The following is a 72,089-nucleotide window of genomic DNA, read 5'->3' as shown; positions in this document are numbered from 1 at the left end:
TTGCAGTCACATTTGGGTTTTGGACTGTTCGACAGATAAAAGATATTTTAACTATCACCTCTAACTGTGATAGAAAACAATTTAGAAATGTATAGCTGCAAGTGGCAATTCGTTGGTTATAAACATTTTGCACTCAGAGAGAAGCAGCTGAATTTTAGCTAATAAATGCTTTGGTAGACCTACTCCCTATAACAACCTGAAGATATCTACCAAGTTTTATGGTGATTGGACAAATGGTTAATGAGTTATGGTGAACATTAGCTAAGCCCCGCCCTTAGTTATTTTGGTTGATGTCGGCCCTGTTTTGGCTGTTAATTATAGCGCCACCATGTGGCCGAATGGGATCATGATTTTTGTGAAGAATTTCCAGATCATTTGTAGTTATGATACAAATTTTTGTGTCTCTGGCTCATTCCAGCTCTCTACAAATTGAGCAAAGGCTTAAGATGGCACATATTGATGAATAGGCCCCACCAACTTCAATCAATCAATATGCCACTTCAGATTTTGGTAAATTTGGTCAAAATGTGTCTACCAGGTTCCTCCACATTTTCAGCATTTGTGGCGCCCCCTAGAGGTCAGTCTAAAAATGCATTGGTAGGCCTGTTTTGTATCATTGTCTGAAGATATCTACCAAGGTTTATGATGACTGGACAAAGGGTTACTGAGTTATGGGTATTATTCTATAAGCCCCGCCTTTTGTGAAGATATTTTTGTTAATGGCGGCCATGTTTTTCGACTGATAGAATAGATCATAGGTCACATAGATCACAGGCCATAAACCAAATTTTGTGTTGCTAATCTCACAATTTGTAAAGTTTTATTTATTTTACTGTTGTTTTAAATCATGCAAATTAGCAAAAGAATTATCCAGCTGGGCTGTTACGACCCACTTAAGGAAACTATCCGGGGGACATGGGGAGTAACTTAAAGTATCTGAAAATCTCTAAACTCCCTGACTGGCCACAAAACATGAGAAAACTGGAAAAAGAAAAAGGCAGAGGACCGCATACAAAGCTTACTCTGCATTAATAAAGTTGTTTGCACAACAGGAACACTTCAATTGGCAAGGGCAAGAAAGAATCTTACTCACAAGGCCTAAAAACAACCCCAGCAACAACACAAAAGATAAATAGGCAGCTTAGTGGCCAAAAAGGGCAGAAACACCAGTTGTGGGAGGGTTGTTTAGATGTCCGCTGACGGGGAAGTGAGGAACAGCTGACAGTCATCTGCTACAGGCTCCAGGTGAGATGATTCAGGCATCTGATTAGGGAAAAAAGGGGAGGGCATGACAGACCTGCAACACACTTGGAGAACAAAACAACACTCTTTGGGAACAAAACACACCAGAACATCAGTGGATGTTGCACAGACTTTCATTATTTATTTGGCTTTTTTGTAGTGCACATTGAGCTGGACGTGTCTGTCAAATTTCAAGTCAATCAGACCAATGGTGTGAGGGGCGTGGATGGGGCGAATAGGGAGTGAATGTGAGGCTGGGGATGTAGACAATGCATCTTGTTATATGGATGCAAATCATTGCCACAATAACTGGAAACATTGAGAACTGAATACAAAATCTGGACATTTATTCACCACTGAATACGGTTTTACCTCATCTCAATACTTTATTCATTGCTCTTATAACGTGGTTTGTAATGTAACCAAGTTCTACAAACTTTTTTACTTGCCCCACACAAACTCTGAAATAATGAACCTCAATATGACATGCAACACGCTGCCAACCACATTGTAATTTGATTGTTATTTGACCTTGAACCTGCAACTTATCATTCTGCTTTCTCTTTTTACCAGAATGTGTGTGAAACATATACAAACACACATGCAGAGTATCTTCTTCTTTTGTGACTTTACCACTACACTTTGTACAATGAATACTGCCTCCACCTGACCAACTGTACTTTATGAACTTGAACCTGTATCAAATGAATGACAATTCCTGGTGGGGGGGGGGCAAATTTACCGCTTTCATAAATTTGGGGGGACACTTTAAAAGATACAGTAAAAAAACTTGTAGACTGATTTGATACACTACTAGGACACTAGGGGCTAGAGAGACTCAGAGAGAGAAGAAAGTGTGTTAAGGAAAATTAGGAAACTTGAGTTGTGGGGGGTGGGGTTGGGGGTGGGGGGCATGAGGGTTAATTTTGTCAGCATGTACCTACAGAGTTTCAAGTAGCTAAAAGCCACAGTGAGAGTAAGGACCTCTCACCCCAACACACACTTTATCTCTCACACACACTCACCTACACTGTCCCTCTCTTATGTAATCATGTGTATGTGTACAGAGTGTGTGCGGAGTTTGTGTGTGTGTGTGTGTGTGTGTGTGTGTGTGTGTGTGTGTGTGGCTTGGCTTACATATATATGTGCATATTCCTGCACATGGGGGCCATATAAAAGGCAATACATTCAGCGCCCTCCCACCCTTGCCACCTTTTACCACATGTTATTTACAGCTGCATAGGAGCTCTGCGGCTACATTATACTTAGTTACAGTCGCTCTGACAGCGCTTTAAGAAAAGAAGCCATGAATTAGAGGCGCACAAACACACACACTTCTGAGAGTCACAAGAGAAAGCTGTAAAAAAAGAAAAAGAAGGAGGGCAGGGGAAACATAACACACTTGTGCCGAGCACTCTCATTCTGAGTTGCCCTCAGGTCTTGTGAATGTAAGGAATTCACAGCGAGGGGTGGAGGGGGGGAGGAAAAAAAAAAGCTGTTTGCTAGTGCTGCGTCTGCTGTTGTGCAGATGGTGAGATGTGTGACACACATTCAGTCACACACATACGCATGCACACGGCAGGAGGCTTTTGAACCGAATTCACACATGCAGACCCGTGCACACTTATGATTCTTAAGCTGCACACACATAGATAGATCTGCAGACACACATGCACTTACACACAAGCAGGAGATCTTTTAAGCAAACCTACAACAGCTTTCATCATCTGGCTTCTCCTAGCGTGTTCTAACACCAACTAATGACAACCATGTATCACATGCTGCTTAAGCCGACGGCTTAAACTCTTCATAAGATTTTATTCAAAAACATTGTTAATTTAAGCATCATCCTGTAGAACAACCATCATTTGTAATGTGTGAGTGATTACATTTCCCACCTCAAAGTTATTTTTTTCAGTGTCAATCCCATGAAAACATCTTGTGCTTTTAAAACCTGCTGATGAGTTCTGTCTACAGGTGTATCAGTTGTGGTTGCAACTAAATATCTACAAACTCCTCATGACAGCAATAATGACGCAAAGTTCTCACATATTTATGCTGCGTGGATCACAAGCTGTTTGCTTTGTCAGGCTCTGTAGCCAAACCTTTTTATCCAGTTTTGTTTACAATACACTTTTTAGATCTTGGTCTAACTTGGTCTAAATATATTTTAACCGGATGAAGGATTTTGGTTGTCAGATGTCTGGATCTTAAAGGTTGAGTTCAGGTTATTTGACGTGGGGTTGTGTGAGGTATTTATGTTTAGTCAGTGTATTACCTGCAGTTGATTCAGATCGGCGCGCTGCTAATTCTGACACAACACTGGCACAGAAACTGAGTGGTGCGTATGCTATATTTTGAATATTTTTATTACTTTATCTTCAAACAGCACTTTCCTTTGACAGTACATTTTCTCAACTGTTGAACGACGCACAAGCGCACCTACGGTGAGCACCGCATTAATCTGCGGATCAACTCCCTGAATGTCTGGATCTTAAGTTATCAGAGAAACAAGCTGAGCACACGTTAGCAGCAGCTCGGCTGTGAAACTGCTTTATTGTTTTTACTGGTTTTAATTAGCTGGTCTGATTGTTTCGGAGGAACATTTCCACTCATTCCAGTAACCTCCAAAAGCTCCAGTGCGACACTACAGCTGCTCACCGGGAGAAGCTGACTGTAGTGACGTCAGAGATGGTGAAAATAACAACTCCCATGATCACACACTTCTTCACAACGTCACCAAACAACCTCTTTTGTTCTTGTAGTGATTGAGAGACCACTAGCAGCAGAAAATTACATACTGTGAGTTTGACGCACATTAGTTCTTCCAAAAAGCTGTGCAATGCACCGTGCAATGAATTAAGTGGGATTTTTACTTTTTACTGATCATAGTTCAAACAAAACAAAAGAACTAAAATATGATCAGGGTCGCAGATGTCTTTGTTTATTCTTCTTCTTCACAACCCAAAGATATTTTATTTCACGGGTGAATATCGGCAAATTGTTACTTTTGAGAAGCAAGACTCACAAAAAGCTAAAAAAATAAGTTAAAAGATGAATTGTTGCTGATTCATTTTTCATTAATGATTTTTTTCATCATTGTTCCACACCTCACCTGAGTTATAAATTCGTGTATTTTGTTGTTTTAATTCACTTAAACCACATTAAAGGATAAATATATAAATAATAATGATCTGAATTTCCACAGATTTGTCATTTTACCACTAAACACTGACCTTACTGACACACAGCGTGGGGATGAGTTTTACAGCTTATTGCTTGTTTACACTGGAATGAAATGACGCTCAGCTTGAAACAAACCGACCCTGAGTAAATCTCCCAAACACTGGCAGTGGTGCTGCAGCAAAAGATGTCAGCAGTAAAGTTGTGACTCTTCAGAGTCTTAATGAAAGCAGATTAGCAGGTTGATGTGGTTGGAGAGTCCGTCCACAAGGCACTTTACCCCCACCAGCGCCTGTGCTTCTCTTCTGTGGCTGACCTCTGATGTCCTTTTGGGGGGGGGGGGGTAATTACTCCATTGGGATTAATAAAGTTGTGCAAAATCAGGTTTTGGAGTTGATTTTCCCTTCAAGTTCCTGGTGTACATGTTTCCATGAGAGCTGGCTTGTGTTCAGAGTCAAGACTGTGGTGGAAAATAAAGTCAAAACACAAGCCTCTTTCATGGAACACCTTGGGAAGTTTACTTTTCCTGTGTGTGTGTGTGTGTGTGTGTGTGTGTGTGTGTTTGTGGAACAAAGAGAGAGAGATGTGTCTTCATGCATGTGCATGTGGTGGTGGGTGAAATTCTCAGTGGGCACTATGCAGTCACACTCGTGGGGGGTAAAAGGAACCATAGCTAATAAATCTCATCTGGTAAACTTTTTACGCTCCTCACATTTACTTTAACCCATTTAGCATAGGTTTCCTGAACAGTTTGGTTATACAGGATGTCAGAAATGTCAGGAATCACAGACTTGCCCCCCCCCCCCATGTCTCTGTAAACCACTCAGCCACTGTAACAGCCAGTGTGTACGAGAGCAAAAAAGCTAATTATGCATCCATGCTAGATTATTTTACTCACAGCCTCTTATCTCAAGCTGCTGCTTAAAGTGAATCCTCGCTGTGTGCCAAATTCAGCAAAGCAGTGAGTGATAAAAGAAATGGAAAGTCTGCTAAATGGTTTACTGCTATGTAATGTAATGTTCTGGCTCCAAATAATGCCCGTGGGCAACAGCATGAGGCTAACTGAGCGGTTTAATGAGGACTGTCTTACATCACTGATCCTCTTTCTCTGTGAAAACATTGTAAAACCCAGTTTTAGTTATTTTCATGTCTGAACTTTAAAGGGGGGATTACACACTTCACTACGGATCAAGATGTTTTGTAGTTCCTGATTAAGTTGACATTTCAGATTTGCTTTTAACCCAAGAGCCAAAATATGCATAACCGGTATGACAGGAGGAGACATATAGAGTATGCTGCCAAAGCAGTAAAGAAATATCCACTTAAAATGGAATTAGACACACTCACAGATAATTGGTGATTATTAAAAACAACAACAACAAAAAAAAAACGTGTGAAACAACCCGGGGCAACAACAACGTGTGACGAGTGAGTCACGGTGATGAACAGTGACAAGCTGCCTCCCACCCAACAAACAGTAACATCTCATCCTCATCATCAAACCAACATCAAAGACACAGGATCTTTTAGTGTTTCTTTCATACTTTTAATTGCTCGAGCTGTTATCGTTTTTCAATCTTTCTCCGCTGTCCCCTCTGGATCAGCCTCCATGCCTTTTTTTTATGATCTCTGTAACTACATACTCATCGCTGCTGCTTTTTGGCACCGCACATCCTTCGGGATAACGTGTCAGTCTTGTCAATTACGTGTCATCTGTTGATTAAGTTCATTCCCCCGTTCCAAGGAAAGGCCTGCCAGAAGGTGTTTTTGAACAGGTTGGTGTAGGTTAAATCACAGCTCTTTAAATTAGTGATAAAAACAAATGTATTATGATGTACTGATTTCAGCCAGTTAAAAAAACATTACTATAGGCACTGGTTGCTTCCTGACTCAGCGATTTAACTTTTAAAATGAAATATCTGAATATTGAAAATTTGAATGACGTGATCTGTACGATTCTGATAATCAGATCATATGCCAAAGTAAGATCGCCCACCCCTACTGTAACGCATTGTAGAGAAATATCGATTATAGCCAGCTATATTGATTATTTCATCCTTCTCTTATGGAGATCACTCAGACACCTCACTCAAAAATGCAACACTTGTTTTTCTGTAGTAAGTTGCACACGGCCCTCCTCTCTTCATTTAAAGCAAAAAGTGCATTCAGCAACAGTCTCCTGGACAGTCCGTCTGACTAAGACCTCAACCACACCCATAGAACCAAAGACAGATTTGTCAGGAGACTCTTGCGGTCGGCTGCGCCCAGTTGGTGAACAGGTCATAATTGAGGTGTTTATTGGTAGTCATCTGGCCCAAAATGGAGGAAAATTATTTGAAATTACAATGGAGATCATTATTTGGATCTCAGTTCTCATAACCCCACCAGGAGACTGTGTGCTGGCTGCACATATATTAGTAATATAAATATACAGATGAGGTACAGTATATGTTCAAACCCATGCACACACATACACACTCACACAAAAGCATACTGTGGCCGTGGTAGGTAAATAAACGCTGCTATGATGGCTGGGCTGCAGTGAGATTTAAAGAGATTCAATGAGGAAGTCAGTGATCTAAGGGAGCTTGAGTTATTTCCCAACCCAACCCCCATCCTCGTGCTTGTCATCACCACAGGAATCATTCACATTTCTAAGAGACACATTTCTTTGAGCTGATGTAAGATCAGAACATTCTTGTTCAGGACTTTGAATCCAGCCACACATTAGTTTATTTTCACACACTTATCAGGGTGTGTGTTGCAGTGGCAGCAGGTTCAAGGAAGGTCATCTCCCCATCCACGTTTATAAGGAGCGTCCTGATGCGTTCATAGGTCACATGGAATATGCAAACCTTCAAGGATCCTCTTCTCCAAGTTAAATTCATCTTGAATACCTCCAGGGACGGATGCAGCGAGGAGCCATAATCAAATGTCCATTGTAACAGTACACTGTACATGCACAGCCAAACAATCAGCAACAGAGTTCAGACTGTTAGAAAGAATAAAAGTGAATGATGGCAGAGGTTCAAAAGGAGTGCTTGCATGCGTACAGCTGCACGCCATCCAACCCAGCAATAAATATTTTCATCATTGCTTTCATTTGTCAATTCAGAAATATGATTGGAGAAATATTTTTTATTTAAAAAAAGACAAATAAATTAAAGAAATGCACTCCTGTTGTTTGGGTTGGCTGTGTTTCCAATGGGTGAAGACTATCAGTACCAAAGAAGGGATTGTTCACAGGTACCCTAAGTGCTATGTACAACATAGAGGGTTAATGTTAGTTAATGTTCAGTCAAATAACAATTGAACGCATTTTTCACTTGTGTCTGCTTGTTTGTTTATTTGTCAGCAGGATCATGCTAAATGTACTGTACTGATTTGCTGCGATGAGGCATGGGCCAGGGAAGAACTCGATGAATTTTGGTGCTATCTGGTTAAAGGAGTGAATCCAGGAATATTTTTAAATAATTTTCGCAACATTGCCAGAGAGGGCACTTTTCAACTATGTAGTCAATATTTCTCTTTGGCGGACATATGTGCTCTACTTTAGGAAATAGGTGGAAAATAGATGCAAATATTAAAGGTCCCATATCGTATAAAGTGAGATTTCCATGTCTTGTTTGATTATAAAGCAGGTCTAGGTTCTGTATTAATACTGTGAAAGTATCAAAGCGCTCGGTGCACAGAGAAATGCACAGAGTCTGTATTCAGAAACTGAGCCTTAAAATGAGCCACCAAGACTTATGTAACTTTGTGATGTCACAACATGTCACCACTCTCAGCCATGCCCCAAGCCCCGCCCACCTGGACCCACCGTCCAACCTTGCAGAATTTGGTTTTTCTGCGTTTACCTGAAATCTGCTATAGTCTGCTCAGAAAAGCCAGTGAGCCACTGAAAAGTCACGGACCCGTCGTTGCTATAGAGCTCCAGAAGGAAGCCTGAGAGAGGTGCTGTAAAACTACACCAAGATGGTTTTTGTTTCTTAAAACCACAAATAGATCTACTTATGGATCGACACTTCAAATTTAACACAGGAAAAGTGTAAAATATGGAACTTTAACTAATAGAGCAAAAGACTGCCAAAAGCCTGGAAACTGACAAGCTGAAATATCCTTCCTCTCTCTCCAGTCGATGTGATCCTGTAAGCTGTGGTAGACTCTGTGACACCATATGGCTGTTGAAAGCATGTGGAAGACAAACCAGATAATTTAAAACTGCTTTTATGAATCTCACTATTGGAATTTAATGGCTTCAGTTCTGCATTATTTGGTCTCTCATGACAGAACCATAAATAAAAACTTGAGTGCCTTGAGTGTTTTTCTTTACAACAAAATAGGACTTTATTCCAGTGTTTAATGTAGTTCCAACAACTTTTCATGTGAAGAATACATGATGATTTATTAAAATCTTTCATCATTTTGGAGACATTTTTAAGTACAAGATCTGTATTTAGTGTGATACTTATAATTAAATTAAATTAAGTTATAATTCCATAAAGTAAGTAAAATTATCTCCTAAATATATACAATTATATATACATATACAGTTTTGATCATGAAATCGTCATGTAATCACTGATTCTCAATTACACTGACCAAAATTTGGAGCCTAAAGCAACAGCCCCTTTTTAATTTGATGTAATTTTGAGCTTGCATCATACTACAGAAGGGTCTATTCCCAGTGGTCAGCAGTGAAATGATCAAGCTGTGTGAGAGTGTGTGTGTGTGCGTGTGTGTCAGTGTCAGCCAGGTGATAATAACCTGACAGAGCTCGGACCATGAGACTGGCAGTCATTTGATTAAACATGATCTGTATCTGTGTGTCTGTGTGTATGTGTGTTAGAGAGTGTGCAAGTGGATTGTGCAAGCACTTGTGTCCTCGTGCTGCATGTCTCTATTGCTGTGTGTGTGTGGTAGTATGTATGTGTGTGTGAGTGTGTGTGCGAACACGCATGCACGTTTGGTCCGGCTGGCGGGCTCAGCAGTGTTTCCACCAGGTCAGTGACACTGTCATCCAGCCAGGAACAGAGTCGGACTTGGGCCAAACCTGGGGAGATAGAGCCAATTACTGATGAAACAAAGAAAACTAATTCACATTTCCACATAAAACGCCTGCCAATAAACACACTGAACATATTAATCACATTCATATATGGTACAAGAAATTTCATGTCATGCAAAACTGAATGTTCTTTCATCACATTTGAGACCACAGCCCACCTTGTCTCAGTTAATCTAATTTTGTCTGCCTGTATCTTTACATACATTCATTTATGTGTATGTCATGTTTTATCTTAACTTAATATCAACACATCCCACACGCACACCAAGTAAATCTCATCAAATTCCCCCTCATCCAATCATTCCACTAAATTCAGTCCTTACCTCATCTAATTCTCTCTATTTTATCTAATCTCACATTTTTTTGTTTGACCTTACTATAGTTCATCTTCTGTGATATCATGTCATTTAATCTCATTTTAAATCAACCATCAAAACCTATTAAAAAGTATTTCCAATAAAGATTCACATTCTGTTTCACCACTTTTTCTGTATTTCTTTTACTGCGCGATGTTTTACACTAAAAAAACAGATCATGGGTTAGTTTGATTGAAACTGTGCAACTCTAACCATGTGTAGTCTGCTGACTGAGCCTTGTCATGGCTGTATATTTATACTACTGTGAACAATAGAAGCATGCTGCTCAGTGACATAGTAGTTTAGATATCTAGGCTGAAAAAAAAAAACAGTCATGCCACAAGCAGAGAGGCATGACATTTGTGAGTGCCGAGCAGCAAAACTGATCTAAAACTAATATTTTTAGGCTCATTATCCTTGATTTCTGCCATGATACTGAAGAACTGTAGCAGGGTGAATAGCAGTGATGAATAAAGTGCTCTGTGTAAAGTCAATAGCTATACACACTTTTTCAATCAAATCTGCCTGTTGGCAACAAGACTACCCCAACGATCACATACTGTAATGGATTTGGAAACAGTTTTCCTGGGATATAATTGAATTATTATTATTGGCCTCTATGAACTTTGGACGTGTGTGTATTTATTCTTCTTTAGCGTGTGAAGATACACATCCCACCCATTTGTACTGTGTGCAGTCTTACTGCACTTGCAGTCAAGGTTCTAATTACGAGGGAGTGAGGAGGGTTCTGACCTTCATAATTAAGACTTGGACTCCCACAGGAGGTTAAGACAACAGTTTGGGTGGATTGGAACATGTTACCTGTCAATTGTAAATATTATAATATATTTTCCATATTTGAGGCCTGGATGAATCTTGTAATATGATTTCAGACACCCCTAAAGTGGACCATACCATTTCTTAACCTCAGCTTCTTCCTGCCTGACAGTAGCTTTTGAAAGAGGCACCTCCTCTGTGTTCACTCAGGAATTCAGGAGTTTTACCTGGTTGCGTAATTGAACAGTATCAATACATTTACTCAAAGTACTGTACTAAAGTGCGATTTTGAGGTCCCAGCGCAGCTATGCAGATAGCTAACTCTTCCATCGACAACACATGCAAGTGATTCTCTTTCATGGGCTTTGTTCCACATGCTGGTCAACAGATGTTAAAACTGAAAAAGAGGAATAAACAAACCAAACAAATATTATAATAACAAATGTTAAATAAAATAATCAAACAAGTTGAGGTTTATAACAAAGCAAATTATCTATTCCAGTGCAAATAGTCTTAGAATTTAAAATCACAGATACAGATGTCACCGGTCTATCCTAAACATTCACTTTACACAGTTATTAGAAAAAAAATCAGTCCATGTATGACCAGGGCAAAGAACTACAAAGCTTGCGCTAGCTAGTTAATATGCTAATGCTCGCGGCTAACGCGCTAATGATAGCGCCGTATACTGACAGCAAACCAAGAGATATTTTTGCGTTTTCTACACAGTAAAACAATAACAACAAAGGTGTACGCACAAAAGCACAACTTAAGGCACAACTTATTCTTATTACAATTTACAGGCTGAGCTCAGCATTAGCTAAGAGAGATGAAGAGTTCTGTGTGACTGACAGACAGGAAAACAGCAAAACAAACTCTTTACTTCCTGTTTCTTGTTACATCACAGGTAATCCCAGCAAAACAAACTTTTTTAAGCAACCTGCCTGAACTAAACATTACAAGGCGGCTCTGAAAACCTGCATGAGCCAGACCAACTTTACTTTAGTATTTCCATTTTATGCTACTTAATACTTCCACTCACACTTTTTACTCCACTGCATACATTTGACAGCTTTAGTTAAACAAGTAAGATACTGTAAAGACTGCAACACAGTTCACTGAAGCGCACTACTGCACTGGGTTCCCTTTCGCCCTGGAGAAAAAGTTTACCCCCCTCGATTGTCATTGAATAATTTGCATTCAAGTTGCAGTTTTAGTTTAACAAGATTTTCTAACTGAGACAATTGGGTATTCTAATGTGTGTGCAGAAAAGTTTAAAAATCCTAATAAAAGAATGCTCTTAATGATATGGCCTCAGCATGACGGCCCTGTGAGCACTAAATATATGAATGTCACACAGCAGGTTGAGATGAATGAGACAGTAAATAGGCAGCAGCTCTGAGGAACATTTTACACAAAGGCTTTGTGGCTTTTGGTCCATTATCATAGCTTTTATTGCAGCTGGAGGAGCCTCTAGGCTCTACTGTGAAACTCAGAGGTGAACTCATTTATGATTAGTGTCAAATTTTTATTTTGCAAGTGGTATTTTGTAAAGACAAGCATGTGGGGGCATTTGCCAAAAGTATTTTTTGTCAACTGTAGTTTTTAAAATTCTGCTGTAACAAAGAGTGTTTATTATTCTTACAGACAGCGCGTGCTTTGCAGGAGATTTGCATTATCTTGATCTACAGTTAAAGAATTGCTCAATGTCGCATTATGCATCAACATGCCTGGAGAAAGAAGATAGAAAACAGTGGAACCAGTCCAGCAATATCGGCGCCACAATCTACTCTACTGCGGTGTAGTTATTTGGCTGTATCTCTCTGCACACCCACAGCTACACACTGTACACAGTACACCTCCAACAATGTTATTGCACCCAAACCCTTGCAACACACAACCCATAGCAAAGCCATACTTTTTCGTGGATTTGTGGAAGCCCGTGACATTCTGTGTGTGGGGGTTACGGCCGTATTATTTACCTCCATGTAAAGGTCCAGCTCTCACAGAGTGTGCCGCCTATGTCCGGCCGTGTCCCATAAATCCTCAAACAGGATTTGGACTCTATTCTCTGCTTCAGGTTATAATAGTTGACTGTTTTGGTTTACAGCAGAATGCCTCCCAGGTTGACTTTAATATAGTGAATTTGGCATTTGGCCAAACAGCTCCGCCCTGCACTTTGAGGTGCTAAAACCGCCATAACACACATGACGGCCTGAGGACAGATTGTGTGATTGTTGCAGTTGGAGAAGAGGTCCCCTTTAAATCATGACTGTAGTTGTTAAATATACTTACTACGGTATTTCTTTCTGAAATGTTGTTTCAAATTATATAGTATCATGAACTGGAAATTCTCTATTAAAGTACAAGATTGTACCTAAGTACTACAGCTAGGGCAATAAAGATAAGAGAGATTGATCAATAGGCTGATATTAGCTTATTGAAGAAGTATCTCTATTGGTGTATATGTCAGCCAAAGAGTAACGTGAAATCGCAGCTCAGAGAAGTTTTATACTGTAAAATGTCAGACTCATGTAAATACAAATGCATCTTGATCAAAATAAAAATAAAAAAATAAAAGTATCTAGGGGATGCATATCCAGATTATTTCTACTATCTGTTAAGAAAAAAAAACTATTGGCTGATTCATCATAATCAGATTTTTAAAAATTTCAGCCTCTGTATCAGTCAGACTGCACTTAAGGAAAAATGCACTTAGTCGCATTCAACCACTGGTCAGTCGACCCATCTGTCCAACACGTGTGCAACATGTTCCAGAGCTTCCAGAGACGTGTCAGCAACTACTGGCCTGAGAGCCATTACATTTTGTATGAATATTCACGCTCTCTAGAGGATGACTGTTAATCACTTTGGTGACCTCTGAACTCTTCATCCAGTGCTGGCACGTCAAAATTTCCCTTTGACCATTGCTGTCTCTGTTTTAAAATAAAAAGGTTGCTTGATTTCAGTACAGGTTCCTGTTTGGTCCTTAAGTTTTGGGTCACCCTTGACATTTTCCCTAGTGCTGTCATGAGTCATAAATTCCCACTTGTACAAGACATTTCAAAATCCAGTGGGCAGATTGCCATGAAACTCACTGAGCGCATTCACAATCCTCTCACAACAACCTGTCTCAACTTTTGTCACCCTGTGAGCTCTCCTCTTGTGCCATCCACGAGGCAGATTGCCGAGACGTTTGCTGAGCACAGTAAACCCATCACGATTTTTAAACCTCTTTCTTTCTTCTAACCAATCAAACAAACTTTACCTGTTTAGCAATTGTCCACAATTTGTTTGTTCCACATTGTTGGATGTCAGGATAATTGCAGAGCATCGAATTGAACCGCTATATAAACATCCAGGCAACAGCTACGCATCCAACTCAAGTCAAAGTGCTTAGTCGGACTGATTAGAAAGTCATCACATCCTCGTTCTAAACACCATTTGGGCTCAACTGCAACGGCACACAAGCCAAGCTATTCCAGTCATTAAAAATAAAGCAACAGTTAATTGCATCCTGAATGGCTGCCATTACTGCTGCACACATTTTTTTTCTGTTTTTCATACAGAGATCCTGCCATTGTTCTACCATATACATTCAACATCTGGTTTCTATTTGTGTTGTGCGGAGAAGATGGTGATTGTGGTTCCTGTCAGCTGAGCTTTTTCCTCCTTTGTGTCTTTATTTCTTTGGTTTCTATTCAAACATCTACATAGAAGTGTGTGTGTGTGTGTGTGTGTGTGTGTGTGTGTGTGTGCGTGTGTGTGCGCGTGTGTTGATGTGTATGTGCGTGTGTGCGGGAGAGCAGAGGAAGAATGACAACAGTGTAATGCCTCTATCCTCTGCTGGCAACCGCCACAGAGAAGAAGAAAAAGCTGAGGATACTGTGGATACTTATTTCAGCATAGAACAAAAGATACTTTCATCATAATATTTCTCAGCTTTTCTGTCTCCATCTGCTGAAACATGCTGCGCTGCTGCTGCCATAAAAACACACACACACTCACTCAAACTTGCCAGCTTCGCTTTATTCCGAGGCCATAAGACAAATATACAGTAAAGAGGAAAGAAAAACAAAGAGACATGAGACCGATTTACTCACAAAGATTAATGATCTTGTGTCTTATGTAACTGCACCATTTTACATTCCCGACTAAAGTCATTTTACCCTAAACTGTGTTCCACAGGAAGCAGGGAAACAAGATCACAGTCCAACAGATGATCCCCCCTTCGGTTATGAGGGCAGTCTGGCCGATTTCAACACTCACCAGTATCTGTTACAGTTTAACAGACGTGCAGTGTGTGGTTACTACACGCACACACATCACACACTGAAAAATAAATTCATGAACACACATTTGAAGGTGTACTACTTCAGTGCCGTAGCTACTCTAGACAGACATTATTGAAAATGTTAGGAGATGTTGTATAATGATAATAATAACTTGAAAATTCCTGAAGAAATTTTGAATGTGCCTGCTTCTTGGTGCGTTTCCATCACACACGTGACTTTGAGTTTCATTCATGTTGTAGGGAATTATCTTAACCTCAGATAAATAAAAACACTTCACGGGAAAGTAAAACCAGGAAATATATTTTTTTAAGAAGGGACTCAAAGGAGGTATTACTGATTGTTGTCCAAATCAGATATTAGTTTCCACTAAAAACATTTTGGAATGAACATGCGATGCTCACATTTGAATTGAGAACTGCAGGCTTCAATATTTGTTGAGTGGAGTCATGTTTTTGTGGCCAAGTAATCAGTGGCAGTGATAAAGGAACCTGTGTATCAGCATCAGTCACCCTGTCTTCAAGAAATTATATTCATATAGCCTACTGCTTTTCGCTGCTTTATTAGTGATGTAATATCTTTTCAAAATTATTATTATTGATGTATTTTTCCACAGAATGAGGATAGTTTATTTTGTCCCTATCAACAGGAGGAATGATTATAGCAAGAAAAATCTCGGCCAGCGTTCACATGGGCGCCTGAACATTAACACAATGAAGACACATTGTTAGTGAACTTATCTGCTGTGTTTACTGCCTGTAAGTCATTAATTTTTGCAACAATGTCCACTAATTGTAACAGTCAGGGTTTAGTAATGTGGTTCTTCTGTAATGCCAATTAGCGCCACAAGGTGGTGCCTCCCTCCGTTTTGATGTGAGCCGAACGCAGAGCACACTGATCTGATCGACATCTGCCAGACTGACATGTCCCTCCTCTGTAACGAGCTGGTGCGGGTTATGGTCAATGTTCAGCACTGCAGTGTTGATTTTCCTCATTCAGCTGTTGTCAGGCGACTCTCTAAGCTAACTGGCTATCCTGCGAACTTTATGCTGCTTATTTATGGTTAACCTTAGGCAGTGGTGATCCTATGGGGGGGCCAAGTAAAAAAGCCCATCGAGACCTATTAACAAACCCCCCCCCTCCCAAATGCAAGACTATTGGCAGACTGTACAATTTTCAGATGTTCCCTAAACGCCTCACATGCAGGAAATGGTTGGATGCTATAGCACACATTATCAGGGCTCCCCACGGCAACAGCAGTGTACTGTATAGTGTCTTTGTGGGGGTTTATAGATAAATATACTATGTGAGGGGCCAACGCGGGCCCCCTTTGCCATTGGGGACCACAAGCATTTGCCTAGTTTGCCTCTCCTGACGGTGCACCTTTGTGCTTAGGTACTTGGTAGGTTGGGGAAAGGTTTTGGTCTTGGTCAGATGTTAAAAAGAATTGAACAGCGGCTTAAAACACGAGACAAGTTGACTTTTTAGACACTTAACCAAAGCCACAATCTCTCCGTGAGTTGTGTTTTTGGTGCTTTAACCTAACCTCCTGGAGGACTCAGGACAACTTGTGTGCAGCACAAAACAGCAGTATTTAATTCGTTTGAAAAAATATTGCCACTAGACATAATCCAAGCATGATCCAGGTTTCCCATTAAGTGTAACTGGCAAATCAAATTAGCAGCATGATTTGTAGAAGACAGGTTAACATTGTTTGGCAGCGAGTCTTACCTTGCCTTCACACCAAATGGTAAAGTGCGACATTACTCAGCGTAAGGCTGTTATTAAGAAAGTAGTGGTGACACTCTCTTGGCCTGCTGTACAAGCACAGTCCTTATTTTCCACCAGGTTTTGCAGCTTAAGTTCAACTAAATTGACTCCAAATTCACTGATCTCCAAGGCATTATGGTATTAGAGGGAGAGGCAGACAATAAGGACTGTGCCAGTGTCAATGTAGAGAATTTTGGGGTGTCCTGGTGGCCTACAGGTTTAGGATAGTGACTGTGTGATTGCAACATCCCTGATTCAAGCCTGGCTCTGGACATTTGTGCATGACATTGCCTTTGTCTCCCTTTGTCTCCCCAGTTTTCCTGTTTTTCTCTACTGTGTCTGAAAGGCAAAACCTGCCCTGAAAACGGCAGATTTTTGTGCGTTGCTGAATTTGTAGAGTCATCAGATCAGGCTGGAAAGAATAGTGACGCCAGGTTACAACATAAATACTGTGATAGTTCCTCATAAGCTGTGTCTATTCTTTTGCATTTGGTTTGGAAATGGTGCAAGGAAGCGGGTCAATGTGAATGGATGGGTACATATAATATCTGTCTGAAAGACCAGAGACCAGGTTTTGTGTCTTTTAACCATAGAGACAATCCAAGCCTTCGACTTCTCTAATTTTAACCTAGTCCGACTAATGAAAGGTAATTTGTGAATTCATGTTGTGAAATCCTGATTGTGTCCTTTGTTGTTTTCTCTCATCAAATGAGATTATTTATGCCTCCTGCTTATATAACTGATGCTCCAATCTGCTGCCAGTACGTCATGTCAACAGTGTTTGTCTAGACATGGCTTACCCAGAATGCTCTCTGGCATTAATTGCAGTGTTTCGAAATGCGGTCCGTTGGTTACTTTCCTTTTGTTTGACTTTGTTTGTTCATGCTGTGCAGGCGCGAATGAGATTTTATGTTTCACTAGTCAGGGTTTCATCAATCATTCATCAGCTCTGTATTTTGTAACCATGAACACAACATCAGGCCAGAGAGAAAATCACAGAGAGACAGAGAGAGAGAGAGAGGGAGAGAGAGAGAGTAATTTCTCTCATTTTAAGTGAGGTTGTGTTTTTCTTCACAAGCACCATATCATTTGTCCTGGAATCTGAACATCTTTGACTCCTCTTGAGGGTAGAAAGGCTTGTATTGTGGCTGGGGAGGAATGGCCGGAGGAGGGAGGAGATGTGATGGAGGCTAAACAAACAAAAGAAACAGCAGAGGGAAAAGAAAAACATCTTCAGTGTGAGTGCTCATAAACAGGAGCTTTCATAAAACTACTGAGGAAAGACTTTCATAAAAGTGGCTACTGTTCTTTTCTATTCTTTGAGTTTCGCTGCATCTCTCTCATCATGACATTTGACATGACTTTTTTCTTTGGTTTGGAAATGCTTTGAGCATTAATGGCATCTGCAGAATGTCCTGCAGACTGCAAAGCATGGGGAATACCATGTATCTTCAGACTGAGGAAGGTCAATAAATATCACAGAGAGTCACAGGAATAAAATATGAAATGTGAAAGACGGTTTCTGCCTCCCTTGGAGGTGATAACAATCTGTAAACTGACCATCAGAAATGCCTCTGATGCTGCCTAAAACACTGGATCAGGAATTGGTGAGTGCGCAAGTCTTTGCACCGATCCGATTCCAAATAACCTACTGATAAACTGAAATCAGTTCTTCATCATTCTAAAACAGAAGTTTACACAGGAAGCTTCGCTGAACCACTGGTAACTGCTGTTATAGAGCGGCGCAGAAGAATTGATATCCAGGAAACTCACTAATAGTCCAGGTCCATACCCAGATGCTGTCCTATCCAGACCTAGACCTTTTATTGAGAATCATTACAATTTGAGTGTTTCTGTTTTAACCGGTACATGTCACTAGTCACATTATGAGACGAGAGACAGTTGGAGAAATAAGTCGGAGAGCCTCAACATTATGATAGTTTTCAATTTTCAATTCTTTTTCCATATGTTGCAATGTTTGAAAGGACTGAAAATAAATATTGTAAGCGGACTTTGCATTTGTATAGGGACGATTCTCTCCCAAGCTTTTTGATCCATATAAGCAATTTAAAGATTCTATGACATTCAAGTATTTGTTCATGTTTTACAAAAGATTTGACCTGAGCCCTACAATGACAGCAGTCACGTCAAATCCATACTGGGCTTTTGATCAGAACATCTCTACTTCTACACCGTGTCAATGATGCATTTCATTCACACCTATAACGAAGTTGTCAGAATGCTTCAACCGAAGCACTTGTGGGGGTTTCGAACAGCATCTGAAACCACCTGCCAACACACTGTTCCAAAGTTTGATCTGAAAGTCTGGAAATTTCCTCACATACTGTAACAAACGAAAGGGGAACGCCACTGATTTCAAACATCAAAGTCTATTCTGAGGTTTTGGGGAGTGCTAGAAAGTTAGAAAGAGGTGAACTTACCAGACCTCTGTGCCTACTCCTCATCTCTGCTCGAGGCTACAGTAAACTGCTACCTGCATAACACACCTGAACCTGTATGTAGGTGCCAGGTTTGGATGCATGGGATTACAAAGATAATATATCTGATTCTGCTGTATCAGTGTTTATACTTTTGCAGGAGGAGAACTTGTTTAAGATACCTTTGCTCCCATCAGCACACACATGGCCTGTATCTAATTATGCACATTCACCGAGCTGTTTCAACTTGTCATTTGAGAAAACGCGGCCTTTTTTTTTAAATGTGCAGTTTAGATAATGTAATCTCTATGAAATATATCTAACCAACTTCAGGATTGTTGCTGCCTGTGTGATTATCTGACCACATGTATTTGTTCCCTACTGGACCTATTTTTAGTATTGTTGCTGCATTCCCAGATCTCAGCAGTTATTTTGATTAGTACAGTGTTATTCTAACCGATTGAACTGGTAGATGTCATAAATATTGGAGGTTAAGAGCTTGACTTGATTAAAGAAAAAAGTGCCACAGGAACGAGTCCTATATTTTAGCACTTCCACTTCCCTTGTCCAGAAGTCGATGGGTTTTTTGGTTAGATGCCTGAAATAAGATCTGTGGTTAACACAAGCTCAAGTGTTTTATTCTACGACGTAAAGTGCGTCAGTAAATACACCAGTCTTGATTTTTTTTTTAAGCTTTTGTGTGTCCTTAAAAAGGCTAGTCGGTAGCAAGTGGCTAAATGCGACTACAGAGGTTTTAGGGGACCGTTCAACCTCATCATGCCCAACAGGAAATCTGATCAACCCACCAGTCCACCATTATAGCTCCATTGTGTTTATACAAACTATTACTATATTTCTAAGAGGAAATGCTTTTGTAGGAGAGGTGAGCACTAAATGAATAAATTCTATGGTATCACCGAGATGTTTTCTTCTCAAGTAACAAGTTCTGTGACGTCCTTAGATGTACTCTCCATAGAACCTATATTCCTGATTGCCCCCACTCCCTGAGGCGTGTTGTTGGAGGCACCCTGCGGGGCATGTCTGAGGGTGTCTGGTACCAAGTGGTTGACCACAGAGAGTCCTGCCAAGCCATTGTAATGTTAAAACAACCACTGCATTCCTTGCACTGCAGTACAAGCACTGAGCCAGGCTTGGAAAGTTACCGACTTGGGGCCCATGATTTCCCAAAGCTCCTTGGACCTCAGATAATAGCTGCTCTGTAGTAAAACTAATAGATAAAGATTATCTTTGGGAGAAAAGGACTTTGTGAACCCAGAGTTTTGATTTGGTTCAGAAAGAGTACAGTAGGATAACACTGGAAGGCATCAGATTGAGATATAAAAAACAACTTTGACACATGGGTATGATCCTGTATTAGACCCAAATCTCCATCTGTTCTAGGATTGAGAAGACACGACCAAATAACTTGTTTTTTATCATCCACTGAGTCAGTTTGCCAAACCTGCCGGAAAGCCAACAAGATTTAGAATAATCTTCACCTCAGATTGTTGGATTCTTATCCAACCCAGGACTCTGAAGTATAGCACTTAATAATCTTTCAATTATCAAAATGATGATGGTGACAGTGGCTATATGTAACAGTGATGATGGCTATGGTAATGGTAACTGGAGATATTGCTGTTATATATAGATATTTTAGTTGGAACTGTTTTCTGGGGCCAGCGTGGTGGAACAGTCGCCTCACAGCAAGAAGGTTGTGGTTTTCGAACCTGCCGGCCGGCTGGGGCCTCTCTACTCTAAATTGCCCGTAGGTGTATGTGAGATCTGAACCTGTGACCTCCTCAGTCATATTTCCAGCCCCAATTGCGTGAATGGTGGTTTGACTTTATATGTCAGCCCTGACTGGCCACTTGTCCAGTGTGTACCGCGGCCTCGCCCAGTGTTAGCTTCCCGTGACCCTAAAAGGATAAGTGGTATGCCTAATGAATGAACTGTGTTTTATTTATTTTGTCGAGCACCTTGAGCTGCATTTTGTATATGAATAGAGCAACACAAATAAAATGTATTATTATTATTATCATTATTATTATTACTCACCTTTCAATTCAATTCAATTTAAAAGGCACATAAAAACACACCAGATATACACAACCAGGGCAGGACAACATGTACACATTAAGACATTAAAAAAACAATGATAATGACATGAAAAAAAACATACAATAACATGAGAGAGTGACATTAATAGTGCAAATAAATAACAATAACTTCCCATTCACAAATAACTGACTAATTGACTGTACACACATAAGACTGTATATACATGTGTGTTACATATAGTGTAGGTGCATATTCGTCCTATGAGTTATACTGTATTGGTAAGCCTATGAAACCTATGAAAGAAAGGAAAGAGCAGCCCTCTTGCTGTTTTGCTGACTTCGTGAGTTGTTTCTGCCTATTTAGCAGAAATCATAGGAGTGTGGTGTGAACTCATGCATCAACACTTATAATAAAACAATTTTTCTCAGTAACAGTATCATTTTACAGCCATTAGGCTACACTTTCGAACATAAATTGGAGACTTTAAAGTGATTATGATGACTGTAGGGGATTCATTTCTCTGGTGCATTCTGGTGGAGAAAAATGGATCAGCACTGGAACATATTGTAATGTGTGTCTGTAGTTTGTGATGGTATAATATAATTTAAAATCAATCTTAGCTGTATAAGTTGTTTTTGTTTGCTGGGTAAAATTGTTCTAAAAATGATTTGGTTTTAAAGGAGGAAAAGTTAAATTCACCCTTTGCCTGAAGGCCCACAAGAAAACTTGCCAGTGTGTCATTTGTAAACTTAAAAACACACATACACACACATACACACACACTGGCAAAGAAACACCTTCTGCTGGCTGAATAACTGTGTGTGTGTGTGTGTGTTCTCCATCATACAAGTTCCTCATTAACCTGAGATCTGAACCTGTGACCTCCTCAGTCACATTTCCAGCCCCCTGTGCCAGCCCTCTCAGCTCAGTGCCCAGTTGACTAACAAACTCGAGCCGATTCATTATTAACGCCGCTGGCAGCGGCTCCGCGGCACGCTGGAACCTGGAAACTAAATATCTCAACCTGAAGCTGTTTTACGTATATAGCGGCATTTATAAGCCACCAGTGGAGATTTTACTGTAGCTTTTCTATTCTGTTTTGAATCATATGCTCTGTAGTAGCTCATTAATTTTCCTGTAGTAAAAAGGTCTTTGTCAGGCCAATATGAACACGTTCTGCTGCCATTTTATTTTCTATCCGCACAAACATAAAGTCACTCGACCACATGCATTTGATTTGCATATAGCTCGATCTCTAAACACATGATTTGAATGAATTACTTTGGACTTTAGATAGTGCCAATCTTAGACCTGTAATTGGGCTTAATTTCCTGCATGTTGTCCAAATCTGATACTGCAAGCTGGACATTACACACACAGTCAGAAACCTGGCAGACACACAGCGGTACTTTGTGTTGACTGTGAGTCCTGGTACAAATCCCACTTCAGATATCAGTTTGGGGCTCCTGCTGTGTCAAACAGAGCATCTTTCAGGTACAAAAAAAAAAAAAGGGTGGATAAATATTCGTATTCTCTCAACACATCAACAGACACAAAGTCCGTCCTTTATCTTCTCCCGTTTCCCTTTTCTCTATCATCTTCCCATCTGTGTCCCATGTCAGACGAGCCCTTCAGACTAGGCCACACACTCGCACACTCAGCCCATTCACCAGATTAAACTGAATCTTTTACTTTTTTGCGTAATTGCCGCAGTGCTGTGTACTGCCAAGTGTTTGTTTGAATTGGTGCGTTCACTGATAGGCAATCTCATCGTGCCTCCTACTCCCAGCCTGTCTCCCAGGCCGAATCCCCAACCCACTCACGACTTAAAATATACATAACAGAAATGGCTTCAGTTCTACAACAGAAACATGCTATGTCCTGGATGTAATAGTGTCTTTATAATGTATGGCTAAAACATTTTTTATTTTTATTGGTAAGCCCACTTTCCAAAGATTCATTAATACCCATAAACACATCAGAGGAGAAAGTGAAGATGAAAATGCTGGAGCTGAGTGTTAATGGAGGCTTGAGGGTTTTCAACGCTGGGTGAAATGACTGGTTGTTTCCATTTAGGGTTTGGCTTCTGGGGTAAATCAGTCCGATTAAAGGGGGCAAGGAGCAGCCATTCTGCCTTTCCACCCTGCTGCCTTCAAGCAGAGCTTTGTCTCAACCATCAATCTGATTCCATTAGCTGCTCCAACCAGCTGACAGATTCTTATTTAACTTAACTGGATGTCCATTTAAAAAAAAGGGTGTGGACTAGGGGCTCTAAAAGCTTTTCATTGCCCTGGAGCCTGCATGAAAAATAGACTAGTTTCTTACCCCAAGACTCAAATAATTCCGAAGCCATTCAGCGAGGCCTTCACCAGACGCAGGCCTGCAGTCCTTCTTGCATTCTGGGCATCAGCAACGAGGCTGTCAGCTGCTTAAAAAGACTGTCACTCAAGCAGGAAACCTGGACTCAGGCCACAGTGTCAGCAAACATCCTCTCTGCTGAAGTGTCAGTGAGTAAAACACCAGCTGCATCTGAACTCTTTCAGTCTGTGTCGCAATAAAAATGAAATTCGACACCAGCGGTGAAATGCATGATGGTGAGCAACACTGTCACTGTGGTGATGGTAACCGCGTTATAATGAGTGTTACACCACGTTCACATCACACTGCACTGACAATATAGTAGTATAGCCATTAAATGTGGGTTTCATTACCTTGAATGATGAACTTTGACTTGAGGGAGGCGTCTATATACTTTGCTTATTCAGGCACATCCGTATGGTTAAGCACTAGGTCAAATATATTGGACTTTTCCAGTTGTTTTTTTACAGTGCAGTTAGAAAGTTTCCAGACCCCTTCACTTTTTGCATCTATTGTTATTGTGCAGCCTCATGCTAAAATCATTTAAAATCTGTCTACACTCAATAACCCATAATGATGAAGTGAAATCAGAATTTTAGAAATTGTATCAAATTAGTGAAAAGGAAAAATTATAATATCACAATGACATAAGTACTCAGACCCTTTACCTTTACATCTTCTCTGCTAATCCTCGGATCATCGGTGGGCAGCCATTTTCAGGTCTCTCCAGACTTGCTTCCATTGAGTTCAAGTCAGGGCTCTGGCTGGACCAGTCAAGGACATTCACGGAGTTGTCCCTAAGCCGCCTCTGCATTGTTTTAACTGTGTGCTTTGAGTCATTTTCCTGTTGGAAGGTGAACCTTCAGCCCAGTCTGAGGTCCTGGGTGCATCTGGACAGCATGCCTTCCTCTGTCACCACCATGCTTCACTGTTGGGATGGTATTGTGTAGGAGCTGAATTTTTATGTCAAGATATTGTGCAAATGTTATCTTATGTTATCTGTAGTGTAGATATGATGATAGATGTGATAAATTCAGTGTTGTAGTTACAGGGCTGTTGTGATGGAACATACTTTATTTTTATAATAAATATAGTTTAATTTATAAATATAATATAAATTAGTTTCCTTGGTTGCACGGGAATTAGGAGCACGCCTAACTGCACGCATTATACCTGGAGCCTCCGGGCAAGTTTGGATTGCAGGTTTCCCTTTACGAGCGTTTCCTCTGGAAATGAAACTCAGAATTGAAGACAAAGGGTTCAATGTTGGTTTCATCAGACCAGTGAATCTTGTTCCACACAATCTGAGAACCTGTGAGCAGCTTTCATTTGTCTTTCACTGAGGAAAGGCTTCTCTCTGGCTGCCCTGCAGTCACTCTGACAGTGCTTCAGAGTGGTCTGGCTGTGTGAGACTCATTAGCCACTGATGAGACACACCTGGGAGATGCCAGCAGAGCAACAGTGGAAATGTTGAGTTGTACCACACTGAGACTATTCAGAGAGGGTGAATTGTTTGATTTGTTATTTTTGACTGTGCCATTGAACTTTTCACATAAAGTGAAACTTTAAATGCCAACAGCAAGAAGAGCAAAAGGCAGAGGAGAACTACTAGCCTGACTGCCGCTGTCTCCATCAGAAAGTCACTTCGCAAAGGTGAAACAGAGTCCAGACCTACAGGTGAGTCTATGGTATGAATACACCTACAGAATAAAGTGTATGTACTTATTGCCCTGAAAGTTATCGAGCTAGCATGTTCCCAGCTGGTTAGTTCCTAGCTCCTAGCAGTTAGCTTGTCGGCTATGTGTTTTGCTAGCTAAGCCCTGCAAGTGTACGTATGTCACTCAGTGGCACCAGCAGAGGAGGAAGTATTCAGTTATTTTACTTAAATAAAGTACCAACACAACAATGTAGAGACCCCCCCCGCAAAAAAATACTGTTTTAACAAGTGGTAATCTCCATGGCTCAAAAATAAAGCCAACACAGAAGACCTGAAAACTGCAGTTCCTCAAATGACCACTTGAGGCTGGCTCCAAAAGCGAGTCAGTCCCCGTAGACTCCCGTGTTAAAATGTCCAACTTAACAGCAGAAATGAACATGTTTACAGTCTGGTACGAATAACGCGTTTGGTCTCTATAGCTAATTTCCTTCTTCATTACAACTGTGCTCACATTTTTTAAACTTTATTAAGGCTTAAAGTTAAACATAACTGAAGGTGTGCTGCTTTGAGTGACAGGCGGGTGCACGTATCCTTGCATGCATCATCTCGGCTCCACACACGCCCCACCTCTTTGCCCACTTTTGGATTAGACGGGAGTTAGGCACTGACGAGATGGCGACGGCGTGGCAGAAACAGAAACATATGGATGACGTCACAAAGCCTACATCTTTATTTACAGTCTTTGTGAACTGTCAGGAAAATGTAATGAAAAGTAAAAGTTCCCTTGTGACTAAAATATTATTATATATGACATTATTATAATGTAGCAATTTACTGTAGTAGCTGGCTGAGGTGGACCAAATGTAACTTCTTTTTAAACAGGTTGGTAGTTTATTCCAGTGGTTCAGCCTCCTCCGGATGGTCACAAGAAAAATCTGTGGTGTCCTGGGATGATCACTGGCACAGAAAAACCTTATCTGTAAAAAAATTATATTCATTACTTTTTCATGAATTGGACTTTTCTTGGGGAAATATTGGTTAATTTTTATCTTCATTTGCCTCAAAAACTTATTTAAATGAAGCCAACTGATCATTTTGAAGGGGAAATGTGTTTGGTGGAGCTGCACACAGCTCCAACATCTGAAACATGGCAAGAAGCCCAACTAGACAATGCTTTTGTCACGCTTAAAAAAATAAGTGTATCATATGTTCTGAAAAGGAGCTATAACTATATCTGTCAAATAATTATAGTGGAGTCATGAAATGTAGTGGTGCACAAGTACAGTAAACATACAGTACTTATGTTAGTGCTGGACTCAGACTCTGAAATTTGACGATGTTAACAGAATGAGAACATGAAAAAAACAAAGCTGTAAACTGGTATTTCAGAAAAACAAAACTGTATAAAACCTCCTGTTAAATGTTTTGGAAACTCTGTTGTAGGGAACATCTGATACACAGAAGAAGGAGAAGAAGGTTTTAAGACTTTCAGTTTCAACACTTTCTTCTCCTGAGTCTGTTAGTTTGCATAAGTATTTGCCTCTCATGCAGACGACTCTTGTATTTGGGTTTATACGGCTTTTTACTGGGAGCGGGTGCCTTCAATACTGAGGCCTGGGATAGTGTTTGTTATAAAACAGGACCTCTCCTGGGATATCTGCTTTCTCTGTTACACAGGAATGTATAGAAATTGAGACCTTTGCGAAGACTTCAGGGTAAGGCATCCAAGAGAGAAGACAGAGGTAGGAAAGCACACACACACACACGCACAGAAAAAAAAAGAAAGAGAGAGAGAGTTGTATGAGTGTAAAGTGTGCCTGAGTTTTGTCTTGAAGGCAGAGCTTTAAACATTACCACATGCTACGAATCCAGCAGAGTGAGACAGTGTGTGTTTATGCAACCATACACACATGTCTGTGTCTGTAGGTACAGTTGTGTTTGTGTATTTATACTCACTTATCTGAGTATATGAGACATGAGAGAGGAAGAAAGAAAGAAAGAAAGAAAGAGATTATGACGGAGGTTTGACTGTAGTTTTATTATCCAAATTTGATGGCTCCGGCTAATTTAAAGACTGATTAGGCTGCACTTGGCAGAAAACCACAAGGCTCTGGTCGCCTGCTCAAAGTCAATAAGAAACACAGTCGAAGAGTTTAAGTGCTGTTTAACACAGCTACTCACACACTCAAAACGTTGCTTTATTATAATGCACAATAGTTCTGTGGGAGAATTATGTAAGAAGATTCATCGGCCAGTGAGAAAATCTGTTTTCCAGAGACCGTCATGATCGGCCAACATTTCCTGGTTAGCGTTACACTTTCTCCTGCGGTCGGGCTATTCTCTGCCACTCGTGTGTGTGAGTGTGGGTAGATACATGTGTGTATGTGTGTTCCATGGTCAATTTTCTCCACTTTTATATGAATGTCAGACCAGCCCTGGACATTTCCAAAAGAAACCATTCATTCAGTAAAATGATCCCATCGCATCACGCTCCAGAACCACAATGAGAAGCAAAAATCGAATCCAGCACATCTCACAGGGCGGATGTTTTCCAATAGATTCGATAGATAATCCTTTAGGTGAATGGTGGAGAGAAGGTGGTGTCTATATGTTGGGGAACGCGGAGGAATGAGTGTTTGACACTTTAAGAACCCCTCATTAAAAACAGCTGAAGAAAGAATTAATTTGATGTGTTGGGCAAATGGCACAGACTCATACTGTATATAGTAGTGCTATACTTTACTGCACGGAGGACATTTAAGGGGCTTTACACACTTAAAATTGTTAATTCACATAAATTCTTCTTGGAATATAATACAAGAGCTTGTTCCAACAGTACTCATATTGTGTGTAAAAACGGCTTTTTTCTGCTCAAAGTGAACTTGGACATGTCTGTTTGGATTTGATAGTTTGGTTTAGCCAAATTCTCTCGCCCCACTCTGGGGTTCTGGGGGGTATTTGAGGGTGTAGTTTCGTTTTTTAAAAGGGGTTCCTTTAGCCGAACAAGAGTAGCACAGGCACAGAAGAGCTGACTAAGCAATGATGGTTGGTTACACAGCAGTGTCTGACTAAAGTTTGCGAACATTAGCTGCTGGTCATATCAGATGAAGTGAGGTTGAGTGTTTTATTTGTTATGAATCCAACTTGTCATTTCTAAGAGAAAGATGTTTAATTTCATCTTTCAGAAATTGCAAAGCCTCACACAATGTTCCTGTCACACAGGACGGAGCTAAGTTTAAGTGAACGATAGATGGTTTCCCTTTTCTATAGAGTTAAAAAAACAAAAACATTGGTAGATCAGTTTGGATGCAAGTTTAGCCACTGTGAGACCACGGTGACCAAAATGATATAGTTTCTGAGTAAAAGTCTTGTATAAGAATTGGATGAGATGACGGTGTATGTGAAAGGTGGTTTTGTTGCCTTATCCATATGTGTGTGTGTGTGTGTGTGTGTGTGTGTGTGTGTGTGTGTGTGTAATCTGAGTTAAGTTTTTATAATCTACCAAACAGATCTGGTTTTACCATCTGTGAATAACAGAGCGTGTATGTAGCTTTGCTTTGCCATTGATTATATCAAGTAACAGCCTGGGGTCCTGCTGGGACTGTGAATGCTACTTGGCGAAGAGAGGAAGAGGTTCCACTGTTGTATGCACAACAAATAGTTCTCTCTCTCTCTCCCTCGGATACATTCACTTTGATGGTTCTCCAGAGTGTGAGTCACCACAGAGAGAAAATGAAAAGCGGTTCAGTGACATTCTTCTGCGTCATTTTGTGTACTTAACGCTTGGACTCAAACAAGCAGATTTCCAAACAGAAACTGCAGACGTGGTCAGGGAGCCTCATTCAAGGGAGCACTTTCACACTCAAAGCAAAGCAAAGCCACACACACACACAACACACACACACACACACACACACACAAAAAAAACACACATTCACAAACACCACTTATATCTCACTCATCTTATGCCCTTCAGAGTTTTTACTCTGAGTGCTGAGAAATGTTGAAGCCATACACCCTCTGGCACACCTTATTTGCCGGTGGGCTGTGTGTGTATGTGTGCGCACCAGTTGATGCAGTTTACTTGGCAAAGGAAAGGTGTGAGGATACTTTTGTGTTGCACAGATGTTGACACATCACACCACCACTGAGCACAATCAGGCTGGTGGCTAGATGCACTATGGACAAGCGATGATATTGTACCAGTTTGGTTTTGTCTACTGGTTGTGCACAATCAGCAACTTGGACAGAAACAAACTAACAATCAATTTATTCATCATTGATTTGTGAATTTGGTTTTAGATAAAGACAGAGGCAGGAAATGTTTCATGTCCTGGATCAGTTGTAGGCTGTGGCAGAATGAAACAAACTTTATAGTGACCTTATGTGGAAGTGATTTCAGGTTTATTTACAGGGACAAAAGAACTATTACTAAAGCATCCAACAGTATTAGAGTTCAGGAAGCAGGGGTAGTAAAATATGGTAATACTGACATTCCAACAACATAAAAATACTAATACTAATTGATGTGCAGCTGTTGCTCGTGGTTGTTTTGTTAGGCCTCTGTGATAGCAGAGTCACAGAGGGTTGGTTGTAGAAGTTTTTTTCCTCTGCTCAGTTTTACAACCTTTTCTGCACTCTGGCCTGTTTCCCTTTGCTCACAGCAGGCCGCTGGCTCTGTGGGAGGAATCAAAGAGTCTGCTCACTTCATTATATAAGAGCACCGCAGCTTGTTATCGACTTTTCTCAACCGTCTTTCAGACTTTTAACTTCCACAAGCTAGTAGTAGTAGTAGTTGTTGTGTTGGTAGTAATGTTATTATTAGCAGTATTAGCATAAATGATAGTAGAAGTAGTAATAGTGGCAGTTCACTAATACCAGTGTTCATTTTGTCAACCAAAGTAAGGATTAAAATATTAATTGAAAAGCTTTTTTCATCATAAAATATAAATAAAAAGTAGCTTTTGAAAGCCATTATGAAATGAATTACAGTTTTCATAAACAAATTGGATGACTTTTTCATGACCTGACTGCTGATCGGTAAAATGTATCACCGGCCACCCAAAGCTCTTCTTTGGAGGTTGGTTTAGATGCTTGACCTGTTGCGCTGATAAGCAGCACTTTGCATTTCAGTAACATTAACCCTCATTAACCCTGACTAACCTGCAATTGACCAGAACAATATTGTAACCATGGAAACAGTATACATCAACGACGGAGGCGGCTGCTTTAAAGGCAGAAATGAGACAAAAATCTCACTGACTGAAACTAGAAGAAATGCTTTTAGTTTTCTTGACTGAAACGTGATTAAAACAATTATTTTTGACATTTTTGGCTTCATTTTTGTATAGTTCATCGTTCATCTTTATGTACTGCAACTCCATTTCAAAGTGATTTAGTTGATGTTGTCAAACATGCAGACAAATAAACAGGAGAGCATCTGTGAGTTTCACAATTACACAATCAGTCATTAGAAAGAAGCAAGCAACACCTGCTGCTCTCAACTATGAGTAAAAAATGAGTGATTAAGTGCTAGAAAGGGAAACAAGAGAGTGCATGAGTCAGGCGTGTGTTTATGAGTGGGCAGAGTAATCCTGATAAATGCACTGACTGCCTCCCTGCAGGCAGGACACGTCAGTTGACCCCTTCTCACACAACCCCACTGACCCTGAAACTTTGAGCTTCTCCGCAAGTGCTGGTGCACCGTGCACCCTGAGACCCCCGTCCCCTTACAAAATGCCGAACAGGAGACTCTTTGACCCTGACGCTTGAACCCAATCATTTCAAACTGCAGTGTCACGTAACTTGAATCTTCATGCACTTGCAGGAGGTAGATTAGTAATTGAGTTATTTATAATACTGGCATTAGCTCATTCCAATTTAGCAAGTAATAGATCTTTTTTTTTTTTCAGCTTACCAGTCAATCAACCTTAATGTCATATTTTACACATCTCAGTTTATATATTTGTCATCCAAACAATGACTGTGTGAAAGTCCTTTCTTGGAAGATAAAAATCCTGTATCGCACATGAAGGGCATTTCATTTATTTACAAAAAACACCAGATTAGGTTTAGTATGAGCACTGGTTGCCACCATGTCTGAAATATATACATCATATCAAGTTTTATGAGATATTTTAATTTCCATTTCCAAAAAAGTTAAAAAGCAAAAAGGTACCAAATTACAATGCTGGAATCAAGAAATTATACAGGTTTATTTTTATTTACCTTACATTATTTTTCCAGTCAGTGACAATTCTAATGGGATTTTTTATTAGTACCCTCTTGATTTTGAAGTGTCAAAACACTGCATATTGGGCGTGTAACTGAGGAGTGTGTGATGAAAGAATATCCTAAAGCAAAGGTGTTGGCACACACAACAACTGTGTGAGGGTCTGCAGTCATCCATCATACTGTAAACCTCAGCAGAATTATGCAACATGTCCCTTCAACTGCATAGACACTCGACAGCAGCGAATCAACAGATGTCCCATCTGAACTCCTTCAGTGAAAGCTGACACACATTCCCACTACACATGCACATACATATTGAATGTATCTGCAGGCACGCAGACTAGATATGTCTCTTACATCCTGCCACTGATATCCATGTGACAGCTGTATCTACAAGAGGCTTTGAGAGTGAGAAATGTTACTGATTGTCAGAGTGACACTTTAAACCCCAAGCCCTTTTTAAAAAAAGAGAAATATTTTAGTTAACCAATCAAACCCCTCTGTGAAAAATAGACAAATGCAGAGTCAGTGGACAAGAGCCAGCTTCATTTGTCGATAACGTGATACACGGCACATAAATCATCGCTGAAGATGGTGAATGTCATGGTCAGACTGGACAAACACGGCGCTTTTCGGGGCAAAGATTTGCTGTTGGGCCCCGTTGGCTCCCTACACTGACCCACCATCCTCTGTGCATTGTTTACTGTATGTACCCTGTCACCTCCAAGTTCCCACTGAGTACAGACCACACATCAGATTATACATAGCATCTTCATGACAGGCCAGAAAACCAGAGACCAACCAGGGCTGAAATAATCCGGCTATACTTGGCTCCAGGTTTTCTGTGTCAGTTGGTTTGTGGTAAGTTGATATAACACAGTTTTGTTCAGGAATATGCACCATGAGAGCAAATTCCAAATTTTAGCTCCAGGCCTCTCAACAAGACTCGGCCACAAGATCAGCTAATGATGCAGAATCTGTCCAAGTGCGTGGAACAAATTACCGAATAATCACCAATGACCAAAACTAGTTGGTTAACCAGCGACTTTAAAAAAAATGGCAAAATCTTGCTGCCCCTCATTGTTTGATTCCGTGGCAGATGACAAAAAGTTGATTCTGGCACCTTGAATATTATATTTAGCCTTAGTCTTTAAGAGAATACATATTCAGTTTCATCACGCTTTAGTCATTTAATTACTAGTTTTAGTGTCTATTGTGAACGAAGGTCAGTATACAGACACTGTATTCCCCAGAGGATGGATTAATGACACTGGTTATCCTATCCTCTGACTTTTCCTGACAATTGTTTATTTTTTTGAAATATCTCAACAGTTATTGGATGGATTGTCATGACATTTGACACATTGGTTTGTAAATGAATGTCCCTCAGGATGAATTTATAATCACTTTGGTGACCCCTTAACTTTCCATCAAGCGCCATCATCAGGTCATTTGCCCTGGACACTTTGGTTTATGACTGAATATTAAAAATGTGATGACCTTCCTGTCAGCCTCAGCAGCTCATGAACTAGGATGGTGAACATGGTAAACATTACACTTGTTTAGCATCAGCATATTAGCATTGTCACCATGAGCGTGTTAGCAGCTGTGCCTGAATAGAGCCGGACTTCTTACATTTGACAAAAGTTTCTTTGAAAAACTTGACTGTACAGTTTTAAAGTACTAAATACAGCAATATTTGCAGGAGAAGATTTTTTGTTTTGATTGTTTTGATTTTTTTTTATTGACTTTAAAAAACTTTTAAAGCCTGAAGCACGTCTGACATGACATGAGTTTCTTTTTTCTGTCATGTCAATAAATACATCTTTTTCACAGCAAACATTTTGGCTGTTACAGCTGGCAAAGCACAGATGAATATCTGGTGAGCACCTGTCTTTTTCCTGCAAATTACACGAAGTTCCTCCATGAACAAGCACATGGCGACAGTGGCAAGGAAAAACTTCCTTTTGAGGGGAAGAATCCTCGAGCAGAACCGGGCTCAGGGTGGGAGCGGCCATCTGCCTCTACCGGTGGGTTTTTCATGTCTGCTGTGAAAAAGGTCTTTGGCTTTCAGTGGGTGGGTGGAGGGAGGATTGGGGGGGAAGGGGGGTGGTGGTGGATGGGGGACTTGGGGGTAGGTGGAGGAGTTGAGGGTGGGAGAGGTTGGGGGTAGATAGGGGTTTGGGGGGTTGGGTGGCAGTTTAGAAGCCGCTGTTGGATGAGGGCCCGTATGGCTTCTTCCACTTCCTTGGTTTCGTCAACCCCAGAAAGTGGCGGGTTTTCTTCCAGACTGAAGCCTGTGGTGTTCTCCCACAGAGGATCTCCTCAGATACATCAGTCTCCGTGGGTTCAGGATCTTCCTGGTTCTCCTCGCTCTGAAGGCTGGTGATGATCTCTTGGGGGCTCGGAGGCTGGTTGGTCTTCTGTTGGTCTCTGTGGAGACCTCAAGCTTGAGTGAGAACTGCGTGTTGAACAGAGTTGTCAGCTCCTCCATCTCTCTCCGCAGGGAAATTTCGCTCTCAGCAGCATTTTGCTGCACAAGTCTGAACTCCTCCGCCATCTTCTGTCGGAGGGCATCCTGCTCAGCCCTCAGGTTTCTCTCCAGGAGCAGGTCCTCCGACACCCTGTCAGCATGAGCTTTCATTTCCTTCTCAAGCTCACGCTGAAGGTTGTCAGCCTGCTGTCTGGCGGTGAGGACGTCAGCTTCATACCTGTGGGTGACCTCTTGGTATGAAGCCTTCAGTTTCTCTAGTTCTTCTAGGAGAGCCTTGTTTTTGTCTTGCTTCCCCTGGAGCTCAGCCACAAACTTTTCCTGGGCGATCAAATGCGCCACCTGCAGTTCCTCATAGTTTTTTTGCAGGAGTTTCTTTTTCTTCTGTCTGATCTTGTTTCGCACTTGAGAGGCGATCTTTGTGGTGCTGAGGGTTTCTGCATCGGTGTATTTTTGGAGCCTCTCCAGCTCTCTTCTGGTCTCCTTCTCCCTGTTGATATACATCTCTTTCAGGGATTTCTGTTGGGTCAACTGCTGCTTGGTCTGATCCAACTCTTGGGAAAGTTGGATTCTCCAGTTTTGTTCGTTTATGCAGTTGGCCCTCGCTTTAGCCAGCAGGTCATTAAGCTTCCAAATTTCTTGATGAAGCTCTTGGACCTCCATCCAGTGGTCTTGATTTCTCCGTGTGACCTTTCTCGTGGTCCTCCTGTTTTGGCGCTGGAAGGTAGAAGTCGCCATCTTTTCAGGTAGTAGAAATCAGTGTCGACTTGGGGAAGATACTGTTAATCTTTTTGCAGTTTGTTTATGAACAGATGTCTGGGTAATGAACTGAACTCACAGTGGTGTGTCACTTAGTCAAAGGTTTGAAGTGATATGGTTGTCTGAAGGGCTGCTGCCTTTGAAACAGCAGAGATCTCACATATACGTAGTGATGTCACAATACACATAGAATGGAATTATTCACTTGACGTTGAAACTACAGTAAGTGGCCATTTAGTATCACTGTAAAAATGGGACAGAGTTTACTGGATCAAGTCAATAAAATGCACAGCTTCATTTCTCACATCAGTTTCATTGAGGGATGATTGTCATTTTTAGTTTTTTTTAAACCTGGATATGATACCTGTTCAATTGAGCTGATTTTATATGTTTTTGCTTTCATTATTTAATATTAGGAAATGAATAGAAAATGAATAGAAATGAAGTTCTAGAGCAGGCATGTTCAAAGTCCGGCCCACAGCCCAATCGTGGCCCGCTGACCAATTTTAAATGGCCCGCAGCTTGTCTCTCAAAATATACAATACGTGGCCCAACACACATTATTGGATAATGAAAGAAGTTCACTTTGCATTTTTTCCCATGCACTTGCTGCTAGGTAGAAGTTGTGGCCACAGCAAAGAAGCGCAAAGTCGACAGCGAGGGCCACCGCTTTCAGGAGCAGTGGAAAGTTGAATACTTTTTCACTGAGCGCCAAAACTGTTGCGTTTGTCTCATTTGCCAAGAGACCATCGCTGTTATGATAGAGTTCAATTTGAAGAGAGATTACGAGACTAAGCAGAATTCATACAAGCGACTGTCCTGCAGTGAACGGGTGGAGAAAGTGAAATATCTTGAAGCTAGCCTAGCCTCCCAGTAGTCTCTTTTCACACCACATGACCCCCAGGTGTTTTCACATCGTCAAATCTCGCCCCCATTCAAAAATGTTTGGAGTCCCCTTTTTTGGAGCATGTACCTCAGCAGTGCTTTGATAGACACTCTGGACACAGGCAGAACAGTAATAGGTTTCACTTGTACAGTTGCTGCAACACCAGATCTCACTTTCATCATCAGTGAGGGAAACACTGTGCAGGCTGAAGGACACAGGCGCTCTGCACTCACATTCAGGAGTATTTCCCTGGTGCTTTGCTGCGCCTCCAAACTCTCTGTCTTCTTTTTAACTGGTGTTAATGCAGCGTTCTTTCTCTGGGTGGACGTCTCTGCTGGCTGCTGCTGGTGAAAATAAGCAGCAGCTTATCTCAGTTGGCCTCCTGGGCAACGGATTCCCTCTTCTTAAGTAATTTCAGGACACTGTTATCCTTCCTCTCAGTGGAATAGTTTTAACAGTGATGTGAGGATTTTTTTTTTTTATATGAATTATATTCCAGAAGAGGAAGCTAAAACCATGGGAAGTGCAAACTGAATTATATATCAAATTATGACCAATAATACATTATTAGTGATAATAATAATGTGATATTCTTCCTTTGGTTTTGATATAATTCACAGGAACAGCAGAGACAAAGCAAAGCAATTTGAATGAGTTACACATTGCCACTGGGGGAGATGGGGCAGACCTACTTTGTAAGGACAAAGATAAATTATAAAAAATGCACAGCATCATTTCATCAGTTTGATTTATTTGGTATTTTCATCTGGCAGCGAGGTAATAATTTGAAGCTTTGTAAGCGAGCTGCTCTTTGTAGCGTGGTGATGGCTGCCAGATACAGATCCAACTCCAAGCTATCAAAAACACTGACTCACTTTTGTGTTGTAAGTAAAGATAACAAGTCGTTTGGACCAATGTTGAATAAGTTAAAATTTTATTGGTTTGTTGCCATGAAATCTGGAGTCTTTTCAATTTGTTCTTTTGAACAGTTTTTAGCTCAACCAGTGAAGTTGGTAACAGGAGACAGTCGTAGTAGCTGTAATTACACATGGAGGTGTCACAAGAGTGGGTGAAATACTGAAGTGTGCGCGTGAGTGTGTGTGTGTGTGGGTGGGTGTGTGTGTGTGTGTGTGTGTGTGTGTGTGTGTGTTGTGTGTGCGAGTGTCGTGGGAGTATCACAAGGCCAACAGCTGCTGGTGTGACCAGCAACAGGTGCTCCAAGGTAAACCAGAGGTACATCAGAGAGAGAGAGAGAGAGAGACACTGAGACAAATATGTTTTTGTCTTCATACCTTCACCTAAACTACTCTATGTCTGCCTACATCATATACATGTAGTGTACGTCCCATTAAAACAACTTCAGTGAATAAGTCGATCTTGGCAGTCTGTAAATCTGTTTGTATTTATGCTAATGCTTCGTATCCTTCAGTGTAACCTTGTCTCAGCCCGACATGCAGCAGACAGACAGACAGACAGACAGACAGACAGACAGACAGACAGACAGGCAAGAATCCAGACAGACAAATGGACAGTCAGACTAATAAATAAAAAGACAGGACAGATGTTTCATCATGAAACAGATGTTAAGAAGACAGGCGAGAAGGCAGAGACAGAAACAGACAGACCACTGATTGACTGACTGAAGCACTGATAGTGTGACTGGCAAAAGGGGACAGGGACATTTATTTATAGCAACATTACAAGTTTCCATGATAGTTTCCACCACGCAGGCCAGAGCCTCTCGAAGCACATGGCTATCTGTCAACCACTGCGCTTATCACCACACAAGTACCAAAGCTACTCTGTTCGCAGCAGCTTATTAAACACTGCATGACCTAAGACCCTCGCTGTCCTGAGGCACACAACGTTAATTAATTCATTTTCCCTGATAGATTGAATCAGCAGCGTGGTCAGCTATATGCATAAGTACACACAGTGTTCCCCTCACTCTCCCCTCTGACAACAAAGACAACAAGTTCTTGGGAAGTTTTGGAGTTTATAAAGTATATTTAATCTACTGAGAATTAAATTGCTTGTGTTTCCCAGTAGCTTCATCAGTTGTTCCTGATTCCTCGACACAGTGTGCTAAATGGAGCCTGCTACAACTCTCATGGCATGCTATAGCATTGGCATGGAGCCTGCAGTATCCCTCAGCTTAATATGTGTTATATAAGTGCTGGTATGGAGCACTGGCGCAATGGTTCACAATTGACACATACCTGATTATGGAGCTGGATTTAAGATGAGATATCCTGACTTTTAGTAACTAGTATGGATTAGCTCCAACAGCACTGGAGCCTTCAATTCCCATTATGTGACTCAATTGCATCTTTTTGTTAGAACCTCTCTGCCTGTTAAACACTCACACCTTTCCAACTTACACGCTCCGGGTTTATAAGACAGAGTTTCCGTAAAGCAAGTATCTTTTCTCCTACAGGCTTCAGCTACAGTAAAATAACCCTGAAGACATCATCAGTTGACTGGACAATAGTTTCGTCCAGAGCCATAGACGACATTAAATAACTCAAATCATAACTACAAAACATTAAGAAAGAACTGATCTCTATGTGAAACATCCAGTTTCCTTTCATGTCTCTTAAAAGCAGTTTTAAAACTGGAAAATAATTCTTTATTAGCGTTATTAAAATTATAGATTAGATTAGATTAGATTAACTTTATTAATCCCACAACTGGGAGATTCTGGGAATACTCAAAGCTAACACAATGGAAATAATTTGGGCGTTTGCACATGGCTTTATACACATTTCCCCAAAGTAAAAAAGTTACATGTTTGGTATCTTTAGAGACTTTGGGATTTCCAATGTGATTTAAAGGCTGGTGATTTTTTTAACCAAAACAAACCATGTGTTGGTCCCTCAGTACTGTTTGACTTCCTGAGCCTGTGTCACTCATTTAAACCCATTTGTCCTCACTGATGATGTAAATCCTTGAGAACAGCTCACAGATATATAGTTTGATTTTTAAAGACGGCTCGATAAATATCTGAAAACAGCTGGTCGCTGGTTTTAGTAAATGTTATTCTAAACGCGAGGACATAGGGCATTTGGTGGGTGGATTAATACACATGTGCTGGTTTAGGGAGTGTTTACAGCATCAGGATGGGAAATGTGTCTGTTCCAAAACAACAGTGTGACTCACTGATCTGATTTATTTGTAACAGTTTAGTTTTACAGCATTACTTGTTATTATGATCCGTTTATTGATGATTCTGATCTTTCTATGGGTTTTGTTGACAGTAAAAATGTAGAACAATACCAAAACCAGGTTCAATGTGTTTGAACGCAGCATGATTGTCCTGCTGCTGGTTCAGAGATAGATTTTAATCTCTAATTATAAAAGTGTAGAAGATGAAAGTCCAATGTCCAACCCAACATCCAGTGACTTATAGGGTTTCCTACCACCTGTGCCATTTCAGCTGCAGTGATGTTTGTAACTACTGAAAGTGACCAAAAGCAGATCAGGACCAAAAGATTGTCACATTAGATTGGTGGAATGATATGTGGATTTTATCCCAACCAAGTAACTGCATCATTCAGAGATTATACATGTCATATCTATTTCTACATAAACTGACAATGTGACAATGGTCAAGCCAAGCAATTTGGATAGCACTGCTACTACAGAGTTACTATAAAAAGCACTGCCACAGAAGCTGGCGTTACTTGTCTGCGATGCTCTGTTAGAAAGAAAAATGCCTTTTTGAATGATGTAACTCCTACATGAAGTTCTGCATGTACATGCATGTGCACTGCATCTGCATGAAGGCGTTAATGAGGTGCTGAAAATGCCAAGGCTCACACAGCCACGGTGATCTGAAGCCAAAGAAAAAGAACACCGCAAAACACATACGGTACACATGGGAAGGCAATTTTAGTCTTTCCTGGTTTTGATTATAGTTAATATGAGTTGAAAATAAACAGTGAGGGGCTGTAAACCAGATTTCCATAACCTCCAGGGGCTTTCCACCTCTGAATTGAAGGATATAGGAATCCATAACTATAACATGGATCGTGTTACTATAAACTTAAATAAGACCAGGACTTAAAGCCTGTTACAGACAGATCATCCTTACAGACCACCATGTTGTGGATACCACCAAGACTCAACTGCACCTGATTTTTTTTTCTACTTTAAGATCTTGGAAAATTGCTCTTCATACTTGTCAACTCCAATATGGTGAACATTTTTACAAGACTCTTTGTTTTGATTGCAACAGTTAGGAGCAGGTCTAAACTGTTCAAGTGTAGGCTACTTATAAAAACAAAGTCTCTCCACCGGGGTCTGTTTTTAGCTTCAGTATAATGTTGCAAGTGGGTGATAATTTTGCCAGGCAATTGCGTGTTTTAAAAAGTGCCTAAAGTAACATAGACATGAACTGGACGCATCTGTCTCTTTAGTCCATGCTACCACCTAGTGGTGACATTGTGTACTGTTAGTAAGTGAGAGAGCGGTAACATTCAATACTGTCATCTGCTGGTGGTTAATTATCAGTGTTTGCCACAGAGCAGCAGGAATAAAAACACTAGTGCTAGGTGGATGATTTTGTCTATAGATACAAGATCAGGAGGAGGATCAGGATGTCCTGCAGCCTCACCAGAAACAATGGAAAGTATAGTAAGTCGTACTCTGCAGCGATGTGGTCTAAATGATTACCATATGGTTTCCTATTGAGCTGCCTGGATGTTGATTCATCTACAGCCAATGCTTCATAATGCACCATGTCAGTAAGATAAATAGTTAATCAATTCAGTGCAGTTTATTGGGGTGAACTGTCCATATGGTAAAAACCCAGCTGAGGTAATTTCACTTTATATCCCAAAGCAAATTACAGCTTCGTGAGACACATATGTTGTACCCTCAGTGCTGTCAAATATGCTGCAGCAAAAAGCACATTCGCATTCACATTTCATTTCCATACGGAGCCAGATTTGAAGGGACAGCACGTTGAACAGGTTCAGTGCTATAAGTATGTAGGTAGATAACTGATAATCAGCTGACATTCAATGACAACACCAGCATCATTCCCCGTTGAGACAATCAAGTTGAAGTTGAAGTTGAAGATAGTTCCCTCCAGGGTTGGTGGAGACCAAAAACAGAGATAAAAGGCGAGTGAAGAGAAACACTACTCCTAATGAATAGTAATGTCCTCTGTATGTGTAAATAAGTTTTATTACACATTTGCCATATCAACTTTATAAGATGATACGTCTTGTTGTAACCCCGCTCCCCAGTAGCTAAAATAATAATAATCAAAGCAGGTTAAATAACCACTACATAATCTGGAGTTGACATCACACACACACACATGGCACCACAAACCTGGATAATGTGTTTACATGGCACAGTATCCCAGTTTCTGGGTTACTAGGTTACATATTTGTGTTTTTCAGAACTGGGATGAGGCTTTATTTATATAGGTTTATAGAACCAGGACGGGATGTTTACCTCCACAAAAGCACAACCAGGATACTAAAAAACAATGGACAGGATCCTATTATTTATTGTTTAGCTATAAGAAGAGGGTAAATATTGTTCTGCACAGATTTTCTTCACACCAGTGAGGCTTAATGTAGCTGTACCACTACACTGCAGTAGCTGACACAATACATTCCATATTACTGGTACCATTATGACTAACAACCAGCAGTTAGTTAGTTATCAGATACAGTTTCAGTGTAGAAGTAAAAGAAGAAATTCTCTCTCTGTCACCCGCGTGAATGAAATACACAAGTTAAGTTTCTATTTAGACCCAGACCACGAGGGTGTTAACAACATCACCGTGACATAACCATTAAAAGTCACAGCATGCGCAGAGCAAGGTGTCATATTACAAGCAACAGTGAGCTCCTGTAACAAGATAATGATGCTGCTCTGTGTAACACATGCAGGTCAGTGTACGGAAACAAATCACCCACGCCATGAAAAAAAGAAAATGGCTCAATTTTGGGCTTTAAGGGCTGACACTGGAACAAAAGACTGGCAATTTGACTAATGTTTTAGTAAGTAAAAAAAAATCCAGTCTGTCATACAGGTTAATGGCCCCACTAATGAAGGTGAATTCTGTAGGAATGCTGAACATGACGAGACTGTTGTAAAGTTTATTCTTTCCATGAATGAAAGAGGGAAACTGCTGTAGCTGTCTGCTGCTGTCACCAGTCCACCAGAGATGGAAAGAGACAGGAGGGGGATATCCTTATCTGCTAATGCCATGAAATTCAAGACGGTGCCCCATGATGCATGCGCACCGGCTCATGCACCACAGACACACACACACACACACACACACACACACACACACACACACACACACACACACACACACACACACACACACACACACACACACACACACACACACACACACACACACACTGGGAGCTTTACACAGAAACGTACATACAAAAATGCACGAGCAAACGGAAAGCAGGACATACACATAGCCTTAATATAGACTCAAACGCATACACACAGCATAGCAAGCATACACAGTTTATTTTTGAGAGCTCAGCCGTACACACACACACACTCACAAGATCCGGAGACAAAGGTAAGAGCGATAAATCAAATCTCAGCTTCTAACACAGAAACTTATCTCCACTGTGTGTATCATAGGCTTGATTCAGTTATGGAGCCAGATAAAATTTTGTAGTAATGAGCTTTTCAAACACAAGTTAATGAGTGTGTGTTGACTGAGCATGTGTGTTCATTATCAGCGGTGCCTGCCACAGACTTTTTCTTAACTGCAGAGACACGGGTGACTATGGTTGTGCAGTGGATGTCTTACATGCCAGTCACTGTGATTTCACTGGTGTTTTCTCTCACTAAATCCCACAGTGGTTTCATCAGCAGTGTCCAGGAAATTATTTTATTATGTCCTTTTCACACAGGCTACAGTAAAGCTATCAAATCTGTATTATGACCTCAATATGTTCTGTCCAAAAAGAGAGTTGGACCCTTTACCTTATTAGTTTATAGTAATTTAAGATTCATCCATCTGTTACAACTAACACACAGTAAAACACAAACACAGTCAATACGACATGTAACACTGGGATTCCTTCACAGTCCGTGAAAGCACATTTTATTAGCTCACTCTCTCCACAGGGGGGCGGCGCTTCACGTTGCCACTGGTTTACTTCTGTTTCTATCCAATCAGAGAGCGCCTGGTTGTTGGTTACCATTGGTTACCGGGGCAGTGGCATTATGGGATGTACACATGGCTGCCTTCAGTGGCGGAATGCTTGTCAGTGAATCTGTGCGCTTGTGTCTTTCGTCTCACGGACCTGCAGATGAAGTTTTGACATTTCGCGAGGTTTCCGGGACTCTGTCGTCGACATCGTGTGTATTGATGTTTTTATTCCTCGTTTTTAAGGCGCCGGTAGCCTGAAGTGATTTGGAGGGCTATCAGCCCCCATCATGTAAACAGATGCTCCAGTGCTCAGTTAAACCACCGCCGCACATCAGAGTCAATATGCAAAACTCGTATGAAGCATCAAAGAGAAAAGCAGCTTTCAGGCGAGGTAATGCCGAGCATCAAGTTCATCAGAGCATCACCTCCAATAAAGTTTTAAAATCCTGCAGTTAATTCTGTACAACAGGATTCCTCATCCACTTATTGCATATACTATTAATGTAATTAATTAATGTCAGACTGACTTTGCACTTAATCCTTCACATTGTAAAAGTCAAACTGATGACTGACTGTGCTCTCAGACTTCTGTTTATTTAAGGTTGTGTACCACAAAGTGTGTGTTTACACAAGAAAGTACACATTAGATATTTTTTTATGTTATCAGTTTAATCACTGAAAACATAGAAAGCAAGTACTTAGTGTTTCTTCACCTTAGCGGTGTTTTAATACTGAGAAAATACACGACAATATCCTTGTCTATAAAAGTAAGAAGACAGCAAGGCAGCTGGGCCCTTTGCATTAGACTAAGAGTTTTGCACGTGTGAAAACTGAATTTAAGAAAAAAATGTAGAAGCTTATAATTCAGATATTATATGTCCAAAAAGCCACAGAAGATATTACAATAATACTAAAGTAGGCATAATAATACCAGGAGGAAATATGTTATACACAATACATTTAGTAAGAACCATTTGATCTGAAACATATGAAGGATTGAAGGATCTGAGGATGATTAAAAATATTAACATTAAAAATATGTTTGATGTGAGTGATGTTATTTTTGGGTCGTGTGTAGAGAGAGAGACATATTGTTCTGAGTCAAAATTAGAACTGAATATATTAATAATACAGAAAGTTAAATAATTAAAATGGAGTGTAAATAGTGATATAAAGCTGTATTCTTTCCTGTGAAATCACTTAATAAAATAAATCAAACAAAAAATGTGTCTGACTCATCTACTTACATTATCTATGACTAGTTCATTTTATTTTGCAGCTCCTTGGCTATTATCTATTTCCTGTTTAACTCACAACATTGTGTGTGTTTAACGTCAGTGGAGCTTAAGTGATGTTGACAGAATGGAAGTAAAGGAAATGATAATGATCTGTAGATTTCTACCAGCTCATCTAACTGACTGTGTTACTTTTTGATGTATATGAAGTTTTATTTTTGACTTCTCTGTTAACCTTTTGCTCTTTTTTACATTTGGGGTTACAAGTGTGATTAAATAACAGTTTCCCCTCTAAATGTCCCATTTAATTCTGTATTCCCAGATTAAAACAACACCGTCCCAACTGTCACAGCCACCACTGTCACCATGCCCGGTGAGGACAAACCACCACAGCAGACCCGGCAGAGGAGAAAGAACAAAAAGTCCCGCTCTAAGGGGAAGAGCGTCGGTGGGAGTCCCAGTGCCGGGCCGGGAGGCAGCGTAGATGGACAGGATGACCTCCTCTTACCTCCGGTCCTCCAGCCTCCCCCGAAGAAGCAGCTGGTGGAGAGGCCGAAGGTGCCGGTGGCCAAGGTGGAGGAGGAGTCGTCCATAGTTATCTGTCTCCAGGTGCTTTTTCCCTACCTGCTGGCTGGGATGGGCATGGTGATGGCCGGCATGGTGCTGGACAGTGTACAGGTGAGTGTCTCAACAATCAGCCTTGGAACCTGTGATACCCCTGATGCTCTTACCTGGTAGAGTGCGTACCATAAAGGGTTAGTCCTAACCGCAGCAACCCCCTCCACCCCCCGTCTCTCGATAGCAACTGTAAAAACCAAAAACAGGCCCCACTCTGCGCTTTGTGTTTTCATCGAGAAATATTGTATTAGAAAATTGTTGTTGTTGTACTTTAAGAAAAGCTGCTGATCTCAGCTGCTGTGAAGGTTTTCACAGGAGTCTTTGTTCTAGACGTCACCTGAGGGCTCTCTTTATTCTTTGAGTGCGTTTGTGTGTCCGTGTCTTCGCTTTTGATTGATGTCGAGTCGATACCTGTGCGGGTGTTTGTGTGTGTGTGTGTGTGTGAGAACTAGCTGTGTCTTCATCCTCTGCCAGGCATCCCTGACATTCGGAGTGCAGCCAGCTGGGCTCAGGGAAATCAGACACACTGCTGTCTGCTTTATGATGAGCTGGTAGCTCTTTCTTCCTCTCTGTCGTCCTCTGATAAACACGCGTCTATCCTTGTATGGCTCGTTCCATTCTCTCCATCTGTTGCTCATTAGGATTTCCTCCACTGTCTCCTCTTCAGAGTGCGTTGCCCTCCTGCATCTGATGGAGGGCGATTAGTCACAGGTTCGGCTGAGCGCTGTGTCTAAAAGCACGGGGGACGTAGAAGGACACGGAGAGCAGGCTGTCTGAAACGGAAAAGAGATAAAGACAAGAATATTTCTCTGTCAGTTATTAGGATTATTACTGTGGCCTGTGGCTGTGTATCCTTTTGTCATACCTGTAACTGTAGTCCTACATGTTACGTCCTACACTCTGCATCTGCCAACAGGCTCTTTCAGTTTCACTGGTTTCTGTTTGCGTTCCAAGTTGTGGCTCACTCAGATTTACTTTGGGCCTTTGGGCTGCATTACACAATTATGAAAATATATTTCTGACGCCTCCATAACATTACTTGTTGGCTTGAAATGGACTGGGACCTCTCATCATTCATTCCTGTTCCAGCTCAACTACTCATCTTTGTCAGTCCATTTAGATATACCACCTGTACAGTATGTTTTGTAAAAATGGTGTTGTGGTGGTAAAGTTACAGTAAACCTACTGTAAAGGTGTTTGTTGTTGGTAAGCCTCCCAGAGGATTGGGGCGTCCATGTTTGAAACTAGAGGTGAGCGAACTGGCCAAAATATCATATGACAGTCTTTTTGTGTAGAATCTTAATCTACTATCTGAATCACGAGTAACCCCATTCAGTTGAACTCATGTGCTCACATGATTAGTTTTGCATATGGTTGATGGCCTGGACACAAAACTCAAGGCTAAAGGCCCAACTCACAAATATCTGCATCCTCTTTCCGCTCTGATTTTATTTTGAAAGTCCTGACTGGAAGTTGTGATTTCGTATCTTTCCTTCGTTTTGATGCTTCTTTCGGATGTTTGTACTCTCGCCGCTATTCTTCACCCACAATGCTGTCTTATTTATTTATGAGGTGCTATATATATATATATATATATATATATATATATATATATATATATGTGTGTAAGTGTTTAATTCAGAAAGTTCAGTCGTTGCTAACCAACTAGCCCTGGCTCGTCCCGCTTTGTGTTACCCTGCCTTCAGGCAGGTCTCTGGTCCCGTGGACAGACTGTAACTCCACCATCGTGGACTGCAGCTAGTGACGGTGGTCTGATTTCACTCTGGTGGAGAGTTGGTACATGAGCAGCTATGCCAAGCTCACTGAGGCTGTAGAGTAGAACAAGGACAGCCGTTGCCAGCTGCAGTTAGCAGGCTACCTGTTTACCAGCTAACAAAATATCTAAATATAGCAGCTTGTAATGATGTAATCTGTAGGATTCATCTGAAAAGTAAGATCATATGCCAAAGATCATCCATGATATAAGATCATCAGATCACTCACCACTAATTGAGACAAACGGATATGATGCCAAACTGTTCTAACACAGAAGAGTGTGGGGTGTTGATTATATTTGTTTTATTGCATATAAATGATAAATGAGAAGGGTGTGTAGGTGAGAGAAAGAAAGAAAGACACATCATGTGTCAGTCTAAGGGTGCATCCACAGTGATGATGCATGGATCTTCTTGTCTACTGTACAATCTGATGATTGATCAAGAATGATTTATTTATTCTCTATTCTTCAAAAGCCAGGTTGGAAAGTGCTTCACAATCACAGGATAGATCATTAAAATTATTTGATTTTGAATGATCAAACACTCGATCACCATGAGTCTTAAACTTTTAAGTTTTATGTCATGATTCTACATCATTCTTGACTTGTGGAGAAAACTATGCCAACTCATGGTCCACTTAATAACTTATTTTGAAGCATTCATTCGTAACACACTGTCATCGAGTCTGCTCAGTTGTCATGGAGATGAATCTTGTGAAACAAATGTCAATGTCTTATTTCATCCATAATACTTTTACCTTTAGCTTTGGAAAAAGCTAGTAAGCAGACCTTGAGTACTACATTTATATTGTTTATTGTCATACAACACATACAAATTAGATAAACACAAACATGATTGGAGTGAATATTTGTTCAAATATAAACAACAACATTTTGATATTTTACAGAAATAAATAAATCAATTATTATTATTATTATTATTGTTATTAAAACTGTTATTGCCCTGAGTTTGATTCTTAATGGTAAAAATAAAAAATAAACAATGAATGTGCGATTTACATTTTACATTTGCTGCTGACGTGGGGATTAAATATATGATTCGATAATAATAACAAGGAAAAGAAAACCCATTACCTCCATTCAAAAAAAGAGAGTGAGAGCAAAAGAATGTTTGGATGTAAGAGAAAAACGTGAAGAGCAAAGTAATTCCTGTGATGCTATGAAATCAATATTTTAGGTCAGTCCAGCTTCTTAAAAAGCTGGGCAGCGATCAGTCACACAGCATCGTATGATTGTTTGGTCTTACATGTGGTGTTATAGAAAAAGCTGATACAGTACCAGGACTGTGACTGGATCACAGTGTGAATGTAGCAGGTGAACCGGACGTGGAGATGGAGGGACTGGACAGAGAGAAAGAATGAGTCACGATAGGGAGAGAGAGATAGAAAAGATAGAGAGAGAGAGAGAGAGAGAGAAAAGAGGGATGCTGGGGAGAGAGAAATGCAGCAAGACTGGCCGACGTAGAAAGAGGGATGTCACATGGCAAGAGGGAGGTAGGATGAGAGGCAGACACGCAGCAAGAAAATAGGAGGAGGGAGAGAGTGAGGCGGTAAGCCGGTCATTTCCCTCATGAGTTTGCATGTCGGGCAGCGCAGACAGCCCTGCCTCTTTCTCTGCTACGTCACAGCAGAGCAGAGCAGAGCAGAGGGAGCAGGACTACCCTGATGCTGACAGGAGGAAAGAAACACTCCAGCCTGCCAGGAGCTGGCTGCTGCATCTCGTCAGTGGACCTCTCGCATCACTTACTGACATTATGGAGCTTTTTTCGTCTTCCTCTTCACTCCCAAAAGAGAGGAATGGGCCGGAATGACAAAGGCATGAAGGGATCCTGCCACTTCTGACTCTCAAGACCTTTTGGACAATTCTTCATCCTCTTGCCGCTGTCAATCATTTTGCTGTCACGGCAAGCGCTGCAATCACTTACAGGATACAGCTGTGCCTTTTACACTGGAGGTCAAGTGGATTCCAGACAGGATTAAAAGGATTCAGGACGACATCCAACAAACATTAAACTCAACTGAAAGGACTTTGAATCACATCAAATGGATTCTCATGTAGATCCGACTTAATCAGGACTCCTTTGTGAGGTTCATTCTCTTTAACCTGTGTGTGGACGTCAAACCCATCTGACTAACCTTTACTTAAAGAGACCGGTGGATATGGAGTATCTTTGTTTGTAGAGAACGTTACGACCTATGAATCAGAAATGGTGTTAATGACTGTGTTCCCCAGTGGTGCTGACAAAAGGATACCTCATCACTGCTGACTCACCACCGGGCCAAAGATGCCACACTCCATTGCCCTGAAGTTAGAGTTGAAGCCTTTAACTTTGATTTTTCCTGAGAAACAAAAAGGAACAAATGGAAAATGAAGGGACAATGTTCTACACATTTACAATTAGATATACTCTTCTGAACATCTGAAGTCATGGCAGCAGCTGATTTCTCCAGAGGTCAAAAGGGTTTATATAAGCTGATTGTTTCATTTGTTCACAGTCAAGAATGAATCAAGAACAACCTTTGTAATCCCTCAAGAGCGGAGCAACCATTCACAAATTCTGTCTCTCAGCTCTTCAAGAGAGACCTGAGTGACTGCTTGAAACATTTGCCCTTGACCTGTTTTAAACCAAGGAAAACAACATTGATTGGTTTCTTCTTCAGCATTCACCCTGCTCACTCCTCGTCTTAACACCTTAACAACCTTTACATTTGGATAGTCACACTGACAATGAGATAAATATACGTTTAGATAAGTGATTAGATAACCCTTCGTTCAACATGGTGGTGACTCGTCTGGAGCTGGAGCTACGCTACCAGGGCAAAAAGTTACGTGGCGTGACGTGGAAGTTGACTCGATCGGAACATGGTTTCCTACCAGAGAGCTCCTGGCTGATCGCTGCTCAGGTTATGGTGCCGTACCTGGTGTCGGGACTCGGCATGGTCTCCGCTGGTATCGTTATGGACCTTATACAAGTATGGAAGTCTAACAAAGAATATGTTTTGAGAGATTGATTGACAGGTTGATGGATAGGGCTGGGTACCATCTAAAGTAAATTATATTAGTGCCAATACCATAACCGAATTTGGTGCTGATACCAAAACAATATGTTTTTATGAATACTTATTTGACATATACAAATTCAAATTTTAGTTTTGTGGCTTAATCCCTTTTTTTTTGCCAATTCCCAGTTTTAACATCCAGTACAACTTCTTGTAATTTGATGCTTTCTACAATATGTGCACATGGCAACCACTGTATGTGAAGGGGAGGGAAAGATTGTGGTTACGGCAAAACTGTGGTTAAGGTATGATAAGGGCTGGGAAACACTTTAGCATAGTATGTAATTTTCTGCTGCTAGAGGTCTCTTAATCAAAATGATAACAAGACTTTGGTGACATCATGAAGTAGCGTGGGGTCATGGGAGTTGTTGTCTTCACCACCATTGCCGTCTTTGCAGTCAGCTACTCCCGGTTAGGATTCCCCCACTGTCAGTCGTTCAGGAGGTTTTTACCGGTAGTAGAATTATCCACAGAGGTGTCCTCTCCAAAACAAACACACTCGCTGATTAAATCTGGTAAAAAACGTTGAATAAAGCAGTTACTCAGTTCTATGGACACTTTTCAGTTGGTACCAAAGAAGCGTTGAGGTTATTGGGGGGATCGGCGAATGGTTGGATGGACTGACTTTACATAAACAGTTTATCATTGTGGCACAGATTGATGAATAGTGTACAGGCTGTCATAAACATTTGAATGGGTCATTGGAGTATTAAGAATGACCCAGTAACAGTGGGAGGCAGAGATGGACTGTGCCTGCAGCCCGGGTGAGTGTGGTCTCAGCCGGTATCATTTCATATCCACAAGTATAAATTAAAGGTCAGTGACGTTGGCTTTTTATTACATATTGGATATTCGTCATTCCCATCTACCTTGATCATGACTCAGGCAGGTATCTGACCTCAGTCTTTTATGTGTGGAGGGAGTGATGAGGAAAAAGTGGCTGATGGTTAATGGAGGGAAGATGGAGTGCAGTTTTTCCTTCAAAAACAGGCAGACAACTGGATGGATAATCGAATCAATAGATGGATTTATCTATGGCTTGATGGAGTGATGGAAGGATGGATGGAAATATTGAAGCAGGTACAACAGGTACAACATATACATTCATTTTAACAGTCCTGCTTCTCTCATTAGCAGTGCTATTTCCTGTTCAACAGACGGATCCCTGTGTAACATGCAGCTTTCTGAGCTTTCCAAATCTGATTTAGATGTGGGAGACAGAGGAGAGCCTTGGGATAAAAAGTGAACAGTTAATTTAATTAGTGGATGAAGGATGAAAGAGAGGAGGCCAGAGAGAGGTAAAAGAAACCTTGATACCATGGTATCACTAAGAAAAGAAGAGTGGATTCTGCAGTAGAGGGAAATGTCCACACTGTTCGCCGTAGTTCCAATATTTCTTACTTCAGTGTGGATATAAAATGCACATGCTGATGATATAACAGTGGTGTCTCCAGTGATGAAGAATTTATATCAGTAATTGTATTGACATTTAGAGCAAAAATAAAATCAACATTGTTTTTTTTTTTCCTCCTGAGAGATCTTGAGGAGCTCAGTGTTTTGGCTTCTGGCCCATTACAGCCCAGCAGCAGCAGCAGCAGCAGTAGTATTAAGGCAGAAGTGGGCCACGTCCCAAGATAGCCTCCCAGTGACAGGCGTCAGCTAGACCTACCAGTCCAGAACCTTAGCGTGATGCGTATAAATAGATACACACACGAGCGCGCAGACCGGGGCACAAAAAGCACAACTCTACCTCCATTTATCCCTCTAGTCTCCCGCCTGGACTTGTTTGCCCCTCTCAAACCTCGTCACTGCCACCACGCCTTTGACATGGTACAGCTCAAAAGGCAGAGATTATATTATTGGTAATGGAAATACGGCATCTATGTTTGTGTCATGTAGTAATTCATCACGCCACACAGATTTAATGTTTAAATCTGCCACGTTTCATGGAGGTTGTGATTTATCCAACTGTTTGCACTTTGTTGTATTGTGTTTTTGAAAATGTCCAGCATTTCCACTCAAGCTTATTTATGTGCACATTGAAAGATGACATGCAGCATTTTTTCTGGTGCGTTTGTTTTAGGGGTTCTCCTAATGGAAGTGTTTTGGGCTGTTGTCAGCCACCGTAGTTGCTCTCTGTTAAGTTTTTTTAACCGTAAGCTGTAAATTTTACTTCTAAAAATCTCTAAACTTGCAACAGCCACTTGACTCACCCGTTAACTCTGTTGGGATGGTGATATGAAGCCGCAGTAATTTTGGGCTCATGGGAAATGTGTTTTTTTTTTCTCATATCTTGGCTGATCATTGGAGCTAAGAAGAAGCATATCCACTGTACTTAGTTGTACACCTTTCCTTTGTGTTTTTGCTCCACTCTAAAAGCAGCTATATCTGCTGCAAAAATGAATCTTTTCAGGTTCATACAAGGACACACTTGCTAAAAAGACAGTTCTTCTGGAGTGTGCACAGGTGAACATGCACAGTGTTTTGCACACCAGCCGTTAAATCATGCATCATGTGTAGTTATATGTGGTAGAGAAGCTCCTGGATCATGATTGTTGTTTATATTATACTAATATTGATCATTTATTCATTTTATAACAAACTTCTTATCTGACTCTATTTCCTTCCTCCTACTTCTTTCCTTCCTCCGTTTCCGGCCTGCTCTGTCAGTCCATCCTCTCATCTTTAATTCCCTGCCTCCCCGCCTGCCTGTGCTCTACATCACTCTGCTCTTGGCAGCCGCGTTGTGTGTTTTTTTTTTTTTATATGTGCATCTATTTAAAGATCTAAACCGTCTGGGACCTGCCAACTGGAGTTGTAGTTAGAAAATATGAGGCAGACTCTGTGAACTGTACCGCTTCTGAACCCAGTGAACCTGCGCGTTGTGGCGTGGCGTCAGGCGAAGCCCAGAGAGGCGGGAGCAGGAAAAGTAGGCTACTGGGTTAGTCCAGAATATGTTATGCGCTTATTTAACAGCATCAGGAGGGGACGAGGTTCAGAAAGTTCATCTGTGGTGATGGAGATGACACTGATGATTTGTGGAACAGAAATATGTCGGTATTAAGATGGAAGAATCGTAATTGACTAAATTTATATTTTTGTGTTTTATGTTTTTGTGTGATGTTCTGCAACAGTCTGCTCAATATTTGATTTTATTTTCCCTTGTGTGTCTTCCAGCACTGGGAGGTGTTTAAGGTGATAACGGAGGTTTTCATCCTGGTGCCTGCGCTGGTCGGACTCAAAGGAAACCTGGAGATGACCCTGGCTGCTCGCCTCTCCACTGCTGTAAGAAGGGCTGGCTGTTTTCATGCAGTTTCATATGTGTTTCAAAACATAACAACTTTATTCAAACCCATTGCTTGTTGAAACAGAGAACTGTATATCACTACTACAGTCTCTCATGCACAGTTGATTCAGTTATAAAGTCACACTCAGGAGAATATATTTGTTGTCATTAGAAACTAATATTGTTGGCAAAATGAGGTCTGTTTACTTTAGTCCGAGCTGCACATAGGTTCACCAAGTAAGCTACTTTAACCTTAAGCTGTTAAAGGGTTCTTATAATGAGTAATGTGTAATGCAACATGTTAAATTATTCAGAAAGACAAGGGTTCATGTTTTAGTATTTGGCTCTTAGGCAGATGCTGCAGCAGTTTGTAGTTCTTTTACAACCTGCCTGAGTCTAATTCTCAGAGTATTTATCTGTCGTCCGTGTAGGTTATGATAACACTTTACTGACCGACTTCAGTGCTGAGATGTGGGGACACGGTGACGCTGACGCTAGTGTCCAATAGAGAAAGAAACACAAACAACCAAACAATCAGTTTTGACTCCAGAAACTTGTTTCAACAAGCCCACACATTACAGTGTAATTATTTAGTACTTATGGGGTTTAAAACAACAACATACTTCCACCTTGGTACCTACAAGTAACTCTTTCCCATTCAAGTGAATGATAACATGGTCTCAGACTTTTGGACCCCACTGTATATCAGGACAAACGTGTAGGTACAGGTGGAGAAGAGACAAAGAGGTTGAGTGTAAGAGCGTAAGAAATAAATTACACATGCTGAATATTAACAGGGTACAGTGGTAACATTATTTTTTATCAGGACAAGAAAAATGAGGCAGCAGATCCCATAATGGAGCACCATATGTCAAATAATATTCCAAAGAAGTGCCGTTATATCTGTAGCAATGAAATAGTTATGTGTTTTAACAATGATGATGAATGCAGAGGAACAGTGGTGTTGTTCTGAGGTCTGATGTGAAGCCCAGCCTCGTGTCATAGCTAGTGCAAAAGGAAGTACTGACTAAGCCCGGTGGTACTGAATCCTGTAATGATTTAATGTGCACTGTATAATTATAAAAGTACTTACAGTGTGATGTATTACCACATCCGACCTGTATCCTTTGTTACTGCCTCTTATTTCTTGTACTTGTTCCCTTGTTCCTACTAGTAGGTACCTGGTATTATTTCATTGGTAATTACACTGTAATCTGTGGGTTGTAATTTAAACTGCTACCCAAAACTTTAGAAAAGATTTTCAGTTTCAGTTTCATCTCCTAAGTCAGACCTGTTGTCTGCTCGTCTGCCTGTTTAAAACAATGAGCTATAATGTTCTATACTAACATGTTTCAATACTTAATCATGTCAAAACTAAATCTACATCTACATCTACTACATCTGAACAGTTGAACCTTCCTTACTGAAATTGGTGTCTCTGGTGTTTTTAGGCCAACACAGGTCAAATGGACGACCCTGATAAACAATGGACGATGGTGTGCAGCAATCTGGCACTAATACAGGTAACTTCTATTTACTGCACACATTCACACAGCTTACTGTTTTCCTCCTGGTGAATTGAACATCTTTGGGTTTTGGGAAAGAATAAAGTCCTCTGTCTCTCCTCATTCTCTGCAGGTTCAGGCCACAGTGGTGGGCTTCCTCGCAGCAGTGGCAGCCGTGTGTTTAGGAGCCATTTCCAGAGGAGGCATTGAACTGGACCAGGCGGCTGTTCTGTGCGCCAGCAGCATCACCACTGCCTTTGTAGCTGCTCTGTCTTTAGGTCAGTGACCTGCAACACTTTCATTGTTTTGCCTCGGAAACATCTATTGCAGTATTTTACAGCAGAGTTTCAGTTTGCAGCACAGCTTCACTGCCATGTCCTTGCACAGCAGAAAGTCTTAAATTAAATCTGTTACTATGACAGAACCAAATGCCACTCACATCCCACTGTATACGGTGTATAAACTGTACATGCCACCAGAACATCTTCAGTGCAGCCTCAGTCTCTGAGCTCTGCTGGAGGGTTGAACACCATTTTTCCAAAAGATATGATACTGCTGGTGCTGTTTAACCTGATGAAGGTCAGAGGACCTAGATGTTGTAAATAAAATGAGTGACTTTTTGGTTCTTTCACAAAACTCTGAACACAAATTGCTATACCACTAACTCATGCCAGTGACTTCACAGATGAATGAAAGCGTCTGTATCACATTAGATAATGCATCACACACAGCATCAAAATCATTTTATCACACAATTTGTTTCATTTTAAAACAACATTCTCATCATTATCAGATGATGCTGTGAAAAGATCATTAATTCTTATCAAAACCGAGAACGTAAATAGCCGTGAGGAAGTGAGTATTTTATTTGAAATGACCCCTGTAAACATTCATATTATTTATTTAAGATGCTACATCCCTGTAAATATAGATAATAAAGGTTAAATTGACAGATCTATATTAAATGCTCTGTAATGCATTCACTGCATCAGTTTGTCTCTTGCGGTGTTGCTAATATGAGGTGTTTGTATTCAGAGGACTTACTGCTTTGTTAGTGTTAGTGTTTTTACAATTGCAAAAGTGCAAAACACTATCAGAGTAGGGCAAAAAAAAAATCATATTGCATTTATATTGACAGATGAGGTGTCATGAGTCACGGTTTCAGTGGGAATAGTGATTTTTACATTTCCTTCATGACGATATCGTGTAGGTGATTCAGTTTATAAAACCTCCTTTTAATGCATAAATAGAAAGGAACAGATTCATGTCTCATAGTTATAGTAAACAAACCCAGCAGGTTTTTTTGCTGAGCATCTATCCTCACATCTTCCATCACAAAATGTAATTACTGCATTATCTATAATTCATCCTCTCCACAGATGTTCTCGTGTTAATCAGGCTCGAAGAGTGAGGAAACTAAACTGGTTTCGTCTGAGCGAGGAGAACTCTCTGCTGACTCTGCCACTTCAACACGTCTCTATAAATCAGTTTTCTGATGTACAACACATTTTTCGTTTTGCTCAGTTCTAAATGCAGCTTGTCTGAATCTGGGTTTGTCCTTTCTGTGAGGCTGCTTGATGATTTGGAAATTGTGTGTTGATAGAGAAAAACCAACAGACTTTAGCTGAAAGCGTTGCAACATTATGTTGTCTTGTTGCCCTAATGATTGATTCCGATTCTCATTCATCTTATTTTCTGTTTTTGTCTCATCACCCTCGCTCCACTCCCCCCCGCCCCCGTAGGCCTGGTGATGATCGGAGTGATCATCGGCTCCAGGAAGGTGGGAATCAACCCCGACAACGTGGCCACCCCCATCGCTGCCAGCCTGGGGGATTTGATCACCCTGTCCCTGCTGGCCGGCGTCAGCAGCACACTCTACGAGTATATAGGTGAGCTGAACTCAGATCAGATTTATGACTCTGTGTCACACTTGTCAGTGCTGCTCTGGTGTGTTATGGCTATCAGTCAGTCAGTTCAGTCACTTCAATATTTTGTGCACCGTCTGAATGTGATGAGAATTTATCGGTTCCCTTCAACTTGACAAATCTGGATTTATGATGTTTATCTGAGATCGATCTTATAAAGTGACTTTATTACTGATGATGAGTCAAACAAGATGAAACATATTGACCATTACAGAACATCATGCAGGTAACCAGAACACAAGATGGCAGCAAAACTCTGATTTATTTTCCCAGTCATCTCATCATGATGTGTGTGTGTGTGTGTGTGTGTGTGTGTGTGTGTGTGTGTGTGTGTGTGTGTGTGTGTGTTCGTGCTTTAGTATAGCACTTTAAATAAGTGTGTTCATACTGTTTCTTCTCTTTGTTCCAAGCTTCTTAATGTATGTGGCCTGTCCCTGATCTATTCAAGGGCCTGTCTGTGTACATGTGTGTGTGTGTGTGTGTGTGTGTGTGTGTGTGTGTGTGTGTGTGAGTCTCTTTGATGTTTGTCAAAGTGTTTGTGTACATGTGAATGAAAGCCTTGTAAATGTTGATTTAGATTATATTATTTCTAGTCAGATGTAGGAAAAACCTTTTTTTTTCTTTTACTTAACACGGATATTTATGAGTAGAAAATTCCTGCAGCGATTTCTGCCTCACTGAAGCTTACAATAAAGATTTTTTTAATGCAATCCAATACAACAGCCCTGCTGTAACATTAAGCTCATAATGTTTAGTTTTTGTTGACATCGTTGGAAATGTGTAAATTAGTTCATATGATTGTTACTGAGGTCACGGTTACAGATGGTGTTGCAGTGGATGACATTATATTGAGACATTGAGAGTCGATGGCAGCGTCAACAAAGACAGAACAAGTTGACTTTACAGCAGAATAATTGTATTGAATCACATTAGATTCAATACAAGACAATAGACAATTGTGCTTAATTAAGTTTGTCACAGAGTACATAGTCAGTTATTGCCTTTATTGTGTCCTCTACATCTACTGGACCGTTAAACAACTTTATGGGTGAGGAAATAACATTGTACTTCATAGATTCATCTGAAAATCTAGTAAAGATGGTCACTGTTTGATGACAACAGACAATATATTTCACAGATGTTTATTTCTTCACCGCCTCATACCTGTTCCTGTTCCACAGATATATGGTACCTGTCCCCCCTGGTGTGTCTGGTCTTCCTGGCTCTGATCCCTCTGTGGGTGTTGGTGGCTCGACAGAGCCCCCAGATCAGTGAGGTTCTCCGCTCAGGGTGGCAGCCTGTGATAGTGGCCATGTCTATTAGCAGGTATAATATATAGAAATTCACACACTTTGATTTATTTAGTGGGAATGTATACTGAGGCTTTACGTTCAAGATTTGTGATGAAGCTGAATCAAAAATAAAAACTGACAGACTTGAATAAAACAAAATTACTTAGACATTTGATTTCTATATAAGTGGTACTTTGAAGCTTTATGCTGCAGGAAAAATCATTTTCTACACATCAATCTATTCTTTTCCCAGGAGTATATAATTACAAACTGCAGAGTCCCAATCTGTGGCTCATATGGTAGAAAAAAACAGATTGAACTGAGCAGACTAAATAATAAACTGTGTGAACGAACTGCTAATGTGAGTGCAGGCTTCTGTGTTATGCATCTGGAATCAGAATGAAACCAGGAAATAGTTAGTTATAACAATAACTACAGGGTGATTATAATTTCCCTGTTTTTAAGTAATGCAGTGCAGCATTCAATTGTCATACCAACTTGATGAAAGCACAGACTAATAACAGGTGTCAGAAAAACTATGAAAATACAACAGTATCCAAGAGTATGTATTGCACTGACCAAAAGGCAAGTCAGAGCTATTGTCCAGTTCCTCTAACTGATAAATGAAGTTAGACATCAAAATATAACCTGGCCTGGATCACAGATAAATGATGCATTAACAACCAAACACTTGCACAGTGTCTTAACTCGTACACAGATCTGACTGGCTGAACATACAGGACAGGCCTCATATGATAGTATTTTATTCTTTAGACACTGATTACACTATCACACCCCCCCACAGGCCTTTTATTCTGAAGGTCAGCAGCAGAGGTGTAAAGCTATTTGTTAGGATGTGTGTGCATGTGTGCACATGCACGGTTAAGTTGCGGCTGGTTTCGAAGGTCATGTAACCACAAACAAAGCTAACAGGCTAGGCTATGAAAACTTAGCTACGGTAGCTTTCACTGCCAGCAGCCCTGTGGAAGCAGCACACACTGTCCAAATGTAACAGACTGACTTTATCATGTTTCTGTGTAAATGCATCACAATAAAGAAACTGTCAGGAGAGTGAATGATGAATGAAAAGATGTTTTCTGTCTTTTCATCTTTACTAATTAACAATTTAATTCACTGAGCAGCTCAGAGGCTACTGGCAACTACCGGACACTTTTAAGGTGGAATGTTTTCTTGTGTGTTACTCAATCTAAGATTGACATTTGGAAATCAATCAATTTCATTTGTTTTTATCAGCTTTCTTTAATGATCGGATCTTCAAGCTCTTAAAGATGTATATAAATTTCAACTGGATTATGTGAACTGTGGATGTTTTATTTCATCACTGGCGGAGCACTGTTCCGGTGTGCTCCAGCAGCACTACACCTATGGTCAGAGGTCTTTTCGATGCCATGAGTGCAACTTGGCTGTCTGTCTGTGCAGATTGCAGATCTAAGAAATCCTGGTAGTAAGATGTCCAGTGAGTAAAACATAAGTCAGCCCTATGAAGTGGTAATTAAACAGCTGAAGCAGGATAAGCTTTAATGTGAAAGGTTTCTGCAGGTCTGACATCAGGCTGGGAAACCCCGCCAGTACCTGCATGTGATTCTGATTCCCTCTGTGTTTGTGATTTCCAGTTTCGGAGGACTCATACTGGACAAGACAGTGAGTGATCCCAACTTTGAGGGCATGGCAGTCTTCACGCCCGTCATTAACGGTAAGCTGATTGGTCTTTAAAGCTAAATGAAGCCACAAGGAGGAATCACACAGAGTTACATTTGTATTTTAGCCTTTCAGTAGATGTGGTCCAGAGTGATGCATCGTTAAGATTAAAGCAGCAGTTTTTCAGCAGTGAGCATGGTAACCCCCAGGTGCATTCAAAGAAAAACATATCACTCATCTATGGAAGGATCATAATGAACATGGCAAAAGATGACATCACAACTGTACTGATATTGACATTATATTGATCTAAAACAGGAATAAACGAGGTTAGTGTGGTGGAGGCGAAGAGAGTGAAAGTTAAATCAAAGCAAAGAAAATACACATGAACTAACAACTTTCATTTCAGTCATATTTGATCAAATAGCCAAACCTGTTCATGTCTCTAAATTTATACAATGACATTTGGAGGAACAGGTTGTTTATTCTTTGGGAGCTTCTAGTATGAATCTGAGCAGCAACCCAAACATTGAGTTAAAAATGCAGAAGAGCAGAATAGTAATGTTTCTTTAGATTTGGTGTTGAGTGTGTCACTAATCCCCATTAACACACCTAGGGTTCTTAAAATAACTTTTCAGATTGATTTCCTTCCTCCCACACAGCTGCGGGCAGCTGTTTGTTGTTATTATTTATTTATCTATTTTTATTTATTCATTTTTTCTAACTCACAAGTTCTGTTTCGTGGTCGTGCAGTTGCATACGGAAAGGATGCCTGACATGACTTTAGAAAGGTGCTGTGAAGCATTGTTTACAACAGTGGTGTAATCAGAAAACTAAAAACAGAAGACATACAATTATGTAACAAAAAGGTTAATGTGTATTTGATTATTTCTTTAAACGAAAAGTTTCCTGCCCAGCAAGTTCCTCTGAAGCCTTAAAGTGTGCATCAACAAGTAGGGGCCTAGGTCTGAGAGATAAACATGTTTATTAAAAAGAAAAAGAGGAAAAACATTTTTTAATTGCACAACAGGAGCAAATTTCTCAAATGTTTTGAAATAGCAAGCATCTGTACAAAACTGTTTCCTGAATAAATTACAGTGAATAAATGGAAAAAATTATGGTTTAAAAACAGGAACTATCTGATCAAAATAAGTGAAAAAGACTATTCATTTGACATTTGATTAGTACCGTAAAAAGTATTAAGGTCAAATACACAGCTGTGGCAAACAAGACACCAGAACGCTTCTTACCATACCTGATGACCTATCTCAGTCAGTTTCTTTCAATTTAATTTAAATTGCCATGGTGAAATGAACTGAAACCAGTGGCCATCTGGAAGGTAGGAAGTCTTAAATCATATGTGATACTTTGGAAAATGTTTGGCTCTAATATTAAAGTAATACATAATTTAGAATCACTGGGCTAAAACATAAGCAGCTGCCAAAACGTCCAGTAAATGAAGCCTTAAAACCACTGGAACATTTTGAGAAGCACCATTTGAGACGCACCAAGGCCAACATGTGGAGCATCAAGCTGCTCTGATGATTCACTCTCAAGTTCCTGTTTTGCTGTCTCATCAAAAATGTATGAGTTGTCTTAACAATACAGGAAGCTGTTGAGCTCATCAGCTCAGCCAGTTTCATGGAGCAGTTATAGGAACCATTTGAGCTTTTTCTAAAATCCAACTTCAAATAGTGGTTGTCCGATCATAGCTTAGCAACTGTAACTAGGCACAGTAGGTCTCTGAGGCTTTGGATTTCTCTACTTGGAGAAACTTAAGGAATAATTTTAGCAAACATTAGCATGTCAGTTTAACTAGCTTACTACCTACAGTAGCAACCGAACCCAGCATTACCTCCACGGCCAAGGAGAATTTCATCACACTACTGTATTTGGTTGGGTTACAGGTTATGTTACAAGGAAAGAAAAAAAGAAGAACTTAAAAAAAAGTTTATGCTAACATTAGCCATGCTGTTTGCACGCCAGAAACTCCAGCAAAATTAATTATTCGAAATAGCGACATTCAAACACATCAGTTACTGCTCAACCTAAAAGACTTTTTCTCTTGTAATGTTAAAAGTAAAACTTTTTTGAAAATACCAGCCATAAATTCAAACTTCTCTCTTACTTATTTGGACTAATTAGCGCTGCACTGCAATAAAAGACATCTAACATGTAGCTTTAGCCTCAGTCTGTAGCATTACTTTATGCATGTAGCCACAGACAAATGTAATAATATTTCTGCAGGAAACTGCACTGATCTTGTAAACTGACCTGTGTGCAGTTCCTAACAGTTTAATTTAACTTTTTGGATTCGCATGCATCTTTTTTCTCCATGAGAAAAATCACAATCAACCGTAGAAATCAAGAGAGCGATGCTGTTTCAGATTGATGAAGAATCCTCTCAGACGTAGAGGAGTGGAGGCAAAGAAATAAGCAGCCTTCAGAAGAAGTGGTTTGGCTATGAGGTGATGCATGCAGGGAGTATAAGAAAGAAGTCGATTTAAACCACTAATGGTGCACACCCAGTGCCCTGGCATAGCTGACAGGGCCTTTAATAACCAGACTCTCGCTGTCACTGTTTCTCATTTCATCTCTTCCCATCTCCCACTGTTTCTATATCTCCCTCTCTCCGTTCCTGTGAATTTCTAAATTCACCAATCTGGTTTGAATTTCCTATTTTTCCCTCACTGGCTTGCATATAAACCAGTTTTATGTTTTACTAAAAAGTTCCTCCAGTCTTTTCCATCTCACAAAGAACATCTGTGCCGTTTTGTGGGGTAAATAACTTGGAAAGGTGTTTGATGTAACTGAATTAGGCACAGATACCCTTGTCAACGCTAAAATTAAAATGGACTGCAACCAGTGGGATCTGGAAAATTTGTTTTGCATTCAGAAGAAACTTGGCTTTGAAGAAGTGAAGCAAATGGCCCAACTCTCACTAGAAAAGATAAAATCTTACATCTCTTAACATTTAACCCATGTTAAAGCCTTTTTGGTTGCTTTGAAGCACGTAACATCTGGAAAGATTTAAAAATCTGAAAATGACTTATCAAACAGATCGGACATCTTGACACAAGGGCAGTTAGAAACAAGCTATTTACCAGAATTTGAGAAAAGGCACGTAATGATTCCACCACTACCAGGATCATGACTCATGTTTCACTGTCGGAACCATAGGGCTGCATGCGGTTGACTTAGTTTCCATACGTACGTGTTGCTGCTTGGTATCGGGTTTGTATTCATCTCGGTTACTGCGACTCCACCGGCCAGGTCTTTGCTGTGCTTTGGCCTGTGTGGCTTATTAAGATGGACTCTGCTCTATCAACCGTGGCCAGATCACGGCCCAGCCAAGCTTGTGTCATTACTTGGCTTAATTTGTGTGCAGGCGATGATGAAGGAGATTAAGCGTTACTGATTTTAAAAGCTTGTTTACTGTCCCTTGTTTGGAAGAACTTTCCGTCTCATGATAATGACAGTAACAAATCAATATCAGCTTTTCAAATCAATGTGTGAGAAAACAAAAGGTCTTTGTCACTTTTTTGTGCTTTCTTGAGCACACAATAAATCTTTGCTTTTCTTTTATTGCAGAAATGAATTTACAACCAGTCGATTGAAGTGGTTGCTCTGTATTGTGTCACAGCTTCATTTTTATACTCATTGATTTACTGATTGTGCTTTTCTTCCTCCCCCGTGTAGGAGTGGGTGGTAACTTGGTGGCCATCCAGGCCAGTAGGATCTCCACCTACCTGCACTTTTGGAGCATCCCGGGCGTGCTGCCCTATAAGATGAGGCAGCACTGGCCCAATCCCTGTATCACCTTCTTCTCCTCAGGTAGCTCTGCCATAATGGACACACACACCGTGGCCATATGCATAAAATCATAGGTATTTAACCAAAGTGCTTACACAGGAAGTCTTAGAATAAGAGTGACTGTATCTAATGTAATGTAATTTGAATTCTTATACAACAGATGTTCTGGTGCAAATGCATTCATCTCAATCTGTTCCTGTGCATTATGAATTTATAACATGTGCAGACATCCTGCTCTGTGTTAGGGTCTTGAACAGTACTTTCATATTGGCAGTAAATTAAAACGGGGCAACTCGATGGCTGATTGGTTGGTTCACATACCACATGGGCATAAAAAACTCTGAGCAGCAGGTTCGGCTCAGGGCGGGCTGGGCTTGGTAAATGCATGTCACTCCCCTACTCTCTCTCCCAGTACTTCCTGTTTGTCTTCATCGTCAAATAAAAGCATATAAATGCCCCAAATAATAACTTTTAACCATAAATATGCCAAAAACAAACATAGATCAAAAGACTGTGTAATGTGAAAATTGTCGCTTGTGGTAACGAACACAAAGAAAAGATCACCTGACTTTAGAGTTCCCCTCATAGTCTTGAAGGGTCTTTGTTTTGGTTGGATATTCTTTCAGCTCTCCTCTCTGTGTCTCCCAGGGGTGAACTCCAAGTCTGCGCGCGTGCTGCTGATGCTGGTTATCCCCGGTCACCTGGTCTTCCTCTACGCCATCTCTCTGCTGCAGGGAGAGGAGGCGCCTATCTCTATAGCCTTCACCGTCTGCTACCTGTGTGCTGCTCTGCTACAGGTAAGCTGGCGCAGTTCCATACACACATGTTTGTGATGTTTCCGTGTTCCTCTTTCACTGCAGTAAAACAGAAGAAGTGTTAACTACCATTGGCATCTTCCTGCCAGTGGTGGTCAACGCTGAACGGTTTCTCATGAACTCACTGGCCCTGAGTTGGCCCTGAAGTTTCACACGGCTTTCTGATACAAACTGTGGAAACCAGTCATCAGACGGTACATTGTAAGACTTTGTACAGTCTGATAAAAATGGCTGCTGCCACCTGTTACCTAGCTGTGAACTGGCCGGTGCCAGATGTTGGTGTTTCAGCGGCTGAGTGAGATAGAGAGTTGTTCCAGGACAGAACCAAAAGTACACCGCACTCCTGACCTCCTCAACATAACATCACCTCAGCTGCTAAGTGTTTATACAAACCTGACACTCATTAAACACACAATGTTTGATGGTGGTGTTTGTATTCTTGCACAGAATTAGACGTTGTGTTCTTTGGTATCAAGTCAAGGACTGTTTGTAAATCCCAATAAACTCTTGGAGATTCAAACAAAGCTCAGACTTCATAGTTGCCTGAGTCCAGAAAAGTTGACTGAGACCTTTTCACTGCTTGGAAGATTCGTAGGAAGCTGCTATTGAGATCACTCGCCTGGGTAATGTTCCGAAATAACACACACAAAACATACACAGGCGCACTCAGAAGTACACCAATACCCTTTTTAAACCAAAATTAACGCATATATGTGGGTTTTTAAATGCACTGAGCGTGAGCTGCTAGCTGCTATGCAGACTGGTTGTATCTCACCTGCAGGCTGGTGCTCCTGTAAGTGTCAGAGCCTCTGTGTGAGATGCTTCAGTTGGTAAATGTGTGTTTTTAAAACTTATTTCAGCGAGCTTACATGGCGGCTAGCCGCTAGTTAGCAAGTTTAGCACAGCCGTGCCGTGGGTAGCCTTTAGACAATGTAAAAATGAGATGTAGCTGCAGTGTTTCTGGTTTAATAGCACCGTGCTGCGCAGGTGACAGGTCTGTCTACATGCTTACGTCACTGCTGATTGGAGCTGGAGCCAATAAATACCCCTGACTACTGCAGAGTCATTTGACCCAGGACTGAATGCTGATTGTAAAGGGGCTTCAACAGAGGAATATGTAGCAACTTCACATCATGGAAGCATATCATCTGTGCAGGCCAGCAGAAATGTTTTTCAGCGCTGTGAACAATTATTTTGGCGAAATTAGTTTGAACCTGAATAGAAGCATCATAGAAGCAGCTGTACTATTCATTAAGGCTAGAGGTTGTGGAGATTGATGTATTTCGTACACTTACTGGAATTTTTGTACAGCCAGATGTCATTGGATGTTAATGGGTTTTTTGTCCACATGCAGAAATACCCCTGCTACTCCATCACTGAACTAGTCATGTGCTTGCGTATATGCTGGTGATTTCAGTTTTAAAAATCTTTTCTTTTTTTTTTTCTACATCATTTTTTTTCTGTTTTCTTCTCTCTTTAGGTGGCTATCCTCCTTTATGTTGCTGACCTCATTGTCCGCTTGATGTGGAGAAGGAGTCTGGACCCGGACAACTTCTCCATCCCCTACCTGACCGCCATGGGCGACCTGCTGGGCACTGGCTTCCTGGCCTTGTGCTTCCGCTGTGTCTCACTTGCTCAGAGCCTGGGTCTATGAATTTTCCCCTGTACCATGAACTCTTAGCCAGCCACTGTCTTGTTGCACCGATTTTGTTTGCACAGAGATGCTTTTGATTGGACAATAAAGCATTTTCTAATCTTTATCACAGGGCCAGTTCATCCCAAGGAATTTGTCACAAATTCAGACCTTTACACTAGTGGAGAGACAGCACATGTGACACCCACCCACTTACACCCATCCATCTGGGTGTAAAGTTTGCTGCCTGAAAATGTCCGGCCCTCAGCTGGATCTGATTCTTTTATTCAAGTGCGAAAGACTTCAAAATATTTTGAAGTTTTACTTCTCTCCTTCAGAACATCTGCTACACTATTTTAGTTAAAAATCATTCCTCTTTATTTCTGTGGTCTAATTTCCCTGCACTAACAACAGTTTGGTGGCTCTGTGCTCACCTCGTCTCTTAGCTCATCTCTTTGGCTTCATCAGAGGAATATGTAGCAGCAGAACATCATAGCAGCAGAACATCATGGCAGCATATCAACTGTGCAGGCCAGTAGAAATGTTTTTCAATGGCCTTCACTGTGAACAAACGGTTTGTTTGTGGAAATTTGTTTGAACTTGAATAGAACAAACAGACTTAAAGCAGCCCTCATTTAGGTGGGCTGTACTATGCATTAAGGCTAGAGGTTGTGGAGGTTGATACATGTCGTACAGTAACTGGAATTTTCATGGATGTATGTCCAATATATGAGTTTGGATCCGTCTTTACTTTTTTAGAACAAATGGGACAGATGGTTTTTGTCATGCACAAAAGTAACACATCACATGAAAAAAAAACTGAATCTCCATTATTATTCATATAATATACTTCATGAGAGTCTAATAACCAAAATCCCCCATTTTTCTACAGTTTTTGCTGAATTAATTTTTAAGTTTTTTGAGATAGAGCTGTCTGACAGACAGATGGCATGAGGTATTTTCATGGCCAAATCCAAGTGGCAGGCTGCACAATGGAAACAGTGTGATTAGGAGGAGGACTATTAGTAGGTGTGGTTGGAGATTGTATCAGTCATAAACATCATGCAGAGAACAGTGCAGAGCAGCTCCACCTCATGTACTAATAGTAAACGGTGACTGCTGTGCAGGAGGTGCAGAATCATCATATCATTCTATAGTGCACCTGAATAAATAATGGCGGATACAGTAACATATTTAGTCGCTCTGTTTGTTGGAGAATTATTACATAGTGTTTTTTTGTGAAATGAGGTGAGGATCCAAACAAAACAAAACTTATCATAAAGACTGTTTGACTTTGGGAGGGGTGGAGGGCATACACCAGCAAGTTTTTGACAATTATAATTGATGTGTTTGTGTCCAGCATCCCCACTCACTGTGTCTATGATGGCACCTACTGGCATCAATAGTGAGGATTAAAAATTATTCCAGACTAGTGGAATAAAATCAAAATCCATGAAAAGATACTGTTAAAGAAATGATTTGATCTTTTGGAAAATAGACTTATCTGCCAAGAGTTAAATGAGGAGATTGATGAGATTGATAACACTGTATGCTAAAAATGAGTTTACAGCCAGCTAATGTAGTTTAGCACAAAGACTGGAAAAGGGGAAACAGCTAGGCCTCGCTCTGTCCAAAAGGTAACAAAATCTCTTACCAACATTTACTAAAACATATGTCTCTTGTTTAAGTGTAAAAACAAAAATTCACTCATTTTTGTGGTTATGTGCAAACCTATTTTTTGGCCTGGAAGTTCAGTTTTTGTATGGATTAAACAAATGAGATATAACGTTAATTAGTCAAATCTAGAGGTGCTTGTAGGTGCCTGGATTCTGACAATGGCAGGCTAGTTCTTTCCTCCTGTTTCCAGTCTTCCAGGTTGAATATAAATTGGTATCGATCTTCTCATCTAACGCTTGGCAAGAAAGCAAATAACATTTTTTTCCAAAATCTCAAACCTTTCCTTTAATGGGCGGGAAAATGATTTGCTAAAGCTACAGTAATAGGCCTGTAAACATTGATGACTGTTGCTTCTAACACACTTCTTCACTAGGATCTATTTGATCCCAGTGAAAAGACTACATTTCTGACTTAAAGCCCCCATCCCTCACAAAAACTGTTTCCAGAATACCTAATATGCAGATGATGTATTGCTTTTTGTTGCACATAGATATACAATGCCATTAAACTGGCACATGCAAATGATACAGTAATAAATATAAATAAGCAATGAGATTGTTTTTCAGATTCTACATCATAACAGAAACTGTTTAAAGACCCAGATGTTACCTTCTAAAGCGCTCTGAAAAATGTCACCACACATCTCACTATTTGTAGAGCAATGTCAATATTGAACAAATATTTTGCAATATTTAAATTTATTGTGAATTTTGCGCTGCCACTCAATCTAAAAAAACAAAAAAAAAAACAGCAATGAACTTACACAGATGACTTCTACATGTATTTGTTTTCAACCATCAGCCCAGGTTTATGTGTTTACATTGATTATTTAGCTGCAGAGGATCTTGGGTATTCCCTCACTTACTGCCTTACTGCTCATTATAACGTAAGAACCATGAAACCTCATCATTACTGTAGTGAGTGCATATACATGCACACGTTACTCTTTAGTGTGTTCAGACAGACAGCGAGGTGAATTGACCTTGCGTCATCCGCACACAAGCTGGAACTCACCTTTAACTCCAGTTCTTTATATTTTACTCCAGTCTCTCTCCATTTTTCCTCTCATCTTGTCACTACATAGCCAACATTAGCATTAACAGCTGTTTACTCACCAGTCTAGAAGAAAAGTTGCGAGTTCAGCATCAAATTTCTTTCTTTTACTTACCAAGAGCTTTTTCCAGCAGTGGAAATCAACTCTTGCCTTGATCACGTCTTTTCTTCAACTGAGTGTGTTAACCAGCTAGTCGTGGCCCATCTCGTCACTTTGTGATAGCGAGTCAATGTAGCCTCCAATCTGCCCTGTAGACCCTGATTAACTCTTGCAACGATGGCCAAAGCTTTGTCAAGCAACAATCACCATCAGTGGCCCTTTAACACCGTCCTGGGCGAATTTGTGTCTCTTCTTTCTAACTAATTTCATCCTTCCATTGACTTTGTTTACAATCACATCATGTCTAAAATTCACCTCGCATTCTGTTTGAAGTAACACCTATTATTCAATTAACAGTTAAAGTCATGTTTAAGCATCTCTATATTCAAATTGTGTATAATTTCAGCTGACATAAATACACAAAAAGATAACAATTAATATATAACTGCAAAAACCACAGTATTCTGGATTCAGAACTTAAATGTCTGAAGTACACTGGCCAGCTCTCTAACCTTGCTGTCATACTTTGTGTATGAGCTTCATATCAAAGATTTACACAATATCTTAAAAACAACAACAAGAAATACAAACGTGTGTGTAAATGCACTCATTAAAATCACATGGAACATGTTTGCTGTTTGCTGTTACTCGTACCTATTTTTAGAGACGAACCTCATAAACACTGAAATCTGAGGCACTTCTAAAAACAACCTGTCTGAATATTAGTGTGAGGTATTTCAGTGTTAATAGTGCTTTGCTAAAAGCTTTTATTGTGACACTGTTACACAGTACTTTCTACACTAGAGGGTAATGAAATCTTAAGATGTACTATTTGAGTCACAGTTTATTTCACTCAAGTTTACTGAGATTAATGTGTTAACTGTGATACTGTAAGAATTAGAGTAAAGGTAGTGTAGTACCAGCACGAAAGTGTGTCTTAATCGATTGGGCTGGATGATATAACCTGTCACATTTATATCGGTAATGGATGTAATAATCTTTTTTTTTTAAATACATCATTGTATTTATTTCCATTATTGTGTTGGGTTGCTTCTTATGTTTGTTCCAATATATTATCATTATTATTATTATTATTATTATTAATTAACAGTTTGACCAGTTAATAATTCTAGACCTGTTGACATTATTGATTGGTTAAATGTCCATTAGAAGTCACTGGTTTCTGTTGCTATTCTTAAACTAAATATATGGAATTTATGGTTTTATAGCTTGCTTGAATTTTTGAGTGAGTAATTCTTAGTTTGTAATAATGGTGGTCATTTAAAGGAGTAGGCTAGTTCAGTGTTTGGGAAACATGTTTATTAATCTATTGCCAAGGTTTAGATGAGAAAATTGCAAGACGCCAAAACAAAATTGGTTCTATTCCAGAAGTAAAAAACCTCAATTTAAAATCCCGTTGACATTTCTGACATTTCTAATCGTGCAAATAACTAAAAGTCCAGTGTTGGAACACGTAGATTTTAGCATACTGTATGTCACGTGGCTCACTCTATATGTTTGGATAACAAAAGAAAAAAAAAAGATGGCCATTAAATATTTCTGCTTTCAGCGGCCTTGAAGGAACACCATTTCCCAGAAGCTTTAGAGTACCATGGAATCATGCTCATAAAAACAGTAGCACCACAGGATTAACCATTGTAGGAGTTTTTATATGGATTGTAATCCCAAGAATACTTAAGTTTCCTAAAAATACACATTAAAGAAATATTGAATGGATGAGTTACAGAGGCTACTGTGCCTGATACCTCGGTTTTCTATACCTATGTATTCTAAATCTGAAAGTAAAGCTAAAGCCAGTGGGCAATTAGCTGAGCTTAACTTGTTCTACATTCAAAGTAATTAAATAAAAGAGACAAGATGCTTTTTACATGGAGTTTAATGCTGTAATGTTGGTGTGACGTAATGGGCCAGTAACTATAGCACTTAAGGTAAATAGCTCCAATGTGTAACTCTCTGTAAAACTACAACTTGTAATTTTTACTTAAAAAGATATATAAGGTATATAAGGTATATAATAATTTAGAGAAAACTATGCAGTTTCCCCCTGCTTTCCCGCAGTCTTTATGCTAAGTAAGCTAAGCTAACTGCCTGCTAGCTATAGCTTTATATTTAGCAAACAAACAGGAGTGGCTTCAATCTTCTCATCTGACTCTTACCAAGACAGTTAATAAACATGTTTCCCAAAATGTTCAAATATAACCTTTAAAAAAATATCTGGTTTATCATCCAGCCCTATTATGTCAAAGAGTGTGATGGCAAAAATCTCATTGCAAACTTGCACTTTTGGTTTAATAGTTGCCTTGAAAACAAAATCAATGTTTAAAATGAACTGTGTCTTAGCTAAAATGTCGTCATCTACAACCATGTCAATGTCAACAAATAGCTTTATCCGCGGTGTTGCAGCAGTCCTTTCTCTCTTGCTTTCTGTAGACAAAACTTTGTACTGTACTTCAATGTTGACACTGCCACATGAAGACTGTAGGGGCTTCTAAAATGCCTTCATTTTCTAATCTTTGCTGTGTTCACTGTCACCCGAGCTTCCACTCCCAGTGTGTTGTCTTATGTGTGCGCAAAGATCAAGTGTGGAATCAAAAACATGACAAATGTTTGGTGAGTGTTTATGTGATTTTTGTGGCTATGAACAATTATATTTTAATAAAAACCAACAGTGTTATGGAATCTGTCTTACTTTGACACCATCACGTCATTTATTATTAAAAAAATTGGACACTAAAGCCACTATTGCTACTCTATGTGTATGATTTTATTATGTTTTTACTTTGGCTCCATCAAATGAAACATCAAGTTAGTTAGTCAGGTTTCCATCCACAAGTAGCTCAAATTTTAACCACATTTCCAGAAAATTGAGGAAGATGTAAAAAAGTTTCCATCCACTGCTGTTATATAAATATTAGGAATTGGTCTCATTGAGATAAACAGCTCGTGGCACTAACTGCAGCCAGTAATGTGGCTTTAAATCGGTAAGTCCCTCATCCAAAGGGACTTAAAAATCGAACTTAAGGCAAGAGTCATAGAAAGGATCGGCACACTGTGCTAACAGCTTCCAGCTATTTTAATAAAGCAACGTTTGGATCTGCAGGGATCTTTATCAGACTCTGTCAAAGCTCCATCACAAAGCAGTCTATGTGACACTGAAATTCAGCCTATGTTTCAAGTTGTTTTTATTCTCTCTATAGAGGCATGCCCAGCTCTGCTCTGATTGGTTCAGCCTGAGGGCAATTTGACTCTCAATCATGTAGCTCATAATCACCTGGGTGATGAATGTTTGTGTCTATATAAAGCCTGTTCTGCTTTGTGATGGTGCTTTGACAGTGCCTGATGAAGATCTCTGTAGATCCAAACGCTGCTTTATTAAAATTGCTGGGAGGTATTATCTCAGTGTGCGGATTCTGTTTCATACTCTTGCCTTAAGGAGGAGAGGCTGCAGGAATATGACATAAGTGAAAGTGCACCATGGAATCTCCTATGATAGAAAATAACAGGATCATTTATGTCTGTTTTGTGTTAATTTGAGGAGGGTTATTGCTCCACACTCATCTGCTGCTATTTTTCTTCAATGGACGTTTAAGTCACATGCTTTATGTTAGTTGCGATTTATCCACTGTTTATCTGTTTCCATTGTACTGTTGGATTTTGCTTTACCAACACCAACCTTTCTACATCAGCCTTGCTGAAATTATTTTTGCAATACTTGAGTTTTTTCCAATTTTTTAAGGTTTCCACTCAGGTTTTTTTTTCTTTTTTTCTTTGAAAATGTGCATAAAAACAGCAGGGGGGGAAATCTGGCTGACCACAATGCAACACTTCAACTACAGCATTGTTTGGGATTGTTTAATTTTTTTTTTTTTTTTTTTTTT

General features: G+C 40.3%; 1 protein-coding gene, 1 long non-coding RNA gene and 1 pseudogene across 3 annotated transcripts; 1 reads left to right on the top strand and 2 right to left on the bottom strand.

Moving 5' to 3' along the window:
- Positions 1-17,615: 17,615 nt before the first annotated feature.
- LOC147819174 (uncharacterized) lies at positions 17,616-23,678 on the bottom strand. Its single transcript, XR_015437193.1, has 2 exons — positions 23,513-23,678; positions 17,616-17,878 (listed from the first exon to the last, which is right to left on the bottom strand). It is a non-coding gene; the product is annotated as an uncharacterized LOC147819174 (long non-coding RNA).
- A 9,959-nt stretch (positions 23,679-33,637) lies between these two features.
- On the bottom strand, positions 33,638-34,665 carry LOC147819173 (uncharacterized; annotated as a pseudogene).
- A 7,188-nt stretch (positions 34,666-41,853) lies between these two features.
- LOC111654309 (solute carrier family 41 member 1-like) lies at positions 41,854-70,890 on the top strand. Of its 2 annotated transcripts, none has more exons than XM_023405268.2 (11): positions 41,854-42,140; positions 44,280-44,635; positions 52,610-52,717; positions 54,170-54,241; positions 54,357-54,501; positions 55,966-56,112; positions 57,330-57,474; positions 59,075-59,154; positions 62,799-62,933; positions 63,561-63,709; positions 65,208-70,890. In XM_023405268.2, the coding sequence occupies exons 2-11, from the start codon at positions 44,324-44,326 to the stop codon at positions 65,379-65,381; spliced, it is 1,467 nt and encodes a 488-aa protein (XP_023261036.1). In that variant the 5' UTR covers positions 41,854-42,140; positions 44,280-44,323; the 3' UTR covers positions 65,382-70,890. The 2 variants fall into 2 exon arrangements, with proteins under 2 accessions (XP_023261036.1, XP_023261037.1); XM_023405269.2 differs by lacking the exon at positions 41,854-42,140 and adding an exon at positions 42,813-43,113.
- Positions 70,891-72,089: the final 1,199 nt, after the last annotated feature.

The sequence above is a fragment of the Seriola lalandi genome, unplaced genomic scaffold, assembly GCF_002814215.2.
Source record: "Seriola lalandi dorsalis isolate HSWRI2012SDOR001 ecotype SW California unplaced genomic scaffold, Sedor1 jcf7180002054269, whole genome shotgun sequence".
Lineage (NCBI taxonomy): Eukaryota > Metazoa > Chordata > Actinopteri > Carangiformes > Carangidae > Seriola > Seriola lalandi.
The sequence above is the reverse complement of the archived record's forward strand: the minus strand, read 5'-3'. Positions and strand labels throughout refer to the sequence as shown.

Excerpts from the sequence above, each read along its gene's own strand:
- LOC111654309 (XM_023405268.2), top strand. The coding sequence starts at position 44,324 with ATGCCCGGTGAGGACAAACCACCACAGCAGACCCGGCAGAGGAGAAAG. Across the intron at positions 59,155-62,798 it reads CTTCACGCCCGTCATTAACG|GAGTGGGTGGTAACTTGGTG; the intron begins GTAAGCTGATTG and ends TCCCCCGTGTAG. Across the intron at positions 63,710-65,207 it reads TGTGTGCTGCTCTGCTACAG|GTGGCTATCCTCCTTTATGT; the intron begins GTAAGCTGGCGC and ends TTCTCTCTTTAG.